This window comes from Oryctolagus cuniculus, chromosome 1, assembly GCF_964237555.1.
Source record: "Oryctolagus cuniculus chromosome 1, mOryCun1.1, whole genome shotgun sequence".
NCBI classification, from domain to species: domain Eukaryota; kingdom Metazoa; phylum Chordata; class Mammalia; order Lagomorpha; family Leporidae; genus Oryctolagus; species Oryctolagus cuniculus.
The window spans coordinates 116706239-116778327 of record NC_091432.1 but is presented as its reverse complement, the minus strand read 5'-3'; the positions used below and the strand labels follow the sequence as shown (position 1 = coordinate 116778327).

Sequence of the window (72089 nt, the reverse complement as noted above, 5' to 3'; positions counted from 1 at the left end):
CTTCCTTAAGAAGCTCAGATACTCACAGAAGTGATGGTGCAGGAGAAACTGCATAATCCTCCTCCCAGGAGCAATTTTAACATCTGTTTATGTGTCTGTCCCCATATTTGAAATAAGTTAACTCAGCTTCATGTTAGCAATAGTCTTTACATCGCTCAGGATCCACCAGCCTGCCACTCAATGAGGAAGATGAAAATCTCTGCCTCTGGTGTAAAACATTCTCATTGTTAGATTTTAATGTTTTAAGGTACACATTTTTGAACAACATGGCCTCTGAATATCAACTGCTCATCTGAGCTTGAGCATAATTCACAGTGAAATAAATATTCCAGTCTCAAGGGAAACTCCACCTGTGCTATTCTTTAGTAAAAGCTCCATGTCAACACTCAGAAGGACAATATAGCACCATAGTCAGTTTTCAGGAGTAATCTTTACTATATAAAACCATTTTAGCCTCTTTCCATGTGATCAGATATAACTCTATGTTGGATTGTGAAAATATAGCTTAGTATTTCCCCTTTCCTGTGCCTTAATGATGTTGGTGACATATATCTCATGGCCACAGGTTGCTAGGCACTAAGCAGGTAAAAAATGGTGTGTGCATGTGTGTATGTGCGCCTGAAAGGCAGCAGTGTAAACATGAGTGAGGGATAAGGAAGTAATGGAGGTAGGTCTCAAATGGCTTTTACTTCTGGCTTTCAAGAGTTCTTCACTGGAGGCCAATCTGGCCATGCTCATTCCAAATTCATCCCAAGCAACAATAGCAGCTTCCTTAGAGAAAGTTAACATTCAATGTTTCCAGGATGTAACCAGGAAACATTCTTTCTGACCTTTGATTGGAGGGCCATTTTCTGTTATTACCTATAAAGTCCAGGCTTGCTCAATGACTTGCAAAATTTTAATGATTTGTGACTACGTTAAAATTTATTTAAGTGAAGCAGAACATCTTTTTATTTGATTATTGTCTACAGCCCTTGCTTATTTTCCTTTTGGAGTTTTTACTTGTGTTTTTGTTTTTTATTTGTTGAGCTCTTTTTTAGTAAAGCAACCAAACCTTTGACTATACTGTAAATTAAAAATATGCTAACAAAAAAATTAAGTTTAAAAAATCCCTGCCTGTACATAGGTATGGTTAAGTGAGTCCCATGACCTACCTGCCTAGTCCTCAGATGTGGCAATTTCAGTGGCATAAACCTCCTCTATTACTTCTTTAGTTCCATTCACATTTTTTTAAAAGTCACAAGATTAACTCTACATGTACATGTAAAATACCCCAAATCCCCTCACCTTGAAATGAAAACCAAATACACATATCATGCCTAAACTTGCTAACTAAAAGCTATCAACTAAGCTGAGTTTTGAAATTTGGCTACCCTTAACTTCTGCAACCTATCTTTATAAGCTTTTAATTATTTTCCCTAAAATAATACTCAAGACTGAAGACTATATTTTAAAATTTGTATTTCTTGATATTGAAACATATTTCATTTGTATTCTAAAGTTTGTTCAACAAAAGATCTGTAATCTAGTTTAACCCACTCTTTGGACTATTCCATTTTAATGCTAACATAGGTATTGGAGTGTATGCACTACTGCAATGCCTACAAAGCTTTAAAAATAGCAGAGATGGTAGTTACTTATATATAAACATTGTACTTTCTACAGCCAAAACTATTTTATCCAGAGGAACAGTGAGTAACACATAAATCAAAGAAACCTAACCAAGTTAACTACTTTATATAAATAGAACGTTTTTGTCCTAGAAGCTGAGATTGAGACAGACAGACACAGAGTCCCCATCAGCTGTTTCAATACACAAACGCCCAGAACAACTGAGGCTGGGCGTAGGTGATGCGGAGAGTGGGCTATTCAATTCACGTCTCCTAGGTAGGTGGCAAGAAAACAACTACCTGAGCCATTCCTGCTGCCTTCCAGGGTCTGCATTAGTGGAAAACTGGAAACAGGATCTGGAGTCAGGTTATCAAATCCAGTACTCAGATATAGGACTTGGGTGTCGTAACCAACACTTAACCAATAAGCCAAATGTCTCCTCTGTTAAGAGAGCTCTTTTGGGTGAAAAACATGCAACTTGATGTTGGGGCTTGTATATGAGATCTGAGTGTTCATTTCAAAATACAAATGAAGGCTTTAGTAATGCCAAGAATCTGGAAACAAATGAACATGCCAAAGCCAGGGAACTGCAACTCAGCCTAATTCTCCCCTGTGGGTAGTAGGGACTGAACTATTAGGGTCTTCATCTGGTTCTTCCCAGAATGCACATCAGCAGGTAACTACATTGGAAGCAGAGGAGCCAGGACTAGACCAAGCACTCTGATGGGAGATGCAGACATCACACGGAGGAATTAACAACTGTGCCACATGCCTGCCCCACAAATGAACACCAAGAAAACACATTTCTAAATTTCACAGCACTTAAATTTTGAGCAGATGTTACCAAAATGGTAAATAGTAAAAATCATTATGTCTATCTTAGACAATTGTTGCTTCATCAAGGATTAAAGATGTTCAGAGTAGTCATCCTTTGCCTGTTTTATCAAAAGAAAAGCAATACAACATCCTATTCTGCCAAATAAATTTTCATGATCTGTTGATTTATCAATGTTTCTTTCAATTAATCATTGCTCTTCCAACTACAGTGTGAGGTTTTAGTACCTTAAAAAGCATTTAAGATGAACAAATGGACACCATGAATGATCCAGGTGTTCCCAGGTACTCCTGCCTCAAGGGTTTGACATCTCTTTACTATCAAGTAACATAATCATCTTGTTCAGATAAACCCTGTGATCACCATAATATATCCAGGGCCTTTCCATTTACAGAGGAGGATCTAAAATAAGAGCTTCAATTGTCCATAATTTTATTTTCTGAATTCCTTCATTCTAAGTTCAGTCTAAGTTATTACTATTACTGTTCACTATTTTATCTCCTGAAACTGCTGCCCTTTCTCTTCCTGGTTCCTCACAAATGTGGCCACACCTTAAATAATTCCTCGCATACAACATAATTAGTGTGTGGCTATGGTGGATTATAAGTCTTATCAAAGTTTTAAGACAGTTCTCTACATAACTAAAACAAATTTGGAAGTCAATATGGTTTCTAAGTCATCACTGAGCATTCCCTGCAGAGTGATCACTTAATTCATTTGTTGTGTGCCTCTTTCGTTTCTGGGCTAAAGGCAGACTGCTGAATGGCTTTCTCTTCCATGATTCTAATTAATTGTAATGCACTTGATAGCATTTCAAAATATTTTTATTGTTCTAATTTTGGGGACAATGCAGCTCCCTACTCATCCTATTTCTTTTCCACATATCCTAGCTCAAGATACCACCTCTTCCAAAACAAGAAGGACCATAAATAGCTTACATAAATCAAACAAATAAATAAAGCAACTGTCACCCCGAGAGATGTGTAAATACTTGGAAACTAAGCAAATTAACTTTCAAAATAGAAATGACTTCTATATTTCACCTTTAGTTAAATAAAATATAAATGAAGTAAACAGGAAGTATATCAGAAAGAATACACACCTTGAAATCAAGAGAATATCCACTCTAGGATCTTTCATTAAGAGCTTGTAAGACTTTAAACAAATTATCAATTTTTGCTGACCTTTGGTACCTTACCTAGGTGATAAATATATATCTATGATCTACTATAAGCTACTTTGGGTTTATATAAGTAAATATAGATTTTTCCAAAGGAAGCTTAATGTATACTGACTAATGTATATATAATACATACTGTAAAATTATACTCACTAGTCCTTGTGCAAACTTGTATATCCACAAAATACTCTCATCTGAAGGAGACCTTTTCCTATTAGGGCAAGGATATAAAGAGAAGAATAGAAACAGATTGCCTGATTCCAATAGCACATGACAGCTGGAAGCAAAAAAACCCACACACTGCAAGTGGCACATTTTTCCACATAAAGATAGTGACAAAATTATATTTAACCTTATATTAATCAGAAACAAATGATGAATAGGGGAAATGATACAAATCATGGAGAAAAAATATTTAATACTAAAATAATTGGAAACAAATGGACAAGACACTCAATTAAAAATTACCATAAAACAATATGAAAAGATATTTCTCTTTAAACTTATTTCTAATTCTGGAACTATCTATAAAGAACATACAATTTTTGAATGAAATTTTCTTCTATTCAGGGTTCTTCTCAGTGCAAATTGAACATCTTTGTTCTGCAGACTGTAGATTAGGGGATTCATCATGGGAACCACATTGGTGTAAAACACAGAGGAGATTTACCCTCATCCATGGTCCCAGCAGAAGATGGCTTAAGATACACGAACGCACCTGATCCAAAGAAAAGGATAACAGCAATTATGTGAGAACTGCAGGTGCTGAAGGCTTTGGACCTGCCCTCAGTGGAGTTTATTTGAAAGATGCTGGAGAGAATGAAATCATAAGAGAGAAAGATAGTGAGGCTGGGCACAATGATGTTGATGCCAACCACAATGAAAACCTCCAGTTCGTTGACATATGAGCTGGTGCAGGAGAGCTGCATCACTGGGAGGATGTCACAGAAGTAGTGGTTAATGGTGTTTGCATCACAGAAGGTCAGTCTCAGCATGCATCCAGTGTGGGCCATGGCACCTGAAAAGGCCATCATGTATGAACCAAGCATAAGGCTGAAACACACTTTAGGGGACATGGCTATGTTATACAGAAGTGGATTACAGATGGCCACATAACGATCATAGGCCATTGACATGAGTACATAGCATTCAGAAATGACAAAAAAAGAGTAAAAGTATAAATGGGCCATGCATCCCATGTAAGAGATAACATTCTTCTTTGAGATGAAGTTCATCAGCATTTTGGGTGTAAACACAGAAGAATAACAGAGGTCTATGAAGGACAAGTTAAACAGAAAAAAGTACATGGGAGTGTGCAGTTGTGAATTCAACCCAATTAAAATTACCAAGCTCAAATTTCCCAACACAGTGACTACATAAATGACTAGAAACAGGAAGAACAGGAGAAGTTGGAGATCTGGCCAGTCTGTTAACCCAATCAGAATGAATTCAGTCACAGAAGATCCATTGCCAAGAGCCATTCTTCTCTCAGGGAGTCTGTGGACAAAGGTTGGAATGCTTGTGTTAGAGAATAATCCAGCTCTTCCTGCAGCATCTTCTTCCATAACTGAGAAGTCTGTGCTAGAATACCCAAGACTAGCCCTTCATGAGCCAACAGAACTGCCTGATGCCATGCTGTACTTTCTCCCACTTGCTTGTCTTCCATTCTAAACACAGCAAAGTGTGACACCAGTTTAGCCATCAGAGGACAGACCAATGACATATGCTCTGTGACCACTGGAAAATCCAAGCAAAGAAGAGTCGACCTGGACAAATCTTCTTTTCTACTCTCAATGTTCATTCATTTGAGATCCCCCTTCACCAGAAAAATTAGAGGTAGATGACTAATGCTAAACTCTAATGTAGATTAGACTCTGCTGGAATGAGAATATATGGTGTTTTTAATCAAAAATTAAGAAATCTAGGAGAAGTTAAATTAATGAGTCTAGGAGAAGTGAAGTTACTTCCCCGTGTTACAGAAGCAAGGACCTACATCTAGAACAGTGAGTGACACGTTCATGGAGGGGGAACTGACTGACTGAAATTCCATAAATTGTGCATCTACAATGATCCTGTACAATCTGTATTTCCCTTAAACAGATTCTTCTCCCTGTTTTACTTGAGTCTCAGGACTACAAAAAATGAGAAAGCAAGCAAGGGAGAAAGAAATGAGTATCTTAGCTCTTAGGAATCAAGCAAAAAGAAGGACACCAAAATGTGTGGAATTCAGAATCTCACCCTCCTTAGACTAGAAAACAATGCTGCTCCTTGTCTTGTTATTTGACACCATGGCCCTGGAAGGGCAACACCAGGATCTGTGGTGTTGGCTCCCTTGGTATGAGTAGCATACAGTGCAGACATAACTTCCAATGTGCCCTGGGAATCTTTATGAACTATGGCACATAATTTCTAATTATGACTTCACGTCATACCATACAACACAGGAAAAAAGTCTTTATTGTCCTCACATTTGCCAGTTGATAAGATACAGATTTAATGTGAGTTGAATGTACTTGGCTATAAACATGTACTTGGCTTGTTAGATCTTTTCTTCTATAGAATAAAGTCTAGTGGAAATAAGGAGACTGTATTTACACACTGGACCATAATCTGTCTTTTCTTTCCTTTGGGGATTCAACAATTTTATTAAAGTTTTCCCTTCGCCCCAGGGATTGTACAAACCCAAGAGTCAAAATTAAATTCCCATGTCACCACCATCTTCATATCTGATGGGAAATACAAGCATTGGATTTTTCTTTTATTTTCACACATCATAAATAGAAAATTTCCACAGATTCTACTTCTATCTTCTGAAAGTTTCAATAATTATAATATCTGACTACATTTTCCAGTCTCTCCTAGGATATCTCAATTTTTCAAATTTCTTTCTTCAAAATTTTTACTTCTAAAAGAGCTACTGGAAAGTATTTTCTGCATATGCTGCTGGGATCTTAAATGTAGCAGGCAACCTGGAAAATTACTTAAACTCTCTGTGTCTTAGGGCAGTGATTTCTAAAATAGGGATTTTAATAACAGCATCTCTTTTATGAGTTGTGACAATTGAATTAGATCCTACATTAAGCAGATTGTTAGAAAACCACCCTCCACATGGCAAATACTCAATAACTGACAACTGTCATTATTTATATTCTGAAGACATTGGTTCACCTTCATCAGAATTTTTTTTATATCTAGTCTTGTTTTGCCTTCTTTATTACTTGTTCCTGGTGCTAAATTCAGTACACAGTTTATTGGGACCTCCTTAAGTAAAATTTTTTCATGAGTCAATTTTATTAAACTTTTAAGGTCAGAAAATGATTCCAGTTCTTCACAATCTCACACAAACTAAAAATTCAGTGAGCACCTACTAAATCAAGAAAGGAAGACTGCAGATCAGTGTCTCGCATGAGCATATAAATGTAAAGATTCTCAACACATTTTAGCAAATCAAATCCAAAAATATTTCTAAAAACTTGTAAAATATGACCAAATGGAGGGCTGGCTCAACACAGAAATTTCCTAAAATGTAGTCTATCACATCAACATACAATGAAAAAAATCATATAAAGTTATCAACATAAAATATTTGAAAAATTCAGTCATGATTAACACTCTCAGCAAACTAGAAAAAGAGGTATATTTCCTCAATTTTATAAAATCTCTACAAATAACATTTTACTTAATGGTTAAAAACTACATACTTTCTTGTTAAGATCATAAATTAGGCAGGAAAGTTCTCTCATTATTCTATTCAACATTGTTTTCAAGGTCCTAGCCAATGTACTAAGACAAAAATAGTAAGGCATACACAAAATGAGAAATAAGAATTTAAACTGCTTGCTCTCAGAACATATCCTAATCTTCCAGTGACATACAAGTCTACAAGAAAAACAGTGAACTTTGTGTTTGATATTATATGAAGTTTCAAGCACCTGTTATAATTCTGGAACTTACCTCCTGAGCATAGGGTAACTACTACATAACAGGCACCTCACAAAGAAAATGCACACATGATCATTAAACACATGGAAAGATGCTCACCATCAGGTGAGCACATTAAAATAACAATGAGTTATCACTGTAAGACATTTAGAATACTACTTTTTTTTTTTTTAAATGAAAGAGATACGGGGCAGCATTGTGGAGGAGCATGTTAAGCCACGGCTTGCAATACTAGCATCCCATTAAGGAGTGTTGGTGCCAGTCTCAGCTGCTCCACTTGTGATCCATCTTCTTGTTAATGCACCTGAGAAAGTGGTGTAAGGTGGCCCAAGTAGCTGGACTCTGTCATCCATGTGGGGGACTCAAAAGGCAGTTCTTGGTTCCTCACTTCAACCTGCCCCTATCCCATCTATTGTTGCCATATGGGAAATGAACCAGCAGACTATGGTTTTCATTGTTAAGGATCTTGCACATCCCTGGTTAAATTTATCCAAAGCTATTTAAAATTTCTGTAGTTACTGTGAATGCGACTTATCTTATAAGCAACATAGTGATTCATCCTACACTACCCTCCCTCCCACTGGCACTCCCACCTATCTCCACCTCCCTCTTCTATTCCCATTGCTATTTTATACAAATACCTATTTTCAATTAACTTTATACTCACAAGATTAACCTTACATTAAATAAAGAACTCAACAAATACTATGAAAAAAAGTTGCTCAACAGTCGAGAAAAGAGTTGTTCAAAAATCATCACTTATCAAAATATCAATTTCACTTCTATAGACTACCTTTTAGATATTCTGTTAATTACCATATCAGGGAGAACATATGGTGTATATTTTTGGGGGACTGGCTTATTTCACTAAGTCTAATGGCTTCCTGTTGCATCCATTTTGTTGCAAACATCAGGATTTCATTTTTCTTTTTTTGTTTTTAAAGATTTATTTTACTTGAAATCAGAGTGAAATGGAAAGAAAGGAGAGGCAGCAGGAGAGAGAGGTCTTCCATCTTCTGGTTCACTCCCCAGTTGGCTGCAACAGCTGGAGCTGCACCTATCCGAAGCCAGGAGCCAGGAGCTTCTTCCAGGTCTCCCACATGAATACAAGGCTTGGGCTATCTCCTACTGCTTTCCCAGGCCACAGCACAGAGCTGGATAGGAGGTGGAGCAACTGGGACTCGAACCAGAACCCACATGGGATGCCGGCACTGCAGGTAGTGGTTTTACCTGCTATGCCACAGCACCAGCCCCTCCTTTTCCTTTGCCACTGTGTAGTTCCATGCTGTACATATCCCATAATTTCTGTATCCAATCTTCAGTTGATGGAGATCCAGGTTGATTCCATATCTTAGCTATTGTGAATTGAGGTGCAATAATCAAGGGGTAAAGACAACTCTTTCATACACTGATTTCATTTCTTTTGGGTAAATTCCCAGCAGTCAGATGACTGGGTCATATGGTAGGTTTATTTTCAGATTTCTGAGGTATCTCCATACTACCTCCCATAGTGCTGTAAACACTTTACATTCCCAACAATCGTGGCTTTCCCCCCACATCCACACCAGCATTTGTTGTCTGTTGATTTCTGTATGAAAGCCATTCTAACTTGGGTGAGGTGAAACCTCACTGTGGCTTTGATTTGGATTTCCCTGATGGCTAGCAATCCTGAGCATTGTTCTCAGGTTTCTGTTGTGCACCTGAATTTCCTCTTTGAAAAATGCCTGTTTAAGTCCTTTACTCATTTCTTAACTGGATTGGTTGTCCTGCTGTGTTGAGTTTCTTGAACTCTTTATGGATTCTGTTTATTAGTTCTTTATCAATTTCATAGTTTGTCAATATTTTCCCACATTATGTCAATTATCTCACTGTGGCTTTGATTGGCATTTCCCTGATGGCTATTGTTCCTGAGTCTATTTTCATGTGTCTGTCGGCTATTTAAATTTCTTCTCTTGAAAAATGTCTGTTCAAGTCCTTTGTCCATCTCTTAATCAGATTGTTTGTTTTGTTGGTGTTGACTTTCTTGAACTCTTTATAGATTCTGGATATTAATACTTAATCAGGTGCATAGTTTTCAAATATTTTCTCCCATTGTCAGTTGCCTCTTCACTTTGCTGAGTGTTTCTTTTGCAGTGCAGGAACCTCTCAGTTTGATGTATCCCATAAATCTCCAACACTGTTTTCAGTTTTCCTGATTTCTTCTTTTTTTTTTTTTTTTTGGTCTGACTGTATAATTTCCAGTGATTTGTCTTCTAACTCAGATATTCTTTCTTCTGCCTCCTCAAGGTGGGTGACCAACTACCAGTGTGCACACAGACTGAACATGTGTCAGAGGACCCAGACCCCAGGGGCTAGGCTTTTATATGTCTTAGGTGGACTAGGGTGGGGTTGAGGGAGGGGGGCCAGTAGGCAGGGGTGAATTCCTTCATACAGGTCCTTCTGTTTTGGCTAGCCAGCTTCCAAGCTTGGGGAAGAATGCAGGGGTTGTGTGGAACACAGTAAGGTGTGAGACTGAATTGGGATTCAGGGACAAGGGATAATTTCTGATTTTATCTATCTTTTGGGTAATGAGCAAGAATGGCTAAGGCTTTCTTCCTTGTCCCATCGGCCCCAGTACTCCAGTTAAAAGATGCAGACGGGCTGAATGGTTTAGAAAACAAACCCCATCTATTTGCTGCCTACGAGAAATACATCTTGCCAACAGATACCTGCACACTGAAAGCGAGAGGATGGAAAGAAGATATCCCATGCATGTAATTCATTCATGTACTAAGTACAGTCAATTTGTCTCTGTGTTCTTGTATTTTAGTTTCTTTCAAATAACCATTACATGTATAATTTACTACATTTGTATCATGTTTTTTAGAATTTTTAATTGATATTGTTTTGCAGTTATAAACAAAAAGGTAAAGGTAGTTTTAGAATGCTTTGAAATGATCCTGTTCATCACCTGTATTCATTGGGAAGAATAAAATGGAGAGGAAAGAGGAAGAGTCTCATCTTTCTATCTATCTTCAATCTCTTTCTTTATGTGAACCAGTCTTTGAAAGAACTTCTGTCAAAATTCTCTTATCTCATGATACTCTAGAACTCAAGTGCTTCCCAGTGGGACACAAAAGGAAATGAGAGAAACACAAAATAATTACAAAAATGTACACCCACCATATTGTAATTTATATTACTCTCTGCACTTGTTAAAATTAGATAGACAGGCTGGATTAATAGGCTGATCCTCCGCCTGTGGCACCAGCACACCGGGTTCTAGTCCGGTCGGGGCACCGGATTCTGTCCCAGTGGCTCCTCTTCCAGTCCAGCTCTCTGCTGTGGCCCAGGGGTGCAGTGGAGGATGGCCTGGGTCCTTGGGCCCTGCACCTGCATGGGAGACCAAGAGAGGGACCTGGCTCCTGGCTTTGGATCAGTGCAGTGTGCTGGCCATAGTGGCCACTGGGGAGTGTACCAACAGAAAAGGAGGACCTTTCTCTCTTTCTCTCTCACTGTCCACTCTGCCTGTCAAAAAAATTAGATTAACCTAATAGAAGTTCTTAGCATGATTTAAAATATTTGCTCTTGAATGTTCTTTTGGATTATTCTATAGAAAAAATTTGTTTTCTTTTATGTAATTCAAATCTTGTGTGAGTCAAAAGTCTCCATCAGAGGGCGCTTTTTGCCTAGATTATTTCTGAAATACTTGAAGGCAAAAATGTCCTCTCTGTGACAGGGAGCCTATTAGACAATATACCCATATTCCTCATCTAATACAGAGAGGAAGCTTAGATATATTTCTGAAATGATAGTAATATTTTTACATTTAAATTATGTTTTATAGTAAGTGGAATTTGTAAGAACACTTTCTCTTGCAGACCTAGTTTCCCGTTTACACTTCGTAATGACTTGTTCTTTAAACTTTGTAGTGAATTTATAAACTAGTAATTTCTTTTTTTAACTGAATAATTATTTTATTTTATTGGATTATTTTAGGTGCTATTTTAAATATCTGTAAGTATGTACTAGTCAAAAACATTTCTTTCTTCCAAGATTTAATATTTAGTAAATATACAATTGGTATTTCATTTATACAATTTTTTTTATTTAGTAAATATAATTTTTCAAAGTACAATTAATGGATTACAATGGCTTCCCCCCCATAATTTCCCTCCCACTCACATCCCTCCCATCTCCCGCTCCCTCTCCTATTCCATTCACATCAAGATTCATTTTCAATTATCTTTATATACAGAAAATCAATTCAGTATATATTAAGGAAAGATTTCATCAGTTTGCACCCACACAGAAACACAAAGTGTGAAATACTGTTTCAGTATTAGTTATAGCATTACTTCACATTGGACAACACATTAAGGACAGATCCCACATGAGGAGTAAGTACACAGTGACTCCTGTTGTTGACTTAACAATTTGACACTCTTGTTTATGGCGTCAGTAATCTCCCTAGGCTCTAGTCATGAGTTGCCAAAGCAATGGAAACCTTTTGAGTTCGCCGACTTTGATCTTATTCCAACAGGGTCATAGTCAAAGTGGAAGTTCTCTCCTCCCTTCAGAGAAAAGTACCTCCTTATTTGATGGCCCCGTTCTTTCTACTGGGATCTCACTTGCAGAGATCTTCCATTTAGGTCTTCTTTTTTTTTTTTTTTTTTTTTTTCCAGGGTGTCTTGGCTTTCCATGCCTAAAATACTCTCATGGGCTCTTCAGCCATATCCGAATGCCTTAAGGGCTGATTCTGAGGCCAGGGTGCTATTTAGGACATCTGCCATTCTGTGAGTCTACTGTGTATCCCGCTTCCCATGATGGATTGTTCGCTCCCTTTTTGATTCTATCAGCTTAAACTAGTAATTTCTTAGAGGCAAAAAAAGTGCTACGCTAGACTCACTCAGCTAGTTTTGACAGAGAATTCATGATGTGCCATGTAGAGAAAAAATTCAAGGCAAAGTGGTAATTATTAATTATATGCATTGAGGTTAGACATTCCACCAGAAAAATTCACAACTTTTAATAACTTTGAAAACAGGCTTTAGACTCTCTTCGGGGGCATCCTTATACCCATCCTATCTCCACATCTTGAAAAAAAGTTTGATTAGAGACAATAAATAATCAAACTGAACTCATGGTATATTAAGACATCATAACCTGGAGCTAGCAAAGTGACACAGTGAGTTAAGCCACCACTTGCTACACTAGGAATTCTGGATCTGAGTGCTGTTTCCATCCCAGCTGTTCTGCTTCCAAAACAGCTCCCTGTTAATGTGTCAAGAAAGGTAGCAGAAGTTTGCCTAAATACTTGGGCCCCTGATGCTCATGTAGGTGACCTGAATGGAGCTCTGCACCCTGGCTTCAGCCAGGCCCAGGCCAAGCTGTTATGACCATCTGAAGAGTGATCCAGTGGATGGAAGCTCTCTGTCCCTCTCAACGATGCTCTGCTTTTCAGATGAATAAATGCATAAATAAATCTTAAGAGATAATAATCTGGCCGTGTTTCCACTTAGCCTCTGAGTAAAGATGGAGAAGTAGAAAGAGGGCCTCTAATCCTTGACTTAGCACCAGGAAGAAAGGAGCAGTCATGACAGAATTAATATGACTTTTATTCTTCTACATCAATTACATCAGAGATGTAAGTTATAGTGTTTGTAGTTCAGAGAAGAACATAGAAGGCAAAAGGAAGACAGATATTGATAATACGAGTTTTGATTGTAGATGCAACACACAAGAACATTAATATAGAAAGTCCTTGATCTTCAATAGTTCAGCTTAATAATATTTGAACCATGATAATGAGAAAGCAATACATGTGGAGCAGAGACCCAAGTTCTGAATTTTGAATTTTGTTCTTTTCCTGGGTTAATGATACGTGCAGAGAAACCCAACTGTTGGTGTATGCTGCAAGAGTTCTGAGGATATTTAAGGCAGACTCAACTAAGCAATGATGTCTTTATTGACCTAAGCAATGAATTTGTGAAACAAATGCCCATCCGTGTTCCCGAAGTATCTTTCCTAAAAGCAGATGGTTGAGCATTTACCATATATAGGCAATATTCTGACCATTTTTCTTACATGTTTTCTTCAAATCATCACAAAAACTAGTAAAAGAGATGCTGTTATTACTGTTCCCATTTTACAAAGAAGAACATGAGGTACAGAGAAACTAACTTACTCAAACTATTAAAGTTAGGAAGTATGGGTAGTAGGTGGGTTCAAACACACAGTTCCTCACTCCATAGTTACCAATTATTTTTCCTGTGATAAAAAGAAATTGAGGACCTCATTACTGAAATGTGACATTTAAGGAATCAGCAAGATACTCAGGTGGAAATATCCTTTAAGTATTTAGGAAGAAAAACTTTGGTAAAGATGCAAAACATGAAGTTGCTTCAGAAATATCCCAGGAGAGAGAACACCTAAAGTGAGTCACTGAAGTCCTTGAAAATTTTCAGATAAAGAGACAAGGAAGCAGGAAAGTAGATCCTAAGGGATATTTTCATTAAAGATGTGAGAAAAATGGAATTGGGATATAAAGAAAAAGCCACAATTTCCCTACAGTGCTGATGATGGTGGAAGATAATCCCTACAGGAAAAGTAAAATCCCTAAAGTGAAGTGAAAACCCAGAGTTAAATGTTGAATCCCTGAGGAAATAAAGACAGATCATGATCTGATGTGTAAATATAGTCCGCTCATTTTGCTTTTATACCTAGAATTTGTTTCCTGAGAAGGTAGTGAGCAAGGCTTAACCTTGCTTGTGATCAAGTAGGTTATGTTATTAAATTCATGTTGAATCTCCTAGTGTTTCATCAACTGGCAATTTCATAATAAAACAGGCTACTTATTTCTTCCTGCTACTTCATAGACTAAAAATTATAATTAAAATTGTGACTACCGGTTCAGAGATATTTCCAGGGTAATGCAAAAATAAGTCTATGGTGAATCTTCTTAGAATCTAAGCAAGCAGTCTCAAAGCCTGATATTGGCCTTTCCAGGGGTGAATAACAACAAAAAAAAATTGAAGATTTTTTTACCTGTGGAAGGTGAGTTTTAGATTATATCTAAATTAATTTGTTTCTATTTAACACCTGTATAGAGATACCAATGACATACAATTGTGTTCATGTGTATATTCTCCCCTAAAAGTGGGGTGCACGTGTGTATATGTGTGTGTCACGTTTTGATAAATATGTACATTGTGGAATGATAACATCAGTCAATTTAGTGAAGTATGTGTGTGTATTTCTGTGTGTGTGTATGTGTCTGTCATGGTTTGATAAATATATACATTGTGGAATGATCACATCAGTCAGTTTAGTTAAGATATCTATCACTACTAGACAGTTACTGTTTTGTGTGTGTTTTGGTGTGGGTATGCAGCGAAAAAATTACAGTATTATAGTGTCAGTTATTGTTACCATGCTATACATTAGATCTCCAGAAATTGTTCTTCTTTCATAATTAAACCTTTACTCATTAACTGACATCACCACACTTCCTCTCCCACTGACTGCTGGCAACCAACATCATAGTCTCTGACTATCTTAGATCCCACATGTACAGGAGATCATGGAAGATTTCCCTCTTGGTGTCTTTCATATTTGTTTAACATGAAGTCTTCATGTTTTGAGATGAAGTCTAGGGATTTAAGGTTTGCCATTCCTTCCATTCTGTGAAACACTAACAGTGAAATGAAACTGGTGCAAGAATCTGAAGGGGAGCAGAAAATGCTCAGAGAAATTAGTGGGCACGAGTTGTTACACATCCTCAATTAGTTTTCCTTTCCTTGTATGGAATTCAAATCCTTTCAGATGTGTAACTCTGATTCTGTTATCTTAGGGAGCAACTGACCTCTCAGAGACTATGGCTTCTTCTTCTTCTTCTTCTTCTTCTTATTATTATTATTATTATTATTATTATTATTTTATTTTTGACAGAGAGTGGACAGTGAGAGAGACAGAGACAGAAAAGTCTTCCTTCACCGTTGGTTCACCCTCCAATGGCCACTGCGGCCGGCACGCTGATCCAAAACTGGGAGCCAGGTGCTTCTCCTGGTCTCCCATGCAGGTGCAGGGTCCAAGCACTTGGGCCATCCTCCACTGCACTCCCATGCCATAGCAGAGAGCTGGCCTGGAAGAGGGGCAACCGGGACAGAATCTGGTGCCCCGACCAGGACTAGAACCCGGTGTGCCGGCGCCTCAAAGTGGAGGATTAGCCTACTGAGCCACGGTGCCAGCCAGAGACGATGGCTTCTTAGTTTTGAACTACAATGTTCTTGGTGCCCACTCCACCTGAACCTAATCTACGTTAGAAGCAATGCCAGGTTCTTGATGACTCTGCCTTCAATTTTATTGGTGAGGAGAGGTCTGTTTTTTAAGATTTTTTATTTATTTATTTGACAGGTAGAGTTACAGACAGTGAGAGGGAGAGACAGAGAGAAAGGTCTTCCTTCCATTGGTTCACCCCCCAAATGGCGGCTATGGCCAGAGTATGCCAATCCGAAGCCAGGATCCAGGAGCTTCTTCTTGGTCTCCCATGCGGGTGCAGGCACCCAAGCACCTGGGCCACCCTCCACAGCCTTCCCGGGCCACAGCAGAGATCTGCACTGGAAGAGACGCAACCAGGACTGGAACCCGTTGCCCATATGGGATTCTGGTGCCGAAGGCGGAGGATTAGCCAAGTGAGCCACTGAGGAGAGGTCTTCAGTGAATGAAGAAATAATGAGAGGAGATTAGGACAACTATGTCCTGGTTCACCCTTCATCTTTATCCTTGAGTTTTCTAGCAGTCATATTTGTATAGGAAAGCACTAGCTTGCAGTCTGAAGGTTAACTTGGTGTTGTAGCCTGCTTTGTTTACCAGTTAAGACTCTTGGGGGTGGGGGTCACATTCTCTTGGTATCAGAGTAGTGGTAAACGCTGTCTATGAATACAAATTAGGCTAATCTCAGACATTCCTTGTGTGTATTTTACACTTCTTGGATACGGAGAGACAGAAAGAGATCTTCCATCCACTGGTTTACTCTCCAGATGGTCTTCATTGGGCAACATTGGAGCAGGCTGAAGCCAGGAGCCAGGAGCTTCATCCAGGTCTTCCATGTGGGTGTCAGCGACCAATCACTTGAGTCATCTTCCACCGCATTTCTCAGGCCATTAGTGGGGCACTGGATCATAAGTGGATCAGCTGGGAAACAAACTGGTGCCAGCAGGGGATGCCAGTATCACAAGTGGTGGCTTTACACTGTAGGACACAATGCCAGCCCTATTTTTGTTGTCTTCTAATATAATCTTTTTGTGTTTTGGTATTTCTGTGCACAGAAGGTTTCTGTAAATTGCTTTTGGGAGAATGGACATTTTGATGATATTGATTCTTCCAATCCATGAGCATGGAAGATTTTTCCATTTTTTGGTATCCTCTTCTTTTTCTTTCTTTAAGGTTTTGTAATTTTCATCGTAAAGATCTTTAACATCCTTGGTTAAGTTTATTCCAAGGTATTTGACTGTTTTTGTAGCTATTGTGAATGGGATTGATCTTAGCAGTTCTTTCTCATCCGTGGCATTGCTTGTGTATACAAAGGTTGTTGATTTTTGTGCATTGATTTTATATCCTGCTACTTTGCCAAACTCCTCTTTGAGTTCCAATAGTCTCTTAGTAGAGTTCTTTGCGTCCCCTAAATAAAGAATCATATCATCTGCAAAGAGGGATAGTTTGAGTTCTTCCTTCCCAATTTGTATCCATTTAATTTCTTTTTCTTGCCTAATAGCTCTGGCTAGAACTTCCAGAACTATATTGAATAGCAGTGGTGAGAGTGGGCATCCCTGTCTGGTACCAGATCTCAGTGGAAATGCTTCCAACTTTTCTCTATTCAATATGATGTTGGCCGTGGGTTTTTCATAAATTGCTTTGATTATATTGAGGAATGTTCCTTCCAAACCCAGTTTGCTTAGAGTTTTCATCATGGACGGGTGTTGTATTTTATCAAATGCTTTCTCTGCATCTATTGAGATAATCATATGGTTTTTCTTCTGCAGTCTGTTAATGTGGTGTATCACATTCATTGATTTGCGAATGTTGAACCATCCCTGCATACCAGGGATAAATCCCACTTGGTCTGGATGGATGATCTTTCTGATGTGCTGTTGAATTCTATTGGCCAGAATTTTATTGAGGATTTTTGCATCTATGTTCATCAGGGATATTGGCCTGTAATTCTCTTTCAATGCTACACCTTTTTCCAGCTTAGGAATTAAGGTGATGCTGGCTTCATAGAAAGAATTTGGGAGGATTCCATCTTTTTCTATTGTTCTGAATAGTTTGAGAAGAATTGGAGTTAGTTCTTCTTTAAATGTCTGGTAGAATTCAGCAGTGAATCCATCTGGTCCTGGGCTTTTCTTTGTTGGGAGGGCTTTTATTACTGTATCTATTTCTGTCTCAGTTATGGGTCTGTTTAGGTGTTCTATGTCTTCCTGGTTCAATTTAGGCAGGTTGCATGTGTCCAGGAATCTATCCATTTCTGATAGGTTTCCCTGTTTGCCGGCATACAGGTCCTTGTAGTAATTTCTGATGATTCTTTTTATTTCTGTGGTGTCAGTTGTTACGTTTCCTTTTTCATCTCTGATTTTATTGATTTGGGTCTTTTCTCTTCTTTTTTTTAGTTAGTTATGCCAATGGGGTGTCAATTTTGTTTATGTTTTCAAAAAACCAGCTCCTCGATTGGCTGATTTTTTGTAATTTTTTGATTCAATCCTGTTGATTTCTTCTCTGATTTTAATTATTTCTCTTCTCCTACTAGATTTGGGTCTGGTTTGCTGCAGATTTTCTAGATCCTTGAGATGAATTGAAAGCTCATTTATTTGGTGCCTTTCCAATTTCTTGATGTAGGCACCTATTGCTATAAACTTTCCTCTTAACACTGCGTTTGCTGTATCCCATAAGTTTTGGTATGTTGTGCTATTATCCTCATTTACTTCCAGAAAATTTTTGATTTCTCTTTTAATTTCTTCTATGACCCATTGTTCATTCAGGAGCATGTTGTTCAATCTCCATGTGTTTGCGTATGCTCTAGGGATTCCTGAGTTGCTAATTTCCAACTTCATTCCTCTATGGTCTAAGAAGCTGCATCGTATGATTCTAATTCTTTTGAATTTGCTGAGACTTGCTTTATGGCCTAGTATGTGGTCAATCCTAAAGAAGGTTCCATGTACTGCTGAGAAGAATGTAAATGCTTTCTGTGTAGGATGAAAAGTTCTGTAGATATCTGTTAGATCCATTTGGGCTATAGTGTCGTTTAAATCTACTGTCTGCTTGTTGATCTTCTGTCCTGTGGATCTGTCTATTTCTGAGAGTGGAGTATTGAAGTCCCCCAGTACTATTGTATTGGGGTCTAAGTCTCCCTTTAAGTCCGTTAAGAAATCTTTGAAATAAACCGGTGCCCTGTAATTAGGTGCATATACATTGATAATCATTATATCTTCCTGTTGAATTGATCCCTTAATCATTATAAGTGTCCCTCTTTGTCTCTCTTAACAGTTTTTGTGGTAAAGTTTATGTTGTCTGATATTAAGATGGCTACGCCCGCTCTTTTTTCATTTCTGTTGGCATGGTATATCTTTTTCCAGCCTTTCACTTTCAGTCTGTATGGTCTTTATTAGAAAAATGTGTTTCTTGTAAGCAGCAAATAGATGGGTTTTGTTCCTTAACCCAATCAGCCAATCGGTGTCATTTAACTGGACAGTTCAGGCCATTAATGTTCAATGTGACTATTTATAAGTAGTAGCTTTGCCCTGCCATTTGCCAAAGATATTTTCTGATATATGTTTTGAACTTCCTGTGATGTTTTGCTGTGAGATTTCCTTCATTTACCTTCTTTCATATTGATGACCGTGTTTCTGTGTTTCTGTGTGTAACACATCTTTAAGCATCTTTTGCAGGGCTGGACGAGTGGTGACAAATTCTTTCAATTTCTGTTTGTTGTGAAAGGTCTTTATTTCACCTTCATTCACAAATGAGAGCTTAGCAGGATATAATATTCTGGGCTGGCAGTTTTTCTCCCTTAGTACCTGGGCTATATCTCGCCATTCCCTCCTAGCTTGTAGGGTTTCTGTTGAGAAGTCAGCTGTGAGTCTGATTGGAGATCCTCTGAGAGTAATCTGACGTTTCTCTCTTGCACATTTTAGGATCTTTTCTTTATGTTTCACTGTGGTGAGTTTAATTACCACGTGTCGTGGTGAGGATCTCTTTTGGTCATGTTTATTAGGGGTTCTGTGAGCTTCCTGTACTAGGATGTCTCTGTCCTTCTCCAAACCTGAGAAATTTTCTGCTAATATCTCACTAAAAAGGCCTTCTAATCCTTTCTCCCTCTCCATGCCTTCAGGAACTCCTAGAACCCGAATATTGGGTTTTTTAATAGTATCCTGAAGATTCCCCATAATGTTTTTTAGATTCCTATTTCCTCTTCTTTTCTTTGGTCTGACTGTATCCTTTCCTGTTCTCTGTCTTCTAAGTCTGATATTCTCTCTTCTGCTTCACCCATTCTGTTTTTAAGGCTCTCTAATGTGTTTTTCATTTGATCTATTGAATTCTTCACTTCATTATGATTTCTCGTCACTATCACAGTTTCCTGTTGTACTAGTTGTTTCGTTTCATTTTGATTCCTCCTTAATATTTCATTTTCACGAGAGAGATTTTCTATCTTGTCCATTAAGGATTTCTGTAGTTTGAGAATTTGTTTTTGAGAACTTCTTAATGTTCTTATCAGTTTTCTGAGATCTGCTTCTTGCATTTCTTCTATCTCATCATGTTCATAATCTTGAATTGGGGTGTCTATTTCATTTGGGGGCGTCATAGTGTCTTCCTTGTTCTTGTTACCTCAGGTTTTGCATTTCTTTGGCATATTGGAGATATTCTTTGTTTTTTTTCTCGTTATACTGTGACTCTAGATTAAGAGGACTGTCTGCTTTTGATGGATCCTTAGAGGCTGTGATGGGTGTGGCCAGAGAGCTCTGGTTCTACAGGGTTAAGGGTGTGCCAAAGGTGATTCACCCTGATTGTTCTCTTGCTTGCTCTCACTCTCTCTCTCTCTCTCTCTCTCTTTTTTTTTTTTTTTTTTGACTCAGTTGGGAAGTAATTCCACACAGCTGAGTAGAATTGAGAGTAGCTGATGTATGAAATCTGGTCCCTGTGGGTATTTGTTTGCTTACCAGAGTCAGGTTTTTCTGCTTGGCTAATGAGAGAAACCCACTTTACATATGCAAAATGGCGTGCACCACCTTTACTTGTGTAAAATGGCGCCTGCCCTTTGTCTTGCTCGGCTTTGTAAGGTGAGTGGAGAGGCTAAATGTCCGCACAGGTTCCCCTTATTTATTCGCTTTTTCTCTCCTCCAGCCAGCCTGGTGAACTTTTCCCAATGGGGTTTCAGGCCTCCTTCTCTGCAGGCTTTTTCTGCCTTTCCCTGCCAATGTCTCGGGTTACCAAGAGCTTTTTAGCTCACCTCCCCTTCCAGCGCTGGTGCGCAGACTCGCTGCTCTTCCAGGCCAGCTCTCTGCTTTGGCCCGGGAGTGCAGTGGAGGACAGCTCAAGTCCTTGGGTGCTGCGCCCACATGGGAGACCAGGAGAAGCACCTGGCTCCTGGCTTCAGATCAGCGCGCCAACCGCAGTGGCCATTGGGGAGTGAACCAGCGGAAAAGGAAGACATTACTCTCTCTCTCTCTCACTGTCCGCTCTGCCTGTCAGAAAAAAAAAAAAAAAAAAAAAAGCGTGCGCGTGAGAGAGAGAGAGCATTGCTTCTTTAGATATTGGCTGTGTACTGTTCCAAGATAACACATGAATTTTTCTGAGGATTATTGTTTCACTATTACTTTCTTCAGAAAAACAAATTGACAGCTCTATTTTGAAGGAAAAGGTGAGGACTGTTGGGGTATGAGCTGGCACATGATTAGCTTAGCTAGAGAGCTCATTTCTTTTTTTGCAGAAAATAAAAAGCAAAAACAGGAAGATTTTAAATGTTTTCAGTGGTTTTATTTGATGGAATAGATCCCTTAGTCATGATCTCAAGAAAAAACTGAGTAATAAATATGAGCTCCATGTATGACAAATAATCAAGGACAATCTAAACAGAATTTACATAAATGTCAAGTGGTAGCATGTCCTGAAGAATAATGTTCTTATCCTCCACTGTTCTAAAAGTGTTTGAACAGCGAGTACAAGGTAACTCTTGTAATCTAAACTACCTGTTCATTAATAATGTTTTGAAGATTTATAGCTGCCTGATTTGTGAAGAACCATGAAATGAGAAGAAAGAAACTTCTATAGATAAAATAGTAAGTAGAAATTTTCTCTTGGGAGCAAAGATAATTTAAAAAGAATATTTGGTGAAGAAAACTAATTTTGACAATGTCTTTTTAGAAGAAGGATATTAGGATATAAACCCTTAAAGAAAACAAGGGAAAAACTTAAGGTACATTTTAAATATTTTTTAAAAACAAACTATAATTATATACATTATTTCACTCTTTTTGAATCTTCATTCAATGTTTTGGTATTGGGAAATTAGGTATAAATCCTTCTTTTTGGCTATCAATTTCTTTCAGGGTTGCAAGTTTGTGGGCATCCAGCTGTGTGTAGTAATACCTGCTGATTCTTTTCATTTCCATGGTATGTGTTATTACATTTCCTTTTTAATTTCTGTGCTTATTGATCTGAGTTTGCTCCCTCTTTTTTGTTGGTAAATGGAACAATTTTGTTTATTGTTTCAAAACAAAATACAGGTCTTCATTCACTGATCTTTGTAATATCCTGGGGTTTCAATTTTGTTTATTTCTTCTGTAATTTTAATTATTTATTTCCTCCTACTGATTATGACTTTGTTTTTTTGTTGTTTTTCTAGGTCCTTGAGATGCAATGGTAACTCATTCCAATTTCTTAATGTAGGTACCAATTACTATAAGCTTCCCTTTTAACACTGCGTTTGCCGTATCTCATAAGGTGTTTTTTTTTTTTTAATCTTCACTCATTTATAGAAATTCTTTTATTTCTGTTTTGATTTCTTCTATTACCCACTGATCATAGAGACCCACTGACCATAGAGACCCACTGACCCAGAGATCCTGAGTTGTTAATTTTCAGCATCATTTCATTGTGGTCAGGGGAGATGAATGGAATGATTTTGATTTTTTTGAATTTGCTCAGACTTGCTGTATGTGCTCATATATGGTCTGTTCTAGAGAAAGTCCTATGCACCGATGAGAAGAATGTGTCTTCTGCAACTTTGGGATGAAAACTTCAGTAGATATTAATTGGTTCCAATTGGTCCATATGATGATTAGCTCTGTGGTTTATTTATTTTTTGTGAGGTTGATCTGTCCATTGATGAAAATGGGATGTTGGTGTCCCCTGTTACTATTGTATTGACGTTTGTATCTCTCTTTAGATCCATTAACATTTCTTTTAAATAACCAGGTGCCCTGGCATTAGGTGTAAATATATTTATCAAAGTCCCATCTTCCTTTTGAATTAATTTCTTAATCATTACATAGTGTCTTGTTCTCTTTAACAATTTTTGTTTTAAAGTCTATTTGGTCTAATGTTAGGATGGCTACAGCTGCTCTGTTTTTACTTTTCATTAGCATGGAATATCTTTTTCCATCCTTTCACTTTTAATTTGCATGGATCTTTGTGGGTGAGGTGTGTTGCTTATAGGCAGCAAATAGATGTATCTTATCTATTTTTTTTATCCAGTGAGGCAGTCTGTATTGTGGGGAGCAACTCGGACTAGACTAAGTTACTGGAATTAAGACTTATTCTATGCATCTGCTCTCCCACAATATGGCGCTGAGAAGGGAGAAACAGCTTCTACACAGCTGCCTCCAGTTCAACCAATAAACTGTAGGACCTGCTCCTGATTGGAGGAGAGCAGCGTACTCGGCGTGTGGGTAGCAGAGTTGGGATTGGTGGAAGAGGATTATAAAGGAACACCTGTGCAGCCCCCGAGAGAGCCGGCCAGCGGTGTGCCGCTCCCCTGCGGAAGTGGGGAAAGTGGCCAGGGGGAACCGCCCTTCCACGGAGGTGGAAGGGATGGCAGCCAACCCGGGAAGAACCAGCAGCAAACCCAGGGAGGGCTGAGCAGACGAAAGAACAGCGCAGGGTCCTGTGTCGTTCCTCCATGAAGACGGGGAGCGACATGTATCTTTTAATTGGAGAATTTAGGCAATTTATATTCAAGATTAGTATTGATAAGTAATGATTTGGACCTTCCCTTTTTTAAAAAAAATTATTTATTTGAGGGGTAGGCTTATAGAGAGAGAGGGAGAGACAGAGAGAAACATCTCCCATTCACTGGTTCACTCCCCAAATGGTAGCCATGGCTAAAGCTGGGCCAGTCTGAAGCCAGATTCCTCCTGGATTCCCACCTGTATGTAGAGGGCCAAGCACTTGGGCCATTCTCCACTGCTTTCCCAGGCCATTAACAGAGAGCTGGATTGGAGGAGGAGCTGCTGGGACACAAACAAGTGCCCAAATAAAATGCTGGCACCTGAGATGGAGGCCTAGCCTAACATACCAAAGCACCAGCCCCTGGCCCTGTCATTTTTCCATAAATATTCCCATTGTTTACTTTTGATGTCCTTTGTACTTTTACTGAGAGGTTTTATGCCTTCACATTATTTCTTAGTGATGACTATGTTTCTGTGTTTCTCTGTGTTGCACATTCTTAAGCATCTTTTGTAAGACTGGTTTAGTGGTGACAAATTCTTTTAATTTTGTTTGTTAAGGAAGGTCTTTATTTTACTTCCATTCATAATTTAGAGTTTGCAGGATACAGTGTTATAGGTTGACAGCTTTTTCTCTTAAGACTTGGACTGTGCCTCTCCATTCTTTCCTTGCCTGGAGAGTTTCTGATGAGAAGTCAGCTGTGAGTCTAATTGGAGATCCTCTGAAGGTAATCTGGTGTTTCTCTTGTGAACATTTTAGAATCTTTTCTTTATGTTTTACTGTTGAAAGTTTGACTAAAGTTTGCCATGGTGACTATCTTTTCTGGTCATGTCTATTAGGATTTCTTCCTGTACGTAGATGTCTCTTTATTTCTCCAAATTAAGGAAGTTTTTAATAATTATTTCACTAAGCAGGCCTTCTAATCCATTGTGTCTTTCCATTATTTCAAGAACTGCTAAGACCCATGTGTTGGATCATTTGATAATATCCCCATAAATCTCCAACACTCTTTTTAATTTTTCCAATTTCTCCTCCCCCTCATTTTCATTCTTCTTCTTTTGTCTGACTGAAAAATTTCCAGATTTGTCTTCTATCTCATTTATTCTTTCTTTTCTCTCAACAGGTATGTTATTAAGGCTTTTCATTTCTAATACTTAATTTTCTATTTCTCTTCAAATTTTAACTTCGTGGGAAAATTTTTCATTCATGTTATGTATGAATTTCTTTAATTCATGGATTTGCTTCTGAGTAATCACATGATTAATCTGTTGAATTTCATTTCAAGCATTTCATCCATCTCTTCATTTTCACATTCTGATATTGAAGATGTTGCTGTGTTCCTTTGGTGGGCTCATGGTGTCTTCCTTATTCTTGTTTCTTGAATTTCTGTGTTTATTTTAGACATTTGTGGAGATGCTTGTTTTCTTTTCTTCTAATGGCTTTTATCTTTGAATTATGCCTCTGTGGCTTAGTGGAATGTCTGCTCTGTCTGGATACCCAGAGGTGTTGGTGAGCGTGGCCAGGAAACTCTGGTCAGTTCTCCAGGGTGGGGTGAGTATCCAGGGTGATACCCAAGTTGGGCGTGATGGATTTCTTGTTAACAGAAGGGGGAGTATGGTCATGTCTGTTTGCAAAATCTCACCCTCACCTCCTCTCCTTCATGGTGATCAATGCCTGGGTGTTAGCCCTCAGTTGGTGCCATACTCATGCATGTTTCTGCATGAACCACACAAAGGTCCTTGCAATCCTCAGCACGGATGCCCCTGCAATAACCTATCCCAGGCAATCAGGGATCTCTCACAGTGATTTCCAAAAGACCCAGGTGCACCTGGTGCCCTCTCATGCAGTCACAGGGTTCCCATAGTCTCAGCACACAGGGCTCCCATAGCCACAGGATGCAGAGGATCCACTCTACCCCACTAGCCTGTCCATCCACTGAGATGGTGATATGTTCCCAGTGCCAGTTGCCTTGGACGCTCTGCCTAGGCAGTTTGAGCCCTAGAGCTTGTCATATGTTGAGAGGCTGAGAGCACCTTACAGTCACATGTGGGTTTCCAGCCTCCTGTCAATCCTCCCAGCCAGACTCTGTCAATGGGAAGCACAGATGTTTCCCTCTGGTAAAATCCCTGGATCACATGCATGCAGAATAGCTGCTGGCTGTAGCCCTACTCCTTTCACAATCGAGCCTTCTCTCTGCTGCTTGTTGTGCACATGGGAGAGTCTCTGCAGCTGGCACTAATGTTGGAATGGTTCATTCTCCCTGTCTGTTGCTGTGTGCATGCACCCTAGCTACTGCTGGTGTCTCTACTGACAAGATAGCGTCTGTCCCCACCAGTTGCTGGGCACACAATCAAGATCTGCAACAGCTGTTATCTACTTATGTCCAGACTGGCACCTGCCTTCTCTCACCTGGTTGCTGGGAGCCTTTGTAGGGGTTATGGGAAGTGAGAAATATGCCCCTTTCTTTCCCTAGGTGAACAGGCAGCCTGTTCCCCTCAGAGCTATGGGCCAGACTCAAAGACAGTGTAGTCCTCTATGCCCTCCCTCTGGCTCTATCACCAGGGGCATGCGCCATGGCATTCTGAGCTCACCTTGCTCTCCATAGCTGGAGCTTTCTCCACTGGGCTGCTCGGTTTGTGTGCTGTGTCCATGCTCATTGCTGTGCACCTATAGCAGATCCACAGCGTCTTCTCCTTCCACGGGATCTTTACTGCAGTTTTCCCTCCAGCTCTCCCCTGAGAATGCAATATCTCCAGTTTTTTTTTTTTACTGTTTTTCCCTAGCCTAGGGCAATCTGTCCTTTCCTATTCTGCAATCTTGAAATCTCTGTATATAAAATAGTGTGATTTGATTTTTCTTTCCTGCTGTCTCTTTTGATAAAATTATTTTCTATAACAAATAAAGTTCTATTTAAATAAGAAAACAATGTGCATGTGTCTGTCATCTGGTACCCTTTGCAAGTACTGCAAATAACATCCCCTCCTAAAATGTTTCATCACTCTTTGAAAGGACAAAAGGGTAGATTTAACCAGTTCACTAATAATTCATTTGAAGAGGCCCAAGATACAAATGAAGAGTGCTCCATTTTCAGTAAATATAAACCTTTAAACTTAGTTCTACTTTCAAATTTTTGTGGGTAATTAACTTTACAAAATTTAAGTATGATTTATAAAATTAAAGTGATGATGTTTGAAACGAGACACTCGCTGATAGGACTGAACACGTCAGCTTTGGATTTCTATTAAAAAAGGCATAACCAACTTGGGTGGTTACTTTTTCTTTCTTTTAGTTTAAGTGAATAGAAAGTGTAACAATTCTACTTATTTCATATGTGTATTTTTCCCCCTATGATTTCTATGTCTGACCACCATTGATACTGTGTCCTATCATAACATTCAAAACATACTTAACACCAAAGGAAAGATGAAATGTTCACTACTGCCTCAAGTTTATAGTTAAATGTTAGAGAAAACTTCTGAATTCACTTTTCCTATTCTTTTCTATGGTGAGAAGAAATTGATAACCTCATTAAGGAAATGTCACATCTAAGGAAACAACAGTATACTCAGGCTTTTTTTTAACGACTTTTTCGTTTATTTGTAAGGCAGAGTTACAGAGAGTCAGAGGCAGAGAGAGGGAGAGCCTTCTTCCATCTGTTGGTTCACTCTCTGGCTGGCTGCAATGGCAGAAGCTGCATCAATCCAAAGCCAGGAGCCAGGAGCTTCTTCTGGGTCTCCCACATGGATGCAGGGGCCGAAGGACTTTGGCTGTCTTCTGCTGCTTTCCCAGGCCATAGAAGAGAGCTGGGTTGGAACTGGAGTAGCTGGGACTTGAACTAGTGCCCATATGCAATACCCGCATTGCAGGTGGTGGCTTTACTCCCTCTGCCACAGTGCTGGCCCCCACTACATATTTTTTTCAGTGCTTTGTTTGCTTACTTTTTATTGAATTATTTATTTAGTGGAGGGTTAATCTTATGGTTATAAAATAAACTGAAAGTATATCATTATAAATATTAAAAGAAAGTTTAAGAAAGGAAGGAAGAGGGAACTTGGGTGGTGGGAAGGGTAGGGTGGGAAGTTTCTCTATGCTCCCAAATCTGTATATATGAAGTACATGACATTTTTTCAACTTATATAAGTAAAAATTGTTTAAAAACTTCAAAATTGAATTTTCACCAGGCATTTAAAGGTAAAAACTTTAGCTGGTTGCAACACAAGAAAAGCCATTTTAGTAAAATCCTTGGTGAGACAACACTTCAAAATTTTTAGGTAAAGAAATGAAAAAGCAGGCAGAAACACCCCTAGGAATATTTTCATTAATGATGTAGGAAGAAAGGTGAAAAAAATCACAAACAATCCATTTCCCTACAGAGTGAAGATGATGGAGAGAATGTAATTTTGGATCTGCCATGGGAAAATACATTCCCTAAGGTGAAGCAAACATTGAGTAATATATTGGGTCTCTCATGAAAACACAGTCCCTTCATTTTCCTTTTGTACCTAGAATCTCTTCCCTGGGAGGAGAGTGAGAACGTCTTTAGCCTGCTCCTAACAAGGGCATCATGTTATTAGATTAGGTTGAATCTCCATGTATCTCATCAAGTGGTAACTGTCCCAATAGCACGGTTGTTTATTTTTCCCTGGCTTGAGAGGCCAAAATTATAATCAGGAATTGAGATAGAAGTTCAGAAAGATTTTCAGAAAATATGAAAAAATAACTCTATGTTGCATCCTCTAGGAATCAAAGGAAGCAAAGCCTCAGAGCCTGATATGGGCCATGTCAGGACCCCAGAGTGAATAACAACATTAAAGAAGCCTTAGCATTTTCTTCCTGTGGTGGGTGAGTTTTGGATTCTTTTTACGTTAATGCCTTCCTTGTTTCTTGACACTTTCATGGAGATATCACTGACACAAATTGTACATATAGGTACCTATTTATTTTACATATATATTTCTAAAATATAAGATAGATAACTTCATGTTTATATATATAGATATAATGTATATTTACATTGTGAAAGAATCACAGTGTTCAAGTTAATTAAATTATCCATCACCTCTTAGGAGATGGCTCTTTCATGAATTTGTGTCTGTACAAGTACTGAGAAAATTACTTTTCCAATGTATCTTCTTAGAAAATGTCAAATATAATAATATATTATTGTTAATTATGGATACACTGCTGTATTTTAGATATCAAGAAATTATTCATCTGCATAACTGAAACTTTACCAACCTATCTGATTCCCCCCTCACTGACCTCAGGCAACAAATATCCTACTCACAGCTTATATGAATTTGACTACAATAAATCCCTCATATGAGGGAGATTATGATGGATTTCTATTTCTGTATCTTGCATTTTAACTTTATATGATGTCTTCATTTTTTAAATTGAATGCAGGGATCTAAGAAGCACCATTTGGTTTCCATTTCCTGAAATTCTTACCTCCTGACTGTGCCAGATAATTCTCTTTGACAGAAGAGCAGAGACTATTCAGAGAAAATAGTGGCACGAGGCTTGCAATACCTTAATAGTAAACTCCCGTTAGATGGTAAGAGCCCTCACTCTTCTAGATTCATAACTCTTATTCTCTGACAGTAAGACAGTAACCAACCTCTCATAGACTCTGGTTCCCTAGTTAGAATTTATTTCAGGGACCCATTCTGGCTAATTCTATCTGCATTACTGGTAATACCAAATTGTTAATTTCTTTGATTGTATTGGTTGTGAAGGATCTTCAAGCAAATGACAAAATGGTGAGAGGAGAGAAGGACCACTTTGTGCAGGCCTGCCCTTCTTCATTTTTAACTCGTGACTTTTCCATATAAAACTGGTGTTAGAAACATGTTTGCATATGAAACTGGTGACTTTCTCTCACACAGGAGAGTGCATTGCTGTTTCACTTTGCTTTGCTTAAGTGTTAAGACTCCAATAAGGAGAAGGCCCATCACTTGGCAATAGGGTATTCGCAAAAGCAAACCCTATTGGCTCATGTTGGGGTAATCTCAGGCATTCTCAACATTGACCTTATACTTGCGTGAGAAAATACTGTTCAAAGAGTGGGGTTCTAAAGCAATTTTTTTCCTTGTGTCCACAGGTTCCCTTGGAGAAGAATGGCAATCACAAATGGCTCTCTGGTGACTGAATTCATCTTGGTGGGATTAACAGACCAGCCAGTTCTCCAGTGGCCCCTTTTCTTCCTGTTTCTGGTCACATATACAGTTACTGTGTTGGGAAATCTGGGCCTGATTATTCTAATTGTGCTGAATTCACACCTTCATACTCCTATGTACTTTTTTCTCTTTAATTTGTCCTTCATAGACCTCTGTTACTCCTCTGTCTTTACACCCAAAATGCTGCTGAACTTCGTATCAAAGAAGAATATTATCTCTTACATGGGATGTATGACCCAGCTCTTCTTTTTTTGCTTCTTTATTATCTCTGAATGCTATGTGCTGACATCAATGTCCTATGATCGCTATGTGGCCATTTGTAAGCCACTTTTATACAATATAACAATGTCCCAAAAAGTATGTGCCAACCTTATGCTTGGTTCATACTTGATGGCCTTTGCTGGCGCGATGGCCCACACTGGATGTATTCTCAGACTGACATTTTGTGATGCAAACACCATCAACCACTATTTCTGTGATCTGATTCCTTTACTTGAGCTCTCCTGCACCAGCACTTATGTCAATGAAGTAGAGATTTTCATCGTGGTGGGCATCAACATCATTGTGCCCAGCCTTACCATCTTTATATCTTATGGTTTCATTCTCTCCAACATCTTACACATCAGATCCACTGAGGGCAGATCCAAAGCCTTCAGCACCTGCAGTTCCCACATAGTTGCTGTTTCTCTGTTCTTTGGATCAGCTGCATTCATGTATCTCAAACCATCTTCTGCTGGGTCAATGGATGAGGGAAAAGTCTCTTCTGTTTTTTACACCACTGTGGTTCCTCTGATGAATCCACTAATCTACAGTTTGAGGAACAAAGATGTTAAAATTGCCTTGAAAAAAACACTGAGTAGGATAAAGTTTTAATTAGAAACACCATGTTTCTGTGTATGTTGTTGGAGCACAGAGAGACTGCATTACATTACACACTTTTAGGGCAGGTTTCATTTTCTCTTTATTATCCCATCAAAGGAAATTGTTCTCCTTTTTTGGCTTCAATTTTTTTATCTAACAGCTTTTGTTAGTTGCCTTGCCTTTTGCACCATTTTACCTGTTTATTAGTGGAGTTAAATAAAAAAAATTGTTTCTTTTCATTGTCAGTAGAACGTTTATTTATCTTCAAGAGTGCTGAATGTTTTGTAGCAAAGGCATCCCAGGTCGACATTACTCCATTGGTTCTTATCTACCACTTGCAATGATGCATAACTTCAACGACATGTTTCAACTTGTGTTTTCATCTCCACTGAGCTGGAATATGTTTCTCTCAGATGTTGGTCATTCACAAATATATACCTTTCTACATAGAACATCCAGTGGAACCCACGTTGCAGTTGTAAACAGTATGCATTAAAGTTCTTAGGGCAGAACTATTACATTTGGTATTGTATAGGTGACATGTAAGTACTATATTTTCAATATGGATTTATTGTACGGACAAGATATTGAAGCTCAGAGTCTTTAACAACATCTAGAGCTATTTAAAGACAAAGGTAAGAATAAACTGTTAATGTATCATTTCAAATGTTCCACACTTACAGTATTTTTTCTGTATACTTCATTATATAGATTTTATTTCACTAAATATGAAAGCATTCTACTTTGGAAGTTGGCTGTGTTTTTTTTTCTTGGAAGACACATGAATTTAACTAAAGATCTTCATTTTCTTCTTTGTAACTGGAAAAAATGATGATCTTTTTCATAATTATATTACAATTTTCATATCACTTTATTAATAAGACTATGATATCAAATGGGAACTTTTTAAAGAGCACAATATCTAATTTTACTGATTTATGTGCTTTATTTTTTCCTAAGAACTTTGATTACCTTTCTTATAATACATACAAGGAAAACCACAGAAATTCTGATTTTCACCTTGGAAGACCTGTGCACTTTTTACTTTTAATTTATTTATGAGAGAGAAGTAATTTCCAACATCTCAAAAAATACACTTTTTGAAAAACTTATGTATTTATTTGAAAGGCAGAAATACAGAGAGAGAGAGAGAGAGAGAGAGAGAGAGAGAGATTCTCTACTGCTGGTTCACACCCCAAACAGCCACAATGATTAGCGTTGGGCCAGGCTGGAGCAAGGAGCCAGAAGCCTCCTCCAGGTCTCCCTATTACTAACAGCTTACTTTACTATGTTTGTTTCAATCCATAATCACACTCCCCTTTGTTTTTCATCCTAACTCTCTGTGTCTCTCCCATCATTCCTAGTCTATAGTGATCAACATTCCATGTTCATATTGAGGCTTCTTTTGTAGCTTGCACCTCTGAGGAAGAACACACAGGACATCATGTTAAGGATGACTTTTTTTCTGAGTGAGAAAGGGAGGGCCTGTTAGGCTAGAAGGTCGGGAAACGCTGACTCAAGTAGCGATCTAAAAATTTTGCTCAAAATGTATTTTCAGTGTCTTTAAATTGCCGTAATAGGAATTTGGGAACAAATGAAACTCTTAGCCAGAACTTAAAGGCATATATAACCAGTAAACAAGAGTCTTGTACGTTGTGGATGGTCAATGATGATCTAAATAGCGTTTTAATCTCACTTTGACTCCTGTCCTAAGAGTCCTGTAGTTTTCTTCAATTGTACTGTGCAAAATGATTAAAAAATAACACTTGTCATCCAGGGCATCCACACATTAATATTGTTTGTAGAGTTACAGAGACTTCATTTGTGAAGAATCAGGAAGTTAGAGGAAACCAAATTCCCAACATAAAATAGTGACAAGAAATTAGGAAGACAAGTTTGAAATTCAGTGTGATGAGAAAATTAGAAATCCTTTTTACAATGATCCTAAAATCATAAAGATCATGGAATGCGATGGATGCATGAAGGGTTATAAATTAAAGTGAGAAATAAGGGCTATTTAGTATAAAGAGTGGTTAAGCCCAGAAGACAGGAAGATTTTGAAACAATGAAATCATTCATCTTTTTGCTGGCTCAAATTCTATTCCCACATGGGACTGAAGGCATTAATATCTCCTATGTAGACAGGGTGCAATGATAATCTGAAAGGAGCATATGGTGATTAAGACCAGTTGTGGTAACTTTTAACAATTGGATGTTAAGATATTATTCTTTTAAGAAAATAGGGAAATATGATTATTCTGAAAAATTTTAATGCAATACATAAAATTAAATATTTTTAAAAGTAACCATAAAATATACATTCTTTTACCATTGTTGTAATCTCCACCTAATCTTTAAGTATTGGGGATTTTAGAATAAGTTGTTCCCTTGCTCTTTTGATTATTTTTAGATATTCAGTGCTGCTGCAATCATGACTTAGGATTTGAAATGACCTCGTAGTCCCTACACAGTGGTTCCAAGATCAAATGCTTGGTATTTCATTCAATAAGTTTTATTTATGTAAAATTGTTTAACTTGGTTGGGGGAATCTTTTAGGTTTTCCTTTTGCTTCTTTTTCTACAGTTAATTTTTGTATCAAATAAAATTCTATTTGGGAAAACAAGATATGCATCATTTAGATCCTTTAAAGACATTGCAGGACTATATCATCTCATATTTCATCACTGTTTGAAGAGGTCAAAATTAGATTCAACTAGACCACTAAGCTTTCTTTTGAAGAGCTCCAAATACAAATGAAGACTGTTCTACAGTCAAAAAAGATAAACATTCTTTAAAATTATGTTCCATACTATCAATCTTTTTGGAAAATGAATTTAAAAAGCTCAAAAGCCATTTGTATAAGTTAAGGCGGCACCGTTTTAAAAGAGGCAATTCCGCAGATAAATAGTGAACTTAACTGTATTTGTTTCCAAAGGTGAGTAACCAAGTCTGGATTTTTATTTTTTAAATATACCAGCTAACAAATGCCTACAGGTAATGTAATAATTAAAAGTGATAATTATTCATCATTAAAAAGAAATATTTCTCTTATGGACAAGATCTAAGCTACAGAAGACTTTAATTATAAAGGAGAGCTAAAAACAGCACAACCCATTTATTTCACCTTTGCATCACAGTAACTCTCCAATGGGATACCCTGCAGTTCACTTACCTCCTTCCCTATATCCTAAACTACACATGGTAATGAGAGAGCAAGTCTGAATATTTTACATGCACCACATACAGTATTTCTTGAGAAATACTTCAGAGAGAGAGAGAGAATCTAGTACCTGCTAGTTTATTCCTCAAATGTATGCATTTGCCATGGCTGGACCTGTCTGAAGTCAGGTACCCTGCAACTTAATCTGGGTCTCCCACAAGGGTGATAGGGAACCAAGTACCTGGGTCATCACCTGCTGCCTTCCAGGATGTATATTATCAAGAACTTAGAACAAAAAGTGGAGCCAGAACTCAAAGCTAGACACTCCTATATGGGACAGAGGCAATCCAGGCAGAATCCTAGCTGCTGTATCAATGCCCACCACTCTTTAGGATCATGACAACATCTTTCCACTCATGTAGAATTTCTGGTGAGATATCTGATAATAATTTATATTGAGACTGCTTTACATGAGCTATATTTTCATTCTGCTTCTTCAGAATTATTTTGTCTTGATGTTTTAAAAATTTAATTTAAATTATATAAGTTTCATGTATTTCATATATACAGATTTAGGGACATAGTGATCACTATGCGTCTCAGTGAACTCCTCTTTGAATCAAATTTAATTGGTGACATCTTCTCTTCTTGGACATAGATGTGGTATCTTTGCATAGATTAAGGAAGTTTTCTGTAATCATTTCCTTAAATGTCCTTATTTCTCTTATGTTCTTCTTCTCAAACCCTTATTGTATGAACAGGTCTTTTTTGATTGTGTCCCATAATGTCTGTAGGCTTTCTTTCATTTTTTTCTAATTACTTTTTTGTTTTATTTTTTCTAATTACTTTAAGCTCTCTAATTATTTTTGAGTTTCATCAAGTCTACCAATTTAACAGAAGTAATCATTCTTTGCCTGCTCTTTCATCAGTTTCTACTTCTTTTGGATCCATTGTTGAGTGTTTCTTGTTTCTTTTAGAAATATCATTACATTCTTAATCTTTCCAAAAGTATGTCCTTGTATTAGGACATGTATTTTGGAGTAATAGTCATTAATTCCAACCTTTTCAGGGGTTTCTTAGTAGGTAAATTACTTCACTATTAATACATTCTGAGATTCTTTGTGTACAGGCTGATAACAAATCCACAGAAGCTTGACTTCGGTTTCTCTAGACAGCCAGAATGCGACCATTGGTGTGAATATTGGTGGGGAAGCTGTCTAGGTGTCTGCAGGCTGGTGTGACCATTGGCAGAATTAATTCAGCAATTTTGAAGATCTGAGAAAAGAGCACTGGAATAATCTCTACTTGAACTTGGAGACAGAGTGTTTTCCAGGACAAGTTGGTATTATTCTTCATGTCTTTGAGTTGGGCAGGGTTGCAACAGAAGGCAACAAGCAGACAAGCAGAGTCACTATTCAGGATGAACTGCACCAACTGTTAGCCTCTTTAGAAATATTCCATTGAATTTTCCCTCCCAGTATATGTAGGAACTTCAGGTGGGCTTTGAGACTGTGTTGAGAAGTATTTATATATTTTGGTGAGGCGAAAGTAACTCCCAGTCTTTGTTGCAATGAGTGGTGCCATGCATCTCTCTCCCTGGGTGCTGAAAGTTGACTGTTTTGGAATTCAAGCTAGGCATATGTAGCCACCACTTCAGGAAGTAAGCAGATCAGATGTGTGCACTAGGCACTGTGTGTTCTATGTGATTGCTTTATTTCTACCTGATCCATGGTGGTACAACTGTATAATTAGCTACTGGGTTCCATATGAGGTAGGACCGGAGTGGGCTTTGGAGAAACCTCTTGGAATCCTGTTGAAAACAAATGCTGCATTTGCAGGAACTTTGGTCATGGATAATATTCTTTGTGAGGCATGATGCCAACCTAGCAGAGTAGAAGCATGATGTTGTCAAAGTATATCATTTCCCTGCCCTTTCTAAAACTTTATTCCAATCTGTTGTCCTCAGAGGTTTCCCAAGCTGGTTTTTAAGGTACACTTTTATGTGGGTAGTTGCTTGCTAACTTTCCTGAGATACAGGATTTTTTTGACAGGCTGAGTGAACAGTGAGAGAGAGGCAGAGAGAAAGGTCTTCCTTTACCGTTGGTTCACCCTCCAATGGCCGCTGCAGCTGGCCCACTGCGGCCAGTGCACCACGCTGATCCGAAGCCAGGAGCCAGGTGCTTCTTCTGTTTCCCATGGGGTGCAGGGCCCAAGCACTTGGGCCATCCTCCACTGCACTCCTGGGCCACAGCAGAGAGCTGCGCTGGAAGAGGAGCAACCAGGACAGAATCCGGCACCCCAATCGGGACTTGAACCCGGTGTGCCGGCGCCGCAAGGTGGAGGATTAGCCTAGTGAGCCGTGGAGTCGGCCCAGATAGGGTTTTGAAACTTTGTATCTCATATTCTGTCATCATGCTGTTATCTTTTTTCCTGAAAGTTCTTCAATTTTGGAAGGACAAAGCTATTTGTTCAGAGCCTGTGCTGGCAGTGGTGTGAAGAACTAAATAGTAGTGTATAAGTGGGGAAATATTAGAACAGTGGTTAGGATAACACCACAGCTCAGCAGTGTAGTTCACTTACAATCTTACCAGTATCTATATTTGTGAGGTGGCTGTGAGAAAGCAATGGAAGTCATTATCTTTATTGTCATATTGTTCAACATGTGAGAAATATGGAGACAACTGAAAAATTTTAGCAAAAGAAATACAGGATTTCCATAAATATTTAAAGAGTGCCTATACTGTACACTGTATTGTACTTAAATGACAGAATCAATCTATATTAGAAACTTGTAGGTCATTTACAGCAAGATACTTATGGTTTAGCAGGGAACACATTAATTACATGAAAGACAAACATTGATGATGAGTGTTTTGATGGAGTAAACAGCAGAAACAATAAGAACATCAAAACAGACAATCTCCAATTTGTGATGTTGAAGTCGTAAGTTTGTGAATTACAAGAGTATGAAACATGTGCATTGAATACAAATCATATTTTTAGCTTTTCTTTCTAAGATAGGGATATATAGTATTGTCATCTCTTGGGATACACAGTTGAAGGCTTTTAAAGTGATCTGAACATGTTGAAGTTAGACTAAGCTGTATTTGGTGAGTAGGTGTATTCAATTCATTTTTCTTATTTTTAAATGTTTTCTGTTGAACTCACATATCGTAACTGCATATATTCATAGATTCAATGTGACATTTCAACCTATCATTGACATGTATTTTTTTTGACAGGCAGAGTGGACAGTGAGAGAGACAGAGAGAAAGGTCTTCCTTTGCTGTTGGTTCACCCTCCAAAGGCTGCCCTGGCCGGCACGCTGCGGCTGGCGCACCGCGCTGATCTGAAGCCAGGAGCCAGGTGCTTCTCCTGGTCTCCCATGCGGGTGCAGGGCCCAAGGACTTGGGCCATCCTCCACTGCACTCCCGGGCCACAGCATAGAGCTGGCCTGGAAGAGGGGCAACCGGGACAGAATCCGGCACCCCGACGGGGACTAGAACCCAGTGTGCTGGACACTGCAGGCGGAGGATTAGCCTATTGAGCCACAGTACCCATCCATTCACATGTATATTGATAAAATTAGGAGATTAGCATTTCCTTTTCCTTAATATGCCTTTATGTTTGGTGCCTTTGACAACTTCCTATTCGAGTGCTTTTTGAAATATAATAAGTTCGTTGCAAACTGTGATCACCTGAATATGCTAGAGAAGAAAAAAAAATCTAGTTCTTCCTGTCTAGCTGTATTTTGGTCCCTGTTACAAACCCTCTCAGAGTTATGTTTTAATATCGTGGAATAATCACTATTCTACTCTATTCTTTAAGGTTGATGTCTTAACTTTTACATATGCTGAAAACTGAAGAATTTTCTTTCTGTGTTGGCTTATTTCACTTAACATTCTGCATAAATTTTAGTGCTTATGACATTTTCAACTTTAAAATGATTTTATGAAAATAAATATCTCTCCCAGTTCTTAACCATTGATCTTCAAAACTGACAGGGGAACATTTGCCAAATGCCAGCATATTCAAAATATTTTTCTGGAATGTTTTGTTTTAATTAGCTCAATAACCCAGTAAAAGAGATGCTATTTATATCATCCCTATTTTGCAAAGATTTACCTCAGGTATGAAAATGTTAACTATCTTGTGAGAAGCACAGGGATTCAAGCACAGACCTTCTAACTCCATAGGTCCCATTCTTTTCAATGGGGAGAAGAAACCAATGATTTCACTATTGAAACATCACATCTATTCTAGAATGGTGGATGTCCTAAACAGCACTCTGGCCTCAGAATCAGCCCTGAAGGCATTCAGATCTGGCTGAAAAGCTCATGAGAGTGTTTTAGGCATGGAAAGCCAAGACACTCTGGAAAAAAAAAAAAAAAAAAAACCTAAATGAAAGATCTCTGTGAGTGAGATCCCAGTGGAAAGAACAGGTCTTCAAAGAAGGAAGTACCTTTCTCTGAAGGGAGGAGAGAACCTCCACTTTGACTATGACCTTGTCTAAACAAGATAAGAGTCGGTGAACTCAAAAGGCTTCCATAGCCTTGGAAACTCATGACTGGAGCATAGGGAGATTACTGATGCCATAGACAGGAGTGTCAATTGGTAAAGTCAACAACAGGAGTCACTGTGCACTTACTCCTCATGTAGGATCTCTGTCCTTAATGTGCTGTACATTGAGATTTAATGCTCTAATGAGTACTCAAACAGTATATTTCACTTTGTGTTCCTATGGGGGTGCAAACTGTTGAAATTTTTACTTAATGCATACTAAACTCATCTTCTGTAAAAAAAAAAAAAGAAATTATCAATTCCCAACTTGACTCTCACTGGGATTAAACATGACAATAGGTCTGATCTGATTTCATCATCATTTAAAAAATCATCTATTATTTTTCACTTTATGTTTGTGTGGGAGCAAACTGTTGATAAAGAGAATCGAAAATGAAAAAAAAAAAGAAACATCACATCTAAAGAATCAACAGAATACTCAGATATAAATTTACACTAAGTTTTAAGGAGTAAAAACTTCTATCAGAATGCAACATATGCAAAGATATTTTGGAAATGTGCCAAGAGAGACAACATCTTGAGTTATTGAAGTCATTTCATGATAAGTGAAATAAGTCAATCTCCAAAAAAAGTATTGTATGTTTGTCCTGAATTATAACTACTATGCAGCATACAAAAAGTGTAATGTATATGAGCAGAATGGACATTTTGATATTTGATTATTGTTTATTGCTCCTGTCTATATTCTAGAGGAATAGTGTTTTTCTACTTGATACCTGTTGAATTTTTTCTTTAGTGAGTGGTTAAGCTTGTGATTATAAAGAAAATTGAAAGCATGTCATTGTAAAAATTTAAAGAAAAGAAGGAGGGAGATTGGGAGTGATGTAAGGAGAGTAGGATGGAAAGTATCAATATACTCTTAAAATTGTATATATGAAATACATGAATCTTGTTTTCTCTTAATAAATTTTTTTAAAAAATTATACAAAGAATAAAGAAGCAGGAAGACAGACCTCAAGGAACATTTTTGTTAAAGATGTGGGAAGAAATTGGGGAAAAATCCATTTCCCTACAGAGTTGAAGATCATGGAGAAAGAATAATTTTGGCCCCTCCTTGGGAGAAGTAAATCTTTTTTTTTTTTTTCTTTTGACAGGCAGAGTTAGACAGTGAGAGAGAGAGAGAGAGAGAGAGAGAGAGAGAGAGAAAGGTCTTCCTTTTTTCCATTGGTTCACCCCCCAACGTGGCCACTATGGCCTGAGCATTGCGGCCAGCACACTGCGCTGATCCAAAGCCAGGAGCCAGGTGCTTCTCCTGGTCTCCCATGCGGGTGCAGGGCCCAAGGACCTGGGCTATCCTCCACTGCACTCCCGGGCCAGAGCAGAGAGCTGGACTGGAAGAGGAGTAACCAGGACAGAATCTGGCTCCCCGACCGGGGCTAGAACCCGGGATGCTGGCGCCACAGACGGAAGGTTAGCCTAGTGAGCCAAGGCGCCGGCAAAGGGAGAAGTATAATCTTGAGAGTGAAGTGATAACCTGAGTAATATATTGAATCACTCAGCAGATAAAGACAGATCATGATCTGATGTACATCCATAGTCTCTTCCTTTATTTATTATTATTATTAGTACCTAGAATATGTTCCCTATGAGAGAATGAGCAAATCTTTACCCTGCTTATTACCAAGCACACTACATCATTAAATTCAAGTTAAATCTCCTAGTGTCTCATCAAGAGGCAAATGTCCTAATGACACAGGTTGCTTAATTTCCACTGGTACTTGAAATGGCAAAGATTATAATTATGAATTGTGACCAGCAGTTCTGAAAGATTATGACAGAATAGAAAAAAATAAGTCTATGCTGTATCCTCTTAGCATAAAAGAAAGCAAAGTTACAGGGCCTGATACGGGTCACAGCAGGACCACAGAGTGAATAGCAATATGGAAGCACTGAGACTTTCTTCCCTGTTGAAGGTGAGTTTAGATTCTGTTCACATTAACATCTTCTTTTTTGGCACATTCATGGAAATATATATATGAGGTACACAATTTCATGTTTTGAAATATGTACTCATTGTGATATAGTAACAATGATCAAGTTAATTAAGATATCTGTCACCCCAAAGGCAGTTTCTCTTTTGTGTTTTATGTTGTCTGTGCATTATTGAGAATATCAGCTTACAAATCTATCTTCTTAGAAAATATAAAATATATTAATAGAGTAATTTTTAAATTTTATTTAAGGTACACACATTTCATGTGTTTTATGCATACAGCTTTAGGAATTAGTGATGCTTCCCACCATACCCTCCCTCCTGCCCACACGCCTACCCTTCCTACTCCTTCCTCTCCTGTTCCTTCTCTTAGTTGTTACAATGATCTAATTTCAGTTTGCTTATACTCATAAGATTAACCCTACAGTAGGTAAAGAGTTCAACAAATAGTATGAAGAAAAATAAAACACTCATGGAACTGCTATACATTTGACCTCAAGAAATCAATCATCTTGCATAATTGAAACTTGGTAAACTTTAACCAACCTTATGTCATTTCCCCTCCCACTGACTTCTGGCATCAGGAATAATACACATATAAGAAAGATTATGCAGAATTTCTGGCTCAGTGCTTGCATATTAACATAGCATGAGTCCTCATGTCTTAAGCAAAATTCAAGGATCTAAAAAGCTATATTATCTTTTTATTTCCTGAAATCCAAAACATCAGAATTGTTGCCAAGGTTTCTCTTTGAAATGAGTGCAGAGAATATTCCAAGTCATTAGTGGGCACAGGGCTGCAATAACTTCATAAGAAAATTCCCTCTGTGTTTTCAGAATTATCACACTTCCAGATTAGTAACTTTTGTTCTGTGACAATAGACAGTAGCCAACCTCTCACAGACCCAGGTTCCTCAGTTTTAGTTAGAAACTGTCTCAGGGGCCCACCCTAGCAAATTCCATTCTGCATTATTGGTAACACCAAATTGTTAATTTCTTTTCTCTGATTTTATTAGTAAGGAAGGACTTAAAATAAAACCTTCAGCCAGATTTCAAAGTGATAAATATTCAGTAAAGAAGAATTTCATCTAAGGTAAATGTTCAATGGTGATCTAAATGCATTTCCTTTTCAATTTGCATCCTGTCCTGAGACGTCACATTCCACTGTGCTGTACAGAGACTACTGAACAGTGACTACAAGGTGACACTGTGATCCACAGCATCCACACACTGATATTGTGCATTGATTTCCAGTGTCCCCATCTGTGAAGAACCAGGCAGTGAGAGGAGACAAACTAGTGAGTAGCACGAAGTTAGGAAGAAGAAATCTGAAAGTTAAAATGATGAGAAAATGAAAACTCCTACTTATGATAATCTTAAAAATATGAAGCTCACAAAATGTCAGTGGCCATGATGAAGGATTATAAATTAAAGTGAGAAATAAAGGAAATTTAATATTAAAGAATTATTAACTCAGATAGCAGAAAGTTCTTAAAACAATGAAATGACTCACATATTGTTTGATTTTAAAATTATAAGTAATATATCAAAAGGCAATTTAAATATTTTCAAAGATAACCATCATAATATACAACATTTTATCATTTTTCTAATCTATCTCTGATGTTTAGGTATGGCATAATTTAGCATGAATCATTTCTTGGCTCCTCTGATTATTTTTAGATATTCAGCACTGCTACATCTATGACCTATAATTTGAACTGACCTCTCTGTCTCCACACTCCTCACACAATGCCTCCAAGATCATATCTTTGCTATTTTGCTCAGCAAGTCCTATTTGTATAAAATGGCATAGCTTGGTAGGTGTTAGCTGTTTTTCTTTATCTGCTGCTGCTTTTGCTACAATTATTTTCTGTATCAAATAAAATTCTATTTTACTATGAAAACAATTTTATGTTGTTTGGGATTCTTTGCAGCACTGCAGAAGTGCATCCATTCCTCATGTGTTTCGTCACCGTTTGAAGAGATCAAAAAGATGGACTCAATGAGATCACTAATGTTTCATTTGAAGAGCCACAAAATAGAAAAGAAGACTGTTCTATATTCGGAAAAAATATGCCTTCTTTAAGATTATTTCCATTCAGTTGATTTTTTTCAAAAATTCATTTAAAAAGCTTAAATACAATAAATAACCAAGGCTTGATATTTCTTTTTTTACATATGTAAGCTATACTGTGGTTTCTGTTAAGACTGTATAAATCTTTAATCCATGTTGAGTGGATTTTTGTGTAAGGTGTAAGGTAGGGGTCTTGCTTCATGCTTCTGCATGTGGAAATCCAGTTTTCCCAGCACCATTTATTGAATAGACTGTCCTTGCTCCAGGAATTGGTTTTAGATCCTTGATCAAATATAAGTTGGCTGTAGATGTTTGGGTTGATTTCTGGTGTTTCAATTCTGTTCTATTGGTCTATCCATCTGTTTCTGTACCAGTACCATGCTGTTTTGATTACAACTGCCCTGTAGTATGTCCTGAAATCTGGTATTGTGATGCTTCCGGCTTTGTTTTTGTTGTACAAGATTGCTTTAGCTATTTGAGGTCTCTTTTGCCTCCATATGAATTTCAGCATCATTTTTTCTAGATCTGAGAAGAATGTCTTTGGTATCCTGATTGGAATTGCATTGAATCTATAAATTGCTTTTGGGAGAATGGACATTTTGATGATGTTGATTCTTCCAATCCATGAGCATGGCAGATTTTTCCATTTTTTGGTATCCTCTTCTATTTCTTTCTTTAAGGTTTTGTAATTTTCATCGTAGAGATCTTTAACGTCCTTGGTTAAGTTTATTCCAAGGTATTTGATTGTTTTTGTAGCTATTGTGAATGGGATTGATCTTAGCAGTTCTTTCTTAGCCATGGCATTGCTTGTGTATACAAAGGCTGTGGATTTTTATGCATTGATTTTATATCCTGCCACTTTCCCAAACTCCTCTATGAGTTCCAATAGTCTCTTAGTAGAGTTCTTTGGACCCTCTAAGTAAAGAATCATATCATCTGCAAAGAGGGATAGTTTGACTTCTTCCTTCTCAATTTGTATTCTTTAATTTCTTTTTCTTGTCTGATGGCTCTGGCTAAAACTTCCAGAACTATGTTAAATAGCAGTGGTGAGAGTGGGCATCCCCTCTTAGTATTTTTTTTTTGTCTGTTCTACTTAATATGACTGGTTTAATTCTGTAATTAATACACAGTTATTCTTAAGTGTTGAAATTTAACTGAAATGTGATCCCTGTTAAACATAAGAGTGGGAATAAGAGAGGGAAGAGATGTACAATTTGGGACATGCTCAAGCTGACTTTCCCCAAATGGTAGAGTTAGAAACATACCAGGGGACTCCAATTCAATCCCATCAAGGTGGCACGTACCAATGCCATCTCACTAGTCCAAGTGATCAATTTCAGTTCACAATTGATCGTAATGAAAGGACTAAGAGTCAAAGGGAGCACATAAACAAGTCTAGTACCTGCTAATACTAACTGATAGAATAAATAAAGGGGAGAGTGATCCAACATGGGAAGCGAGATACTCAGCAGACTCATAGAATGGCAGATGTCCTAAACAACACTCTGGCCTCAGAATCAGCCCTAAAGGCATTCGGATCTGGTTGAAAAGCCCATGAGAGTATTTCAGGCATGGAAAGCCAAGACACTCTGGCCAAAAAAAAAACAAAAAACAAAAAACAAAAAAAAAAAAAAAAACAAAAAAAACAACAACAACTAAATGAAAGATCTCTGTGAGTGAGATCCCAGTGGAAAGAACAGGTCTTCAAAGAAGGAAGTACCTTTCTCTGAAGGGAGGAGAGAACCTCCACTTTGACTATGACCTTGTCTAAACAAGATAAGAGTCGGTGAACTCAAAAGGCTTCCATAGCCTTGGAAACTCATGACTGGAGCATAGGGAGATTACTGATGCCATAGACAGGAGTGTCAATTGGTAAAGTCAACAACAGGAGTCACTGTGCACTTACTCCTCATGTAGGATCTCTGTCCTTAATGTGCTATACATTGAGATTTAATGCTATAACGAGTACTCAAACAGTATATTTCACTTTGTGTTTCTATGGGGGTGCAAACCTTTGAAATCTTTACTTAATGTATACTAAACTGATCTTCTGTAAAAAAATAAAAAAAGAAAGAAATTATCAATTCCCAACTTGACTCTCACTGGGATTAAACATGACAATAGGTCTGATCTGATTTCATCATCATTTAAAAAATCATCTATTATTTTTCACTTTATGTTTCTGTGTGGGAGCAAACTGTTGAAATCTTTGCTTAATGTATGCTAAACTGATCTTCTGTATATAAAGAGAATCAAAAATGAATCTTGATGTGAATGGAAGGGGAGATGGAGTGGGAAAGGGGAGGGTTGCGGGTGGGAGGGACGTTATGGGGGGGAAGCCATTGTAATCCATAAGCCGTACTTTGGAAATTTATATTCATTAAATAAAAGTTAAAAAAAAGACTGTATAAATCTTTCACCTTTATATATGTAAGCTACAGAATGCCTAAGGATAATGTAATAGCTATCAGTGGTATTATTTTTTACCAAAAATAAGTATTGTTCTCTGGGCAATAGCTAATCTGCACAAGCCTTTTTATTATGATGAATATGTAAAGACTGTGCAAACCATTTCTTTCACCTGAATATCAGAGTAACCTACCAAAAGGACTCCCCAAAGTTTACCTTGTCAGTTTCCCCATGGTCTAATCTACACATTGTCACCAGAGTGCAAATCTGAGTATTTTACAAGCGTTACTTATTTTTGTTGTATTTTTATTGTTAAAGCTTCTAAAGAACTGATAAGAGAAAATATATTTTTATAAATGGTGTCATAGCTGAGCGTTAAAATAATTAGCTGTGGGACACAACTTTGCTCATGCACAAAGATGTTTGTGAATGCTTAGAAAACTTGTAATTTCTGTGCATTAATCTTGTACTATGTATCCTTTGACAATTTATCTCGATTGTAGTTATTCTAATAATTTTGTTTTTTAACTCTCACACTACATATAGAATCATTTCAGAAGCCAGTTTTTCAATTCTAGAGTATTCTGAATACGGTTTATCTTATGTACATCATTGAGTTTTGTACCACTGGGAGTTCTATGTGATTTAGTAATGGCCATTTTTTCCAGCTTGAAGACCTTCCCCTATCAACCACTGTGACATAGGACCAATGATGATACTTAAGGATGTGCTACACTCAGAAATAGAGAAGAACAGTCATTGTCATGAAAGAATGTGAAGGAAGAGAACCATTTAGAATTTGTTTGCCTGGGACAGTTTGTGATTTCTTCCTCACTTGTGAAACACCACTTTGCTTGGCAGAGTATTCTCAGTTGGCAGTCTTTTTCTTTAGCCTTTTTTTAAAACAAGAAAGTCTGAATATTATTACTTTTTAATAAAAAAAAAAGAGAAACAGACATACACATGCAGAGGGGAGAGAAAGAGAGAGGATACATGTGATGGTAGCAGGATATCTACCACCTATTTGTTTATTAGGTTATTCCCTATATGCCCACGATGCCCACGACTACTAGGGCTAGGCCATGCTGAAATCAGGCACCATGTAACTTAATCTGGAGCTGCTACATGGGTGGTAGGGACACAGGTATCTGCACCATCACTTACTGCTTTTCAAGATGTGCATTTTCAGTAACCTGAAACCCAAAGTGGAGCCAGAAATCAAAACTAGTCACTAATATTTTGAACGTAGAGGGCCAAACAGATTTTTAACCACTATGATATTGTCCACCACCCTTTTGTATTCTGAACACATCAACCCATCCACATGATCTGCAGAAGTTCAGCTGAGGTATCTGGTAATAGCTTTCTTTAGGCTCCTTTGGATAACCTGTGTTTCTTTTTTATTGCTGCTTCAGATTATTTTTACTTGATTGTTGGTATTTTGATCATTGTGTGCCTTAGTGAACTCCTCTTTGGATTGAATTTGATTGGTGACATCTCTTCCTCCACCTGAATGTGGTTATCTTTGCCTAAATAAAGGAAGTTATCTCTAATTATTTCCCAAAATGTACTTCTTACTTCCTTTCTGTTCTTCTTTTCCTAGAATGCTTACTGTATGAACATTACTTGTCATATGATTACTGTAGGCTTTCTTCTTTTATTCTTTCTTTCATTACTTTAGGACAATTTTAAATGTTCTTTGTTCAAGCTCTCTAATTCTTTTTTGAGTTTGAACAAGGCTACTCTTACAGCTTATTATTGAATTTATCCATTTAGTCATTGTTTCCTTAAGCACTGATATTTCTTTTTTTACCAAAATATTCACATTTGTCAAAGTTGTCATTTTAAATATTTCATCACAAATAAAATATCTGTATATTTTTGAAGTTCAATCAAAATATTTAAGAGAAGTAACTTAATTAATTTATTAATCTCCATTTCTTTTGAGTCTGATGTTGAGCTTTGCCAGTTCCTTTTAGAAATATCAGGATATTCTGAGTCGTTCCAAAACTATGCCCTTGCATTAGTGCATGTACATTTGGAGTAAGAGTCATCAATCCCAGCCTTCACAGTCATGCATGTCAGACAAGTAACATTACTATTGGTATAACCTGAGATTCTGTGTTTATAGGTGGCTAGCAATTCCACAAAAGCTTGATTTGTGTTCTCTAGGTAGCTGGGATGCAGCTATGAATGAATTTTGGTGAGAAAACTGTCTGGGTTCTGTTGTCTGGTGAGAACAATAGCAGAATTCATTCAGCAACTTTGAAGATCTGTTAGAAGGGCACTGAAATGATCTTATTGAACTTGGGGGCAGTTAGTGCCATTCTTTGAGTCTTTGAACTGGAGAGGGTTATAGTAAAAGTTCCAAGGGTCAGGCTGAGTCACTACTCAAGATGGACAGGGTAAGGCTGACCAGAAATGTTCAGTTGAAGTTTGCTTCCTCGTACATGTATGGAGTTTGGGTGGACTTTGAGGCTATGCTGAGATATTTAAATATTTTGGTGACAGAAAATTAGCTCCCAGTCTTTGTTGAATGGGTGGTGCCAAGCATCTCCCTCCCTGGCTGCTGAAAATTGACAGCCTCAGAATTCAAGCCAGGTGAATCTAGCCAGCACTTCTGAAATGAGCCACTCAGCTCTGCAGGTGGGCTACCCTGGTAGGTGATACCTGTGATCAGGCACCCCTCCTCAAAGATACACAGACCTGTTACCAGGATCTGTGCACTAGGCACTGTGGGCTTCACATCCTTGCTTTGTTTCTATCTGTTTCCTGGTGCCCCCGCTGTGTAATTACCTACTGGGCTCCACAGAAGGTTAGACTAGAGTGGGCTTCTAGGGAAACTTCTTGGAATCCTGGTGAAATGAATGCCACAATGCAGGAACTTTGGCTATGGAGAATCTTCTCTGTGAGACATTATGCTAGCTTAGCAGAGGGGAAGCCTTGACATCATCGAGGAATATCATTTTCCTACCCTTTCTATGACCACTCCATTCTGTTGTCCACAGAGGTTTCACAGGCCCGTTTTCAAGGTTAGATTTTAGGTACTCTTGTATGTGTATAGTTTCCAGATAAACTTCTTGAGATGGGGTTTTGAAAATTTGGACCTCATGTTCTGTCATCATGCCGGTATCTCTTTTCCTGAATGTTCTTGACCTTTGGAGGGACAAAGCTGTTTTTTTCACAGCCTGTGCTAGCTGCAGTGTTTAGGACTAAACAGCAGTGTGTTTGGGGGGAAATGTTAGAACAGCTGTTAGGACACACTACAATTCAGCAGTATAGTACTCTTACAACTTTACTAATTCTGTATTTGTGTGATGGTGTTGAGAAAGGTATGGAAGTCATTGTTTTTGTAAGCCATATTCAGTATGTGATAAATATGGAGATGATTCTGAAAAATTTTAGCTAAAGAACAACACAATTTCCAGAAATGTTTGAGAGTGCCTACATTGTACTCTGTATTGTATTTAGTAACAAAATGGTAAAAATGACAGAATCAACCTATATTCGAAACTTTTCTGTCAATTAAACCAAGATGTATATGGTATAAGGAAAAACACATTAATAAAAGAAAGCCAAACATTATTGATGAGAATTTTGCTGGAAGATGCAGCAGATGAGATAATCAAAACAGACATTCTCAACTTGTAATTTTCAAGTCACCACTTTGTGACTTACAATCGTATGAAAACACCAGGATTTAAAATAATCACTCTTTAAGTTTTCATTTTTTCTGGAGTAGGGTTATGTTAGATGGTACTCTCTTGGGATGTAAAACTCTAGACTAATGTAAATATTCTGAGTATGTTTAAGGTTGGCTAAGCTATGATACTTATAGATTATGTTTATTCAATGTATTTTTTCATATTTTAAAATCTTTTTTAAAGATTCATTTATTTACTTGAAAGTCAGAGTTACACAGAGAAAGAAGGAAACACACACACACACACAGAGAAAGAGAGAGAGAGAGATTGGTCTTCCATCCACTGGTTCACTACCCAATTGACTGCAACAGCCAGAGCTGCACCCATCTGTAGCCAGGAGCCAGGAGTATCTTCTGGGTCTTCCATTCGGGTGCAGAACCCCAAGGACTTGGGTCATCTTGTCCTGCTTCCCAGGCCATAGCAGAGAGCTGGATCAGAAGTGGAGCAGCCGGGACTTGAACTGGTACCCATATGGGATGCCGGCACTGCAGGCGGTGGCTTTACCTGCTATGCCACAGCGCTGGCCCCAAAATCTTTCTATTAAATGCAAATATTGTAACTATTTTCATGGGTTCAGTGTGACAATCCAAAGTGTCATTTCATGTGAAGGATAAAATTAGGATATTTCTATTTTCTTATTATTTTTCGGTGTGCTCCTATTCTAGTGGTTTTTTTAAAATCTAACACTTTGTCTTCACTCTAAAGTGTAGTACATTATAAAGTCTCATTTCTTCTATCTGACTGTGTTAGTTCCTATTAAGAAATTCCTCATTGTCACTCATGTCTTCTTGGATATTAAGCTTTTTAAATTTTACACAGAATTGAAGACTGCACTGTTTCTTTCTGTGTTGGGTATTTAACAAAACATCTTTCACCAATTGTGCTTCACTTTAGGCTTATGATATTTTCAACATAAAATGAGTTTATGAAAACAATATCCATCCTAAGTCCAAAACCATTGATTTTCACAACTGACACTTGAATATTTACCAAATGCCATCAGTATTCCAACCATTTTAATTTAATGTTTTGTCTTAATGTCTCAATACCTCAATAAAAGAGATGTTATTTTTATTATCTCTGTTGTGCAAAGATCCACCTGAAGTACAAAGTTGTTAACTAATTTGTGAGAGGCACAGGTATTCCAAAACAGACTTTCTAATTCCGTAAGCCACATTCTTTTTTTTTTTTTTGATGAGAAAAAAATTGATGATAACCATTACTGAAATATCATATCTTAGGAACCAGTGTGTTATCCAGGTAGGAATTTCCAATAGTATTTAGAAATAAAAACTTTAGTAGGGATGCGACACAGGAAAAGTCATCTTGGAAATATCCTAGGAGGGAAAAAAAACCTGAATTAAGTTACTGAAATCCTTGAAAAATTTCATATAAAGAAATAAAGAAGCAGATAGACAGAAAATTTCCATTAAAGATATTTGAAAAAAAGGGGGGGGGGTGGAATCCGTTTCCCTACAGAGTTGAAGATGGTAGAGAACACTTATATTTGGCTTCTCAGTGAGAGAAAGATATTCTCTGGAGTGAAGTGAAAACTTGAGTAATTATTGAATCACTCTTCAGATAAAGGCAGATCATGATCTGATGTACATCTACCATCTCCTTATTGCATTATTCTTCCTATAATGTGTTCCCTGGGAAGGCAGTTGGCAAGCCTTAACCCTTCTTATAATCAAGCACATTACATCATTAAATAAGTTAAATCTCCAATTGTCTCATCAGGTGGCAAATGTCTTAATAACACATGTTGTTTATTTTCCCTTGGTACTTGAAATGCCAAAAAATATAATCACGAATTGTAACCAGCGAGTCTGAAAGATTATTACGGAACATGCAAAAATAATTACATGCAACATCCTATTAGCTTCCAAGGTAGCAAAGTCACGGAGCCTGACACTGGCCTTAGCAGGACCACCGATTTTATAGCAATAAGGAAACCATCAGTATTTCTTGCCTGCAGAAGGTGAGTTTGAGATTCCATTTACATTCACTTCTTCTTTTTTTTTCTTTCAAACTTTTATTTAATGAATATAAATTTCCAAAGTACAGCTTATGGATTACAATGGCTTCCCCCCCATAACGTCCCTCCCACCCGCAACCCTCCCCTTTCCCACTCCCTCTCCCCTTCCATTCACATCAAGATTCATTTTCAATTCTCTTTATATACAGAAGAGAAGATCAGTTTAGCATACATTAAGTAAATATTTTAACAGTTTGCTCCCACACAGAAACATAAAGTGAAAAATACTGTTTGAGTACTAGTTATAGCATTAAATCTCAATGTACAGCACACTAAGGACAAAGATCCTACATGAGGAGTAAGTGCACACTTCTTCTTTTTTATTTGATGCTCTCATGGAAAATCAGTGACACAAAATTATATACGTGCATATATATATATATGTGTGTGTGTGTGTTTGTATGTGAGGTAGGTAATATCATGTTTTGAAATATGTACTCAATGTGCAACAATTACAATGATCAAATTAATTATGATATCCATTCCTTTACAGGCACACCCTTTGTGTATTTTTGTTTATGTGTTGAGAAAATTAATTTTTACATGAACCTTCTTAGAAAATATCAAGTATACTAAATCAGTATTATTAATTGTTGTGACATTGCTATATATCAGGTCTCCAGAAATCATTTATCTTGCATAGCTGAAGCTTGGTGATCTTTAACAAACTCTATGTGTTTTTCCCTCCTAATGAGTTCTTTTTTTTTTTTTTTTTTTTGTACAAACAGAGTTAGACAATGAGTAAGAGAGAGACAGAGAGAAAGGTCTTCCTTTTCCATTGGTTTCCCCCCAAAATGGCCGCTACAGCCAGCGTGCTGCACTGATCCGAAGCCAGGAGCCAGGTGCTTCCTCTTGGTCTCCCATGCGGGTGCAGGGTCCAAGGACCTGGGCCATCCTCCACTGCCCTCCCGGGCCACAGCATAGAGCTGGCCTGGAAGAGGGGCAACCAGGACAGAATCCGGCACCTCAACCGGGACTAGAACCTGGGGTGCCGGCACCACAGGCGGAGGATTAGCCTAGTGAGCTGTGGCTCTGGCCCCTCCTAATGACTTCTAGAATAAACATCCTCTTCTTTCATTACATGAGTTTATTTATGGTAAATTCACATATAGGGAAGATTATGCAAATTTCTATCAGTGCCTCGATATTAACAAAGCGTGATATCCTCATGTTTTAAGTGAAATCCAAGGATCTCTATTTTCTCTCCATTTCATGAACTTCTTAGCCTCATGAATATTGCAAAGATTCTTTTGAAAAGAGCTCAGAGAATATTCAACACATCGGTGTTCACAAAGGTTGCACATTCTTAATAAGATGATTCCCTCTGCATAGTCAGAATTATCACTGGTCTATATTCACAACTCTCATTCTCTGATAATAGGCAGTAACCAACCTCTTAGACTCAATTTCCTTTGTTTCAATTAGGAACTGTTTATGTTACCCAATCCAGCAAATTCTAATCTGCATTCATGATAGCACCAAATTTGCCTCTGATTTTGTTGGTAAAGAAGGATCTCTAAGAAAATGACAAAATGATGAGAAGAGAGAAGGATCACTGTGTCCAGGTCTGCTCTTCATCTTTTCCATGCACCTTCCCAGCAATCATATTTGGGAATGAAAGCACTGACTTCCTCTCCTACAGGAGGGCACTTTGCTCTGTTTAGCATTTAAGGCTTGCATAATAGGGAGACAGTATCACCCAGTAAAGGGAGATGCTGTGAGTTCACCTTAGGATACTCTCCAACACTCACAATAATTGTCTTTACACTTACATGGGGAAATATTATTGAATGAAGGGGGAATATAATGTAACTTTTCCCTTGTGTCCACAGATTCACTCAGAGAGTAATGGCACACACAAATGGCTCTTTTGTGACAGAATTCGTCCTGATGGGATTAACAGACCAACCAGACCTCCAGCTGCCCCTTTTCTTCTTGTTTCTAGTCACATATATGATCACTTCTTTTGGAAATCTGGGCTTGATCATTTTAATTGTGCTAAATTCACACCTGCACACTCCCATGTACTTTTTCCTCTTCAATTTGTCTTTCATAGACTTCTGTTATTCCTCTGTAATTACACCCAAAATGATGATGAGCTTCGTATTGAAGAAGAATAGTATATCTTACATAGGATGTATGACACAGTTCTTCTTCTTTAGTTTTTTTGTCATTTCTGAATGCTATGTGCTGACATCCATGGCCTATGATCGATACGTGGCCATCTGCAAGCCACTTCTATACAACACAATCATGTCCCCTAAAGTCTGTTTCAACCTTATGCTGGGTTCATACTTGACTGCCTTTTCTCACGCCATGATCCACACTGGATGCATTCTCAGGCTGAGCTTCTGTGATGCAAACACCATCGACCACTACTTCTGCGATGTTCTCCCTTTGCTTGAGCTCTCCTGCACCAGCACGTATGTCAATGAGGTAGAGATCTTCATTGTAGCAGGCATTGACATCACTGTCCCCAGCCTCATGGTCTTCATCTCTTATGGTTTCATTCTCTCCAGCATCCTGCGAATCAGCTCCACTGAGGGCAGGTCCAAAGCCTTCAGCACCTGCAGTTCCCACATAGTTGCTGTTTCTCTGTTCTTTGGATCTTGTGCATTCATGTATCTCAAGCCATCGTCTTCTGGGTCAACAAGTGAGGGAAAAGTCTCTTCTGTTTTTTACACCATTGTGGTTCCAATGATGAATCCCTTAATCTACAGTTTAAGGAACAAAGATGTTAAAGTTGCCTTGAGAAAAACCCTGCATAAGTTCCAGTTTTAATTAAAACACTATACTTCTGTGTATAATGAGGACGTTAAGGAATAGGAGATTGATATTATTCCATTGCACAGGACAGTTCTTATTACTGCTTTCAATGTTGTGTTAAGTTGAATTACATATGTCTACTCTTTTCTTTCCACCCTCTCTGGGCAGTAACGTGATTCTACAAACTTCAGAAATTCACATATATAAATGTTTCTGTATAGACTATCAATTACAACCAACTCTGCAGGTGTAACCCATATGCATTGAACTACTCCAGGCAGAATTGTTAAATTTGAAATTGAATAGCTGAACTGCACCCACTAGATTCCCACTTTGTATTTATTTTGTGTACCAGATTCTGAAGCCCAGACTCTTTAACATTTACACAGCCTCTTAAAGCAAAGGTTTTAACTTACAGTATCTTTTTTTTAAGATTTATTTATTTGAAAGTCAGAGCTACACAGAGAGAGAAGGAGAGGAAGAGAGAGAGAGAGAGAGGAAGAGAGAGAGGTCTTCCATCCTCTGGTTCACTCCCCAATTTGCTATAATGGTCAGAGCTGCGCTGATCCGAAGCCAGGACCCAGGAGCTTCATCCAGGTCTCCCATGTGAGTGTAGGGGCCCAAGGGCTTGGGCCATCTTCTACTGCTTTCCCAGGCCATAGCGAAGAGCTGGATTGGAAGTGGAGCAGCTGGGACTCGAACCTTCATCCATATGGGATTCCAGCACTGCTGGCGGGTGCTTTACTTGCTACCCCACAGTGCTGGCCCCGTACAGTATGTTTTGTTTATGCTTCATTTTATGTTGTATTTCATTAAATATGAAGTTTGAGAAGAACAGTTTACAATGGAAAATGATTGTATTTTTTCTCATTGAAGATATTTGAATTTATCTAAAGGTCTTTCTTTCATTGTCTTTTTTCTTCTTGCTAAGAAAATTGATTGTTTTTTCATAATTATTTGAGCAGCATTTTATTTTACTTTATTTAAAATATCATGAAGTACCAAGAGCTGGCATCAATGAGCATCATATCTAATTTAAATGATTTATGTGCTTTGCATTCTTGAGAGTCATTGAAATAAAGGATTGCCCCATGGTAAATATACTTCATTTGTATTTGTTGAATCAGTTTTTATTCCAGTATAGTTATAAAGTTACAGAGTAAAAAATTGCAAAGATGTACATGTTCCCATATATCCCACATACAACTTCCCCTATTATTAACATCTTAAATTTGTATGTTTGTCTCAATCCACAAACCACAATCAACTTCCTCTATTTTTTATCCAAATTTTCTGCATTTCTCCCATCCATCCCAGTCTTTAGCTGAAAAAAAGAATTATATATATATATATATTTACATGCATATACATCTCTATATATTTCTATCTATATCTATCTATCTGTCTATCTATCTCAGAATGTTCAAATGATGTACTAGGATTTTGGGAAAAAATGAAACAGCCGGAACTCAAATGGATAAATATCCAGTAAATAAGAGATTCATCCATGTGAATTGTTCAATGGTGATCTAAATGCATTTCATTTTCAATTTTCATTTTGTCCTGGGAGTCTTGTAATCACGTTCCACTGCACTATACAAAGACTACTGAACAGTGACTACAAGATAATACTTGTAATCTACAGCATCCACACACTGATATTGTGCATTGATTTCCAGTGCCACTTTCGTGAAAACCCAGGAAATGAGATGAAAACAAGTTCTGTAGGCAAAATAGTGAGTATGAAGAAGTTAGAAAGAGGAAATTTGAAAGCTAGAAGGATGAGAAAGTGATAGCTCCTACTTAAGATAATCTTAAAAATATGTAGATCATAAAATGTCAGTGGCTATGATGAAGGACTATAAACTAAACTGAGAAATAAGGGATATTTAATAGTAAGGAAAGGTTAAACCCAGAGAGCAGGTAGATCTTGAGACAATGAAATGATTCACATATTGGTTGATCTTCTAATTATAAGTAATGTTTCAAAGGCAATTTAAGTATTTTAAAAATAACCATCACAATATACATTTTATCATTTTTTAAATCTACTTCCAATGTTTAGGTATGGGGTAATTTAGCATAAGTCATTTCTTGGCTCCTTTGATTATTTTTAGATACGCAGCTGAAACCAAAAGTGGAACCAAAAGTCAAAACTAGTCACAATGTTCTGGACATGGCAGTGCAAGCAGCTTCTTAACCACTGTGATATTGCCGCCACTCTTGTATTTTGAACACATCCTTCCACCCAAATGATCTCAGAATTTTGGCTGATATACCTGATAATAATTTTATTTATGCTCTTTGTTTAGGCTGTATTTCTTTTTTTATTGCTGCTTCAGATGATTTTTATTTGATTTCTGGAATTTTGAACACTGTGTGCCTTAGTGAACGCCTCTTTGGATTGAATTTGGTGACACCTTCTCTTCCTCTACCTGAATGTTGTTATCTTTGCCTAAGTAAACGAAGTTCTCTGTGCTTATTTCCCAACATGTACTTTCCTACTTCCTTTTTCCTTCTTTCCTAGAATGCCTATTGTATGAACATTGGGTCTTTTGATTGTGTCCTATAATTACTGTAGATTTTCTTTTACTTTTTCTTTCATTACTTTAGAAGAATTTTAAATGTTCTTTGTTCAAGCTCTCTAATTCTTTTTTGAGTTTGAACAAGGCTACTAACACAGTTTATTATTGCATTTATCCATTCAATCATTGTTTCCTTAAACACTGATATTTCTTTTTCTGTTTACCAAAAATATTTGTATGTATCAAAGTTGTCATTTTTATATATTCCATTTGCAATTAAAATTATCTGTGTATTTTTGTAGTCCGATCAACATATTTAAGAAAAATAATCTTAAATACTTTCATTGATCTACATTTCTTTTGAGTCTGATGTTGAGCTTTGCCAGTTCCTTTTAGAAATATCAGGATATTCTGAATCTTTTGAAAGCTATGTGCATGTATCAGTGCATGACATTTGGAGTAAGAGTCACCAGTTCCAGCCTTTACAGTCATTCTTGTCAGGCAAATAACATTACTACTAGTATAACCTGAGATTCTGTGTTTAAAGGCAGATAGCAATCCCAAAAATGCTTGATTTGAGTTCTCTAGATAGCTAGGGTGCAGCTTTGATGAATTTTAGTGAGGAAGCTGTCTGGGTTCTGTTGTCTGGTGAGAACATTGGCAGAATTCATTCAACCACTTGGTACATCTAAAAATGGTACTGAAATAATTGCTTTACTGGACAAGCTGTGTCATTCTTAGAGTCTTTGAGTGGACAGCACTGTAGTAGAAGTTCCAAGAGTCAGGCAGGATCATTACCCATTATGGACAGGACCAACTTTTAGGCTGACTAAAAATGTTCAATTGAAGTTTGCCTCTTACTGTTGTATGTGACCTTCAGGTGGACTTTGAGGTTATGCTGAGATATTTAAATATTTGGTGACAGAAAATTAGCTCCCAGTCTTTGTTGAATGGGTGGTGCCAAGCATCTCCCTCCCTGGCTGCTGAAAATTGACAGCCTCAGAATTCAAGCCAGGTGAATCTAGCCAGCACTTCTGAAATGAGCCACTCAGCTCTGCAGGTGGGCTACCCTGGTAGGTGATACCTGTGATCAGGCACCCCTCCTCAAAGATACACAGACCTGTTACCAAGATCTGTGCACTAGGCACTGTGGGCTTCACATCCTTGCTTTGTTTCTATCTGTTTGCTGGTGCCCCAGCTGTGTAATTACCTACTGGGCTCCACAGAAGGTTAGACTAGAGTGGGCTTCTAGGGAAACTTCTTGGAATCCTGGTGAAATGAATGCCGCAATGCAGGAACTTTGGCTATAGAGAATCTTCTCTGTGAGACATTATGCTAGCTTAGCAGAGGGGAAGCCTTGACATCATCGAGGAATATCATTTTCCTACCCTTTCTATGACCACTCCACTCTGTTGTCCACAGAGGTTTCACAGGCCCATTTTCAAGGTTAGATTTTAGGTACTCTTGTATGTGTATAGTTTCCAGATAAACTTCTTGAGATGGGGTTTTGAAAATTTGGACCTCATGTTCTGTCAGCATGCTGGTATCTCTTTTCCTGAATGTTCTTGACCTAGGGACACAGCTGTTTTTTTCACAGCCTGTGCTAACTGCGGTGTTTAGGACTAAACTGCAGTGTGTTTGGGGGGAAATGTTAGAACAGCTGTTAGGACACACTACAATTCAGCAGTATAGTACTCTTACAACTTTACTAATTCTGTATTTGTGTGATGGTGTTGAGAAAGGTATGGAAGTCCTTGTTTTTGGAAGCCATATTCAGTATGTGATAAATATGGAGATGATTCTGAAAAATTTTAGCTAAAGAACAACACAATTTCCAGAAATGTTTGAGAGTGCCTACACTGTACTCTGTATTGTATTTAGTAACAAAGTGATAAAAATGACCGAATCAACATATGTCATAAACTTGTATGTCATTTACAGCAAGCTGTATGATTTAGGGAGAAATAAATTAATTAAAAGAAAGCCAGATGTTGATGATAATTTTTTTCTTTTTTTTCTTTTTTTATTTAGTAAATATAAATTTCCAAAGTACAGTTAATGGTAATTTTTATGAAGGATACAGCAGAAAAATAAGATATTCAAAACAGAAATCCCTAGCTTTAGAATTTCAAGTCATTACTTTATGACTTAAATCATATGAAAACAGTAGGATTGAAAATAAATCATTCTTTGAAATTTCATTTTGGGGGTAGGGTTATATTAGATGGTACTCCTTGGGATGAAAACTTGTAGACTAAGGTAATTGTTCTGAGATTATTTAAGGTATGCTAAGCTATGATGCTTGTAGATTATGCTTATTCAATGCATTTTTTTATATTTTAAAATCTCCCTGTTAAATGCACATAGAGTGTCTATTCATGGGTTCAATATGACAATCCAGAATATCATTGCATAAGGGCAAAATGAGTATAATTTTTATTTTCATTTTCTTAATATTTCTCAGTGTTTGGAAACTTCAAATCTCCTATTCTAGTGGATTTTAAATTAGTAGTTTGTCATCACCCTACAGTGCTGTAGAATATAGTCTTATTCCTTCTATCTGACTGTATTTCAGTTCCTGTTAAAAAATCCCTCCGTGTCACCCATCCCTCCTATCCTTAATATTCTGGAATAATCTCTTTTTTAATATCTTCTTAGAGATTAACCTTTTTACTTTTACATAGAATTGAAAACCGCGGTGCTTGTCTTTCTGTGTTGGTTTATTTAACAAAATATCTTCCATCAATTGTACTTTACTTTAGGCTTATGATATTTTCAATGGAAAATGACTTCATGAAAATAATATCCATCCTAAGTCTATAACCATCGATCTTCACAACTGACAGTTGAATATTTACCAAATGACAGCAGTATTCCAACCATTTTTTATTTAATGTTTTGTCTTTTTTTTTTTTTTTTGACAAGCACAGTTAGACAGTGAGAGAGAGAGAGACAGAGAGCAAAGTCTTCCTTCCATTGGTTCACACCTCAAATAGCAGCTACGGCCAGCGCACTGCACCAATCCAAAGCCAGGAGCCAGGTGCTTCTTCCTGGTCTCCCATGCAGGTGCAGGGCCCAAGCACTTGGGCCATCCTCCACTGCCTTCCCGGGCCACAGCAGAGAGCTGGACTGGAAGAGGGGCAACTGGGACAGAATCCGGGGTGCCAGTGCTGCAGGCAGAGGATTAGCCAAGTGAGCTGAGGCGCTGGCCTAATGTTTTGTCTTAACATCACAATACCCCATTAAAAGAGATACTATGAAATCTTGAAAAATTTCATATAAAGAAATAAAGAAGCAGATAGACAGAACCCAAAGGAAATTTCCATTAAATATGTTTGAAAAGGGGTGGGGGGCAATCCATTTCCCTACAGAGTTGTAGATGATGGAGAACACTTATTTCTGGCTCTCCCGTGGGAGAAAAATATTCTTTGGAGTGAAGTGAAAACTTGAGTAATATATTGAATCACTCTTTAAATAAAGTCAGATTCTACCATCCCATTATTGCTTTTTGTTACCTAGAATGTGTGCTCTGGGAAGAGAATGAGCAATCCTTTACCCCTCTTATAATCAAGTGCCTCATATCATTAAACATGTTAAATCTCCTAGTACCTCATCAGGTGGCAAATGTCCTTATGACACATGTTGTTTAGTTTCCCTTGGTACTTGAGATGCCAAAAATTATAATCATGAATTCTGGCCAGCAGTTCTGACATGTTATTAAGGGCTGTGAAAAATAATTTTATACTACATTTAGCTTCCAATGTAGCAAAGTCACAGAGCTTTACACTGGCCTCAGCAGGACCACTGATTTAATAGCAGTAAAGAAACACTGAGGATTTCTTGCCTGTGGAAGGTGAGATGAAGATTCTGTTTACATTCATTTTTTCCTTTTTATTTGATGCTTTTATGGAAGTCAGTGAAACAAAATTTTATATATATGCACACATGTACATGTGAGGTAGAAAATATCATGTTTTGAAATCACAATGATCAAATTAATTATGATATCCATCCCTTCTTATGCACACCCTTTGTGTTTTTTGTGCATGTATTTAGAAAATTGATTTTCAAATGAATTGTCTTAGAAAATATAATGTATAATTATTCAGTATTATTAACTATTGTTATTTATATTATATACCATATATATTACATATTATATATGGTATTATATATGTTATTATTAACTATTGTTACATTGCTATTCATTATGTCTCCAGAAATCATTCATCTTTCATAACCACAACTTGGTGATCTTTAATCAACCCTATGTGTTTTTCCCTCCTAATGACCTCTGGATCAAACATCCTCTTCCTTCCTTACATGAGTTTGGTTGTGATGAATCTCAAATATAGGGATGGTTATCCAAGATTTCTCTATTAGTGCCTTGATATTAACACAGAATTTTTATAAGTAGAATCCAAGGATCTCTATTTTCCTTTTATTTCATGAAATACTTAGCCTCATGATTATTGCAGAAGATTCTATTTGAAAGGAGATCAGAGAATATTCAACACATGTTGGCCACAAGGGTTGCACCTTCTTAATAAGATGATTCCCTCTGTATGGTCAGAATTATCACTCTTCTATTTTCATAATTCTCATTCTCTGATAATAGGCAGTAACCAGTCACTCATAGACTAAAGTTTCCTTAGTTTCATTAGAAATTGTTTAGGGTGTCCACTCCAGAATATTCTAATCTGCATTAGTGGTTGCACCAATTGTTTTTCTGATTTTATTTGAAAGAAAGGATCTCCAAGCATATGACAAAATAATGAGAGGAGAGGGACCATTGTGTCCAGATCTGCCCTCTATCCTTTTCATGCACCTTCTCAGCAATCATATTTGCATATGAAATCATTGACTTTCTCATAGGAGGGCTTTTTGCTTTGTATAGCTTGTAGGGCTTGAATAACAGGTAGACAATATTTCGTAGTAAAGGCAGTGCTATGACTTATTGTTGGGTAGTCTTAGAGACAAAACTTTGAACTTCACGGAATATGTGAAAATATTGTTGAAAGAGGGGTGTTCTAAGGTAATTCTTATTTCTTGTGTCCACAGATTCACTCAGAGAGTAATGGCACACACAAATGGCTCTTTTGTGACAGAATTCGTCCTGATGGGGTTAACAGACCAACCAGACCTCCAGCTGCCCCTTTTCTTCTTGTTTCTAGTCACATATATGATCACTTCTTTTGGAAATCTGGGCTTGATCATTTTAATTGTGCTAAATTCACACCTGCACACTCCCATGTACTTTTTCCTCTTCAATTTGTCTTTCATAGACTTCTGTTATTCCTCTGTAATTACACCCAAAATGATGATGAGCTTCGTATTGAAGAAGAATAGTATATCTTACATAGGATGTATGACACAGTTCTTCTTCTTTAGTTTTTTTGTCATTTCTGAATGCTATGTGCTGACATCCATGGCCTATGATCGATACGTGGCCATCTGCAAGCCACTTCTATACAACACAATCATGTCCCCTAAAGTCTGTTTCAACCTTATGCTGGGTTCATACTTGACTGCCTTTTCTCACGCCATGATCCACACTGGATGCATTCTCAGGCTGAGCTTCTGTGATGCAAACACCATCGACCACTACTTCTGCGATGTTCTCCCTTTGCTTGAGCTCTCCTGCACCAGCACGTATGTCAATGAGGTAGAGATCTTCATTGTAGCAGGCATTGACATCACTGTCCCCAGCCTCATGGTCTTCATCTCTTATGGTTTCATTCTCTCCAGCATCCTGCGAATCAGCTCCACTGAGGGCAGGTCCAAAGCCTTCAGCACCTGCAGTTCCCACATAGTTGCTGTTTCTCTGTTCTTTGGATCTTGTGCATTCATGTATCTCAAGCCATCGTCTTCTGGGTCAACAAGTGAGGGAAAAGTCTCTTCTGTTTTTTACACCATTGTGGTTCCAATGATGAATCCCTTAATCTACAGTTTAAGGAACAAAGATGTTAAAATTGTCTATCCAACATGGGAAGTGAGATACTCAGCAGACTCATAGAATGGCAGATGTCCTAAATAGCACTCTGGCCTCAGAATCAGCCCTAAAGGCATTCGGAGCTGGCTGAAAAGCTCATGAGAGTATTTCAGGCATGGAAAGCCAAGACACTCTGGCAAAAGATCTCTGCGAGTGAGATCCCAGTGGAAAGAACAGGTCATCAAAGAAGGAGGTACCTTTCTCTGAAGGGAGGAGAGAACCTCCACTTTGACTACGACCTTGTCTAAACAAGATAAGAGTCGGAGAACTCAGAGGGCTTCCATAGCCTTGGAAACTCATGACTGGAGCATAGGGAGATTACTGATGCCATAGACAGGAGTGTCAATTGGTAAAGTCAACAACAGGAGTCACTGTGCACTTACTCCTCATGTAGGATCTCTATCCTTAATGTGCTGTACATTGAGATTTAATGCTATAACGAGTACTCAAACAATATATTTCACTTTGTGTTTCTATGGGGGTGCAAACTGTTGAAATCCTTACTTAATGCATACTAAACTGATCCTCTGTAAAAAAAAAAAAAAAGAAAAAAAAAAGAAATTATCAATTCCCAACTTGACTCTCACTGGGATTAAACATGACAATAGGTCTGCTCTGATTTCATCATCATTTAAAAAAAATCATCTATTATTTTTCACTTTATGTTTCTGTGTGGGAGCAAACTGTTGAAATCCATACTTAATGTATACTAAGCTGATCTTCTGTATATTAAGATAATCGAAAATGAATCTTGATGTGAATGGAAGGGGAGAGGGAGTGGGAAAGGGGAGGGTTGTGGGTGGGAGGGACGGTATGGGGGGGAAGCCACTGTAATCCATAAGTCGTACTTTGGAAAATTATATGCATTAAATAAAAGTTAAAAAAAAAGAAAGCAAAAAAAAAAAGAAATCATTTTGTTGTCATGATCAGGAATAAACTGAGAAGAGCAAAGCAAAAAGATGAAAAAAAAAATTGTCTTGAGAAAATCCCTGAGCAGTATCAAATTTTAATTAGAAACACTATACTTTTTAGTACATAGTTACGGGAAAGAGACTGTATGGATTTCATCACCAAATTTTAGGGAAACTTTTGTTTTCCTATTGCTTTCCCAACATTCTGAAGGAAATTCTCTTTTCTTGATGTTTCAATGTTTTATCCTCTAGAGGTTTTTTTCCCTTCTTTTTCCTTCTCACCATGCATACAATTTCTTCTTTCACCCTATAACTGCTTATGATCATCATTAAGTAAGAGTTTTAACTCTTGATTTTCATTGTCATTATTCAGTTTATTTTCAAATTTAATTGTCATTGTCATTATTAAATTTATTTTTCTTTAGAAGTGAGAAGTGTTTGGTGCTGTGGTGCAGTATGTTAATCTATCCCATATGGGCACCAGTTCTAGTCCCTGCTGCTCCTCTTCTGATCCAGCTCTCTGCTGTGGCTTGGGAAAGCACTTAGAAGATGGCCCAAGTGCTTGGGTCCCTGCACCTTCGTGGGAGACCTGGAAGAAGCTCCTGGCTCCTAGCTTCGAATTTGCACAGCTCTGGCTGTTGTGGCCAGTTGGGGAGTGAAGACCTCTCTCTCTATCTCTCCCTCTCATTGTTTGTAAGTCTACCTCTCAAATAAATAAATAAAATCTTTTTAAAAAAGTTGTGACAAGGTATAAAGTACAGGATCAAAAGGTTGAAATTATTCCACTGGGCAGACAGTTTTTATTAGCACTTGTAATGATGTGTAAGTTTAACAACATGTTTTCCATGTGAAGGAGTAAGTTTCTATATTTAATACACTTAGTCAGTAATTCACAAATACAGGTATTTTCTAAGTGAACTATTAAGTACAATGCACTTTGCGACTGTAAACAGTATGCATTAAACTAATTCTGGCAGAATTGTTACATTTACTATTGTTTAGTTGAAGTGCACATACTAGATCTTTAATATGTATTTATTTTATGGACAAGATTCTGAAGCTCAGAGTCTAACAACTTACACAGGTTTTTAAAAGACAACAGCAAGAAAAAACATCAGTATCAAAATTTCAAATGTTCTATACTTATATTTCCTGTACACCTCATTTTATGAGCTATGTTTCTCTAAATATGAAATTTTAGAAAACAATGCTATTTTGGAAGATGACTCTGCTTTGTTCCCAGATGTTGGGTAAATTTACTTAATGGACTTTATTTCATTTTATTCATTTCTTCTCATGAAAACAATCTGATGTTGTTTAATAATTGTAGAAGAAATGATTTCCCTTTAATAATAATATAATAAAATCCATAAACCAAGAGCATGATATATAATTTAAAAGATTTATATTGTTTGTTTATTTTAATAATTTTTATTATCTTTTGTATGATGGAAGCAAGGAAAACTACAAGAAAATTTGATTTGCTCCTAAAATTCGTAGGTATTTTGCTACTGTTTGGTTCACATATTTCAGAGAATTCATTTCTTTGAATAATTTCAAGAAAGCATTCTATAATGTTAAAGATACTTTCACTTACCAAAAATTTGAATATGCTTTAGAACTATTCATAATTGTTTTTAGTTTTGAAGAAACAGGTAAGAAACCAAGAGTTTAATTCAATAAGTTAAGTAAAATAACACTGGATATTAAAATGTATTTCTTGAGTCCTTAAAATAAACTATAGTCACATTTTAAATATAATTAATCTGTGTTTTTTAACTTTTTAATTTTATAGTAGCTTAAAACTACATACCCAAAATTTTAGAATTATGCAAAGCATCCATATACCTGTGCTCTGCTTTTTCTACTCTTAACGTATTATTTTAATATATTTGTCACAATCTCTAAATCACACTCAACTTCCCATAGTTTGTAACACAAGCCCTCTTTGCCTTCCCCACACCTCCAATTCTCTAGTAACCAACATTCTGTGTTCACATTGTGGATTTTTTTTCTCATTTTTATCTGCTACCTATTAAGTAGAGCATGTGGGGCATCATATTAAGTAATAATTTTTTGTGTATATGTAAGTAGAGGCCTGTTGAACTAGGATAGTTAGGAAATTTTTGTTTGAATTACAGAAGTGAAAGTTTTCAAAAAATAAAAAGAAATGAAATTGAAATATATCAGAATTTTTTACTTGATGTAACAGGGTTTGGGGAGAAAATGAGACTATGAGCCAGAAGACAAATGGATAAATAGCCAGTAAACAAGAGGTTCATGCATAGTAAATGGTCTAAATACATCCAATCGAAATTTGTATCCTGTCCTGGATTCTCATAATGACCTTCCACTACATTTGTTCAAAGGCTATTGAAAAGTCATCACAACAGTGTCACGGCTTTCTTTTTGTAGGAAAAACCTATATAGGATGCCAGCCTTGCGAGTAGCAGCTTAATGTATTGTGCCACAATTCCAGCCATGTTTTACAATTTTTCTAATCTCTACCCAATGCTTATATATTGTGAAATTTAGCATAAGTGGTTGTTTATGTTGATTATTTCTATATTTTCAGCACTGCAAAATCCCTATGATATTTATCCCAGTGACTAAAAACCTGTGATTTGAAATGACTTCTCAGTGTTCACACAATAGCTCCAAGATCAACATGCTTGGCTTTTCATTCAAGTTGTTCTATTTATATAAAATAGTATAACTTGGTTGGGGATTCCTTTTTGATTTTACTTTACCTGCTGCTTCCTTTGATAAAACCACTTTCTGTATTGAATAAAATTCTATTTAAATAAGGAAAATTGTATGTGTCATTTGCTACCCTCTGCACACACTGCCGAAATATATCCACTCCTCATATATCTCATCACTATTTAACGTGACCAAAAGTGTGAATTCAAACAGATCACTAGTAGTTCACTTGAAATTTCCCAAAATACAAAAAGAGATTGCTTTGTTTTCAGAAAAATACACCTTCTTTAATTTCCCTGGCTTCACCTTTTTGAAAATGAATTTCAAAAGAAAATGAATTTAAATAGCTTAAATACAACCTACATGTAGATAAATTCCAAGAGGTTGTAGAAAGCCAAAATAACTCTGAGAATTAACTATGCAGTCATAACGAACTTGTGAGGTACTGACAAGGGATTTTTAAATAAATATGGCACAGTTTATTTTTCTTTCTTGCATTGAGACATTTCTCTGGTAATTAAGCTGAGCACCAGAGGAAGTGAGGAGTTTAATGCTGAGCTTTGTTATATAATCCAAGGCAGAGCCTCCCACCTTCCTTAGTAGAGGGGAGGCTAGTGGAGTCCCCAGCGGTGTTTCAAGTCTCTTGTTGACATGAGTTGAGTGGGCCCACTTCTAACATCCATCAGAAACATGTATGGGTGTTAGAATTCCAGCACCTCAGAGAAGGACTGTGAGGTCACTGGGGGTAGCGACCTAGTTCTTATTTCATAGATGCTGGGCATGATTCTCAGAGATATTCATGGTTTGTTTTAAATCACAACTTAATGATAGAGCTCAGACTGGGAATTAGTGTTTGGATTAAAATTCATCACGGCTTTCTTACTTATCAAAAATTTATCTATTTTATAAATTATGGAGACAGTAATGTTGGTTATAGTGAATAAAATGCTTTAGAATACAAGTAAAATATAAATAATACAAATAAAAGCAAAAATTAAAATAAAAATCAACAGAAAGTATTCATTTCTTAATTTGTATTTTAGAGCCTTGTTGTCTTATTTAGAGTGTGTGGATATATTCTTAATTTATATCAGTCTGTGTTGAGCCGGTGCCACAGCTCACTAGGCTAATCCTCAACCTTGCGGCGCCAGCACACCAGGTTCTAGTCCTGGTCGGGGCGCCGGATTCTGTCCCAGTTGTCCCTCTTCCAGGCCAGCTCTCTGCTGTGGCCCGGGAAGGCAGTGGAGGATGGCCCAAGTCCTTGGGCCCTGCACCCCATGGGAGACCAGGAGAAGCACCTGGCTCCTGGCTTCGGATCAGTGCAAAGTGCCGGCCGCAGCGCGCCAGCCATGGCGGCCATTGGAGGGTGAACCAATGGCAAGAGGAAGACCTTTCTCTCTGTCTCTCTCTCACTGACCACTCTGCCTGTCAAAAAATAAAAATAAAAATAAAAATAAAAATAAAAATAAAAAAACAGGAATTTAAGGAATTTATACCAGTCTGTGTAATAATGAAAATGCTAAGGTGGTTTATACTACTCATTGTGGGCGGTGCTTAGTAAGTCCTGGGCTAGTAGTCAGTTCTTACATTCAATGTTTTATTTAATCTCACATCTGAGACATTTGATAAGCACTGATATAAATATCCCAATGTGGCAGAAACTGGTGCTCTTCTGTCTTCTTCTAGGACAGACTTTTCCAGTCTTTCTTGCAGTGTGGTGCGGCATGTGACCGAGTTCTAGGTGTGATGGCACTGGTGCAAAGCCAAGTATATCCTATCCAGATTTCTTTTATCCATATCAGGGCTGGCCTGGCTCGTGATGAGGCGCCACTCAGGTGGTGGGGTTTACAGAACAGACAGGAAGTGATGGCAGAGAGTCAGGGCAGGGAAAGGAAGGATGGGTGGAGCCACAATAGAGAAGGGGCACACAGGAGATGGATGCTGGCAGTGTTCTCTATAGGTCTTCACAGTGATTAGTAACTGTGCTTTATAGTACGTGCAGGTGTCCACATTAGGTTCCTCTAGATGTGTACGTAAGCTAAATTAACAGGCAAAATAAGGTTAGGAAACATTGATTAGAGCCCCACCAAATGGAACAATAAGCTAATCTATAAGCAGGAACAGCCTTGCTAGTGGAATGGCTCACAGCAGCACAAGGACAACCCTGAAGAGAATACAGAAAATGAAGATCACAGCAGGAAGGGTGGTTCTCTTCACCACACAGATGTTACATTTACACCGATGTGTGAGGGAAGAGGAAACATGTACGAGCGCACTTTAAAAAGTTCCTGGAAAATGAAATTAAAAGACAAGCTTATTTTCCTTCAAAAAGTTTCAAAATCCATGCATAATTTTCTAAAAAGATTCATTTATTTATTTATAAGGCAGAATGATGGAGAGAGAGCAAGAGAGGGCTAGAGAGAAAGGTCTTCCATCAGCTGGTTCATTCCCACAACAGATTGCAACAGCCAAGTCTGGGACAGGCCAAAGCCAGGAGTCCAGAATGCCACTCTGCTCTCTCACATGGGTGGTAGGGACCCAAGCACTTGTGCCATCTTCTGCTTCTAGGTGCATTAGCAAGAAGCTGGATCATAAGTGGAGCAGCCAAGGAAATGGAGTTGTTGTGTAATGGGTAAAGCCACTACCACCTGCAATGCCAGCAACCCTTACAAGTACCTGTTCATGTCTCCACTACTCCACTTTCGATTTAGCTCCCTGCTATTAGCCAGGAATATGTGAAAGATGCCCCAAGTGTTGCATCCCTGCCACCCATGTAGGAGACTCAGATGAAGCTCCTGGCTCTTGGATTTGGCCTGGTCCAGCCCTGGCCATTGCAGCCCTCTAGGGAATGAATCCAGAAGGTATTTCTCTCTCATTCTCTCTGTATTGTTTTAAAAGTAAATAAAACAATCTTAAAAAAAAGAAGAAGAAGTGGAGCACCCAGGACTTAACTGGCATTCTGGTGTGGGATGCTATTGTAGCCAGTGAGGGCTTCACCTGCTGCTCCACGACACCAGCCCCCAAGTATGTATTTTTTTCATAATATGCATTGCCATGGACTTTTTGAAGACCCCCTCCTATAATCACTCTGTGTTGATTTGTAGTATCTTATAAATCATTATGCTTAGGTTTGTTGTATAATACAGAGGACATATTATATAGCATCATTTTCTTAACCCTTTTTATTTTATTGATATAGTATTTCCTAAAGAAATACTTCAGACTTCATTTATCTATTTTAATGTTTTCATTTATTTAAGCTGGAGAGAAGAGAGAGAGAAAGAGAGAGAGAAAGCGAGACAGACTGACTCTGAACTGAACAGCTTGTTCAGTTTCCAAGTGTACACAACCGAAGAACTGGTGAGATTGCACCAGGCTGATGCCAGAAGCTGGAATTTCAACCTAGGTCTTCCACATGAGTGGCAGGAATCTACTTGAACCATCACAGATACCTCCCAGGGTCTGCCTTTAATTATTTGAAGGGCAGAGCAAGAGACACAAATAGGGGGAGGGAAAGGAGAGGGAGAGATCTTCCATCTCTCGCTCATTCCCCAATAGGCTACAGTAGCTCTTCTGGGTCAGACCAAAGCCAGTAACTCCATCCTTGTCTACCACACAAGTAGCAGCAGCCCAGGTACTTGGGTTATCATCTATTGTCTTCCCAAGTACATATGACACAATATAAAATTACACTTGGGTTGAAGGGTGTGTATGTACCAGTATTGTTTTGTGTGTGAAATATTGTAAGTCCCTTTAGTTTTATGTTAATGATCTTATCCAAAACATTTTTAAAAATCACTCTGAAAAAATAAAAATAGAGAAGTGGAAATTTTCTGCCTGCCATTTCTGCCCAGGAGAATGTACTATCCCTGAAAGTGAACCTATGAGCTGAACATTGCTTCCAGACACCAGGGTAAAAGCATCCCCAGTAGTGTGTAAATAACTTCCAAACTCTGCCTATCCTAAAGGATTTGAATCATGGAGGGGCTCTTGGGAAAGCCTCTATATCAAATCCCTGAGACCTTGAAGCTCAGGAAAAAATAACTTTCAAGATGATACCTGTTATTATGTCGAGAGAGAGAGCTCCTTGTATTCCTTTTTCCATGTTTAATGATTATTCCTGGGCAAAATCATAATTAAAAATTATGGTGTTTATCTGGAAGACTCTCAGAGCAAGTTGAACACTGAGATTAATAATTGACCTGAGTCTCTCCATGCAAAAGGAGGAGGAGACTTCAGGTCAGCGATATTACATCTGCAGTGGCAGAGCTATGTCTCTGTGCAGGACAATGGCAGAAAGGACACCTTGAGGATGGTTCTGGTGCCGCTAGGCAGAAGATATGAGAAGAAGGTGACAAGAAGGTGAGTGATGCATCTTTCTGTTTTATGTCCTTCTGTGTGCCTTTCTGCTTTCCACCACTCTGACCCTGAGGTCTCAGTGGTGGAGAGGTCTATGTAGGAGAAAGTAGAGACCAGAAGTAGCTCAGAGAGGACAGACACGCTAACAGTGCCTCTGACCTTTTCTGTCCCTCAGAGAATTTCCCATGAAGGAGACCCAAGGGCCATTGCTGACTTAGTGACTTTCTTGCCGTGCATGTTTGAGGAGTCAACGTGCTTCTATGAGTCTCCTCCCCTAGTTCTGAAGTGGACTTCCTGCTCAAGGTCTTTTTTTTTTTTTGATAGGCAGAGTGAACAGTGAGAGAGAGAGACAGAGAGAAAGGTCTTCCTTTTCTGTTGGTTCACCCCCCAGTGGCCACTGCGGCCAGCACGAGCTCTAGGTCTTTACTCTTCACAGCATTCAATCTGTATTTGGAGCCAAAACATCAGAGTCAGAGTGTGGTAACGTAACGATTAACAAGTATAAAGTCAAGTAAATGTTAGTGATAAACTGGAAAAACAGATGGGAAATCACTGCACTCCCCTCCCTCTTGATGGGTTTTTCCCATGTGTTTCACTATGCTGATAGCATTCCTGATTTTTTTTTGTTTATTTGAAAGGCAGAGTTGGGAGGGGAGAGAGAGAAAGAGAGAGAGAGAGAGAGAGAGGTGCTCCATCCACTGATTAACTTTCCATATGGCCACAATGGCCGAGACTGGGCCAGGCCAAAGCCAAGAACCTGGAGCTTCTTCCAGGTCTCCCACGTGGGTGCAGGAACCAAAGAACTTGGGCCATCTCCCACTAATTTCCAAGGCACATGAGCAGGAAATTGGATTGGAAATGGAGCAGTTGGGTCTCAAATCAGCACCCATATGGGATGGCCATGTTGTAGCTGGAGGCTTAACCTGCTATGCCACAAAACCAGCCCCAAGTGCTGAGTTCTAATTGTTTTAAAACCTTTTCCCTTCTCTTCTACCTTACTCTTTCCTTTCCCTCTTCTACCCCAAGGTTTTACACTTATATTGTAGAGGTAATCTTCAAATCTTTTTCAGATAGATTTGGTAATTTATCATCCATCAAAATAATTTGTTAGAATCCACTCATAGCTGGCACCGCGGCTCAATAGGCTAATTCTCCGCCTTGCGGCGCTGGCACCCCATGTTCTAGTACCAGTCGGGGCACCGGATTCTGTCCCAGTTGCCCCTCTTCCAGGCCAGCTCTCTGCTGTGGCCTGGGAGTGCAGTGGAGGATTGCCAAACTACATGGGCCCTGCACCTGCATAGGAGACCAGGAGAAGCACCTGGCTCCTGGCTTTGGATCAGCGCAATGTGCCAGTGGCAGCACGCCGGCCGTGGCGTCCATTGGAGGGTGAACCAACGGCAAGAGGAAGACCTTTCTCTCTGTCTCTCTCTCTCTCACTGTCCACTCTGCCTGTCAAAAAAAAAAATAGAAAAAAGAATCCACTCAAAGACAGCTTTAGATATAGTTCACATATAAATTTCATACCTATATATTTCCTTGTGTAATGTTTCCATTTGAATTCTTCCTAAGCATTTGAACTTAATACTTACTGTAGCAGCAGCTCCAATGCCACCAAACTCACTCCTCTTGCCCAGTGATCATTCATGGTGAATGGTACCATCATCTGCTTAATTGCTTAAACCCTAAAAGGGTATCTTCCTGAGCTTCTCACTTCTTACTGTTCCTACTCACACCTTTTTCCTATTATCTAGTGGTGCTGCAGTTGCAGAAAACCACTTGTATTTTCCCTTTTGACCCATTTCTCCCAGAATTACTCCCATTACTTGACGTGATGGTTATGCCTCCCATGTACTGGTCTTCTGTGTATGAGCAGAGTCAGAGCCAGTTGTGACCTCCAGTACCTTCCACAATAAAATACAGTCTTGTTCCCTTGAATAATTTCCACAACCCCTCCACCTTTCCTGGAACACCCTCCTATATTTTCTTTGCCTTATTCATCTTATTATTCTGGTATGAGATTACTTAGAAAACCGTGGGGGAGTCTTTCCTATACAGAAAAGCAAGATTAGATGACCTAAGACTATATTCTCAAGACATTCTGTGCCTACACTAGTGGTACTGGTACC

At 38.0% G+C, this 72089-nt stretch overlaps 4 protein-coding genes across 7 annotated transcripts; 3 read left to right on the top strand and 1 right to left on the bottom strand.

The window, feature by feature from the left end:
* Nucleotides 1–4199: 4199 nt before the first annotated feature.
* On the bottom strand, nucleotides 4200–5951 carry LOC100352124 (olfactory receptor 8B3-like). The gene is made up of 2 exons (XM_070065347.1): nucleotides 5865–5951; nucleotides 4200–5123 (listed from the first exon to the last, which is right to left on the bottom strand). The coding sequence occupies exon 2, from the start codon at nucleotides 5105–5107 to the stop codon at nucleotides 4256–4258; it is 852 nt and encodes a 283-aa protein (XP_069921448.1). The 5' UTR covers nucleotides 5108–5123; nucleotides 5865–5951; the 3' UTR covers nucleotides 4200–4255.
* A 20555-nt stretch (nucleotides 5952–26506) lies between these two features.
* LOC100352376 (olfactory receptor 8B3-like) lies at nucleotides 26507–30875 on the top strand. 3 transcript variants are annotated; one of them, XM_070065322.1, is made up of 2 exons: nucleotides 26507–26520; nucleotides 29881–30875. In XM_070065322.1, the coding sequence occupies exons 1-2, from the start codon at nucleotides 26507–26509 to the stop codon at nucleotides 30815–30817; spliced, it is 951 nt and encodes a 316-aa protein (XP_069921423.1). In that variant the 3' UTR covers nucleotides 30818–30875. The 3 variants fall into 3 exon arrangements, with proteins under 3 accessions (XP_069921423.1, XP_051675124.2, XP_008258358.2); XM_051819164.2 differs by lacking the exon at nucleotides 26507–26520 and adding an exon at nucleotides 27225–27244 and having other exon boundaries at nucleotides 29896–30875; XM_008260136.3 differs by lacking the exon at nucleotides 26507–26520 and having other exon boundaries at nucleotides 29885–30875.
* Nucleotides 30876–52549: 21674 nt separating this feature from the next.
* On the top strand, nucleotides 52550–53488 carry LOC100352634 (olfactory receptor 8B8-like). Its single transcript, XM_008260151.3, has one exon. It carries the CDS (start codon nucleotides 52556–52558, stop codon nucleotides 53486–53488), a length of 933 nt encoding a protein of 310 aa, XP_008258373.2. The 5' UTR covers nucleotides 52550–52555.
* Nucleotides 53489–61069: 7581 nt separating this feature from the next.
* LOC100352890 (olfactory receptor 8B8-like) lies at nucleotides 61070–63000 on the top strand. 2 transcript variants are annotated; one of them, XM_070062898.1, is made up of 2 exons: nucleotides 61076–61963; nucleotides 62950–63000. In XM_070062898.1, exons 1-2 carry the CDS (start codon nucleotides 61076–61078, stop codon nucleotides 62998–63000), a joined length of 939 nt encoding a protein of 312 aa, XP_069918999.1. The 2 variants fall into 2 exon arrangements, with proteins under 2 accessions (XP_002708388.2, XP_069918999.1); XM_002708342.3 differs by lacking the exon at nucleotides 62950–63000 and having other exon boundaries at nucleotides 61070–62699.
* The last annotated feature ends 9089 nt before the right edge of the window (nucleotides 63001–72089 follow it).

Coding starts and splice junctions, on each gene's coding strand:
- LOC100352124 (XM_070065347.1), bottom strand. CDS start 5,107: ATGGCTCTTGGCAATGGATCTTCTGTGACTGAATTCATTCTGATTGGG.
- LOC100352890 (XM_070062898.1), top strand. CDS start 61,076: ATGGCACACACAAATGGCTCTTTTGTGACAGAATTCGTCCTGATGGGG. Junction 61,964..62,949: donor ACAGTTTAAGGAACAAAGAT/GTTAAAATTGTC, acceptor CAAAGCAAAAAG/ATGAAAAAAAAAATTGTCTT.
- LOC100352634 (XM_008260151.3), top strand. CDS start 52,556: ATGGCACACACAAATGGCTCTTTTGTGACAGAATTCGTCCTGATGGGA.